This window comes from Mauremys reevesii, linkage group 14 (genome assembly GCF_016161935.1).
Source record: "Mauremys reevesii isolate NIE-2019 linkage group 14, ASM1616193v1, whole genome shotgun sequence".
Classification (NCBI taxonomy): domain Eukaryota; kingdom Metazoa; phylum Chordata; order Testudines; family Geoemydidae; genus Mauremys; species Mauremys reevesii.
Window position 1 is genome coordinate 35,649,691 of NC_052636.1, and position 71,559 is coordinate 35,721,249.

The following is a 71,559-nucleotide window of genomic DNA, read 5'->3' on the forward strand; positions in this document are numbered from 1 at the left end:
GTTGGTAAATGTCAATTTCTGTGTAAACGCACAACCCAATGGCAAAATATTTCCATCGATAATTATCAAAATTGGCAGATGGGCAAAGTAAGAAACATGCTGCTTGAGAACTTACGCTGGTGTAGGAGCAGCAGTGATCTGTGTGCTGCGTATCACCTGTATTCCAAAAAGGTCTGTAACACTCCCCATGCCCGCTTGTCTTCTCTCCCTCTCTGAATGCCCGTGAAGTGGCTTTCCCCCTCCCCTCCCCTCCCTCCTGCAATGCTTGTGGGATGAAGGGTCTGGTTGAACAGCTGGAAGATCAGAAGAGCTCCTAGATAGACAAGGTGTCTGGGACTCTCATTAGGCAGCATTGTGAAAGCACAGCTGAGCACAGGGCCCCTTCCCCTTTTAAGGACCTGAACCTCATGGCCTGCAACTGGAGATGACTTGGCTGCATCTGGTGGGTCACACTCCACCTTGGGCAGTGTCCATGCAGGGTCCCTGCTCTGGGTGTGTGAGTGCTGCCTAATGAGAGTCCCAGACACCTTGTCTACCTGGAAGCTCTTCTGATCTTCAACCAGCCCATTCATCCCCCAAGCATTGCAGGAGGGAGCGGGAGGAGGAGGGGGAAAACCACTTCACAGGCATTCAGAGAGGGAGAGGAGACAAAAGCGAGGGGGAGGGGAAGTATAACAGACCTATTGAGCATAGAAATCACTGCTGCTCCTACAACAGCAGGGACAGGCCACTAGGAGCTGAGAAAAGGAAGCCATCATGTTTATATCTGACTTTGAACCAGGGACCTTTACGTGTTAGGCAAACGTGATAACCACTACACTACAGAAACTCTATAATGGAGCTGTGCCCTTCCCTTCATAAGAACATAAGAATGGCCATACTGGGTAAGACCAAAGGTCCATCCAACCCCATATCCCATCTGCCAACAGTGGCCAATGCCAGGTGCCCAAGAGGGAGTGAACCTAACCGGAAATGATCAAGTGATCTCTCTCCTGCCATCCATCTCCACTCTCTGACAAACAGACGCTAGGGACACCATTCCTTACCCATCCTGGCTAATATCCATTAATGGACTTAACCTCCATTAATTTATCAACAAAGAGAATATGTGGCACCTTAGAGACTAACAAATGTATTTGAGCATAAGCTTTTGTGGGCTAAAACTCACTTCATCGGATGCATGCAGTTAAAAATTCAGTAGGACGATATATATACACACAGGAACGTGAAAAATGGGTGTTGCCATACACACTACAACGAGAGTGATCAGTTAACGTGAGCTGTTATCAGCAGGAGAAAAACCTGATTTTGGGAGGAACAGGAGAAAGGACAAACGAAGCAAGAGACGAAGAGAAAAGAGGGATCAGACAGTGGATGGAGCAAGAGGTGAAACAAAAAGGACAAACCCTTATGTCCCCAGTGATTCTAAGAGACAAAATCACAGGTGCAGAATAAAATTCTGCCTCCTTAAGCTCGTGTTTTCCATGCCTAGAATTCAACTCTCACCAGACGGATCAGACTGAACAGGTTTCACACCTCCAGGAGGCTCTTACCTTCTAAACAGGGACGGCTGTTTTCTAGTAAAATCACTAGAAGGGAAGGAGAAAACTCGAAAGAGGTTCCTCCTGGCGCTCACGTCCGTGAACCCGAATACTCCCTCAGTCCTCAAAGACAGACCTGGAGAAGGAGACTTGCTGAAGCAAAGCCACAGGGGTCTCTGAGGTTTCCCTGGCCCTCGCCCTGTCCTGCCTGGCTGATGTCAGCATCTCTCTGTGAGGTCACCACCTCCCACCACCTTGGACCAATAGTCTGAGGTCCTGCCAAAGGCCTTTGTGATGTCACTGCCGCACCCCTCCCTTGCTGGGCTAATGTCCTGCCCTGGCCAGGCACTTTGGAGGTTTGAGCTACTCCCTGTGGATCACCCCACTCAAGGAGCGTTCGTTCTAGGCACCAAGCCAGCTAGACAGGAAAACATCAGATGCTGCTCCCAATGCTACACTCAGTTTTTTAGAAATTAGTCGACTTCATGGCCAGAAGAGACCATTAGAGCATCTAATCTGACCCCCTGCATATCACAGGCCTCCTGTATGACACAAGAGCTACTTTTGGGGTAAACACATTCCAGAAAGGCATCTAGTCTTCATGAAATGACATCAAGAGATGGAGAATCCATCACTTTCCTTGGTAGCTTGTTCTTGTGGTGAATCATCCTCGCTGTTGAATATTTGTGCCTTTGTTGTAATATGAATTTGTCTCTTTTCATCTTCCAGCCATTGGGTCTTGTTAGGCCTTTCTCTGCTCGATTAAAGAGCCCTTTAATACCCACTCTTTTCTCTCCATTAAGGCACTTGAACACTTCAGTGTAGTCACCTTTCAATCTTCTTTTGATAAGCTAAACATGTTGAGCTCTTTCAATAGCTCCCTGGAAGGCATTTTTCTTCAGCCTTCAGGACATTTGGTGGCTCTTTGCTGCCCCAGCTACAATTTGACAACATCTTTTCACATGAGGACACCAAAACTGGAGGCTATTCCAGTATCAGTCTCACTGATGCCGTGTCACTTCTTGTAATGTTATTGACATAATCTGTAACTGTATAGATCACTGCTGCGACCACGGTTCTATATTTGCAGCCAATATTGTTGAAAGGCTGTCGTGTAAGGGGGTCTATGGAGAGGTTCTGATTGGCTGATTATAATGATGCTATCTCTAGATGTGTATCATTTTGTAGTTGACGTTATGAATATTGGCTCTATGCTGCCCGTATTTCGAACTTGTGCTCTGCTTCCAGGGAACACCCCAGCCAGACAAGTTAGTGTCAGTTCTGCCTAGAACGAACGCTCCTTGAGTGGGGTGATCCACCTGGAGTAGCTCAAACCTCCAAAGTGCCCGGGCAGGGGCAGGACATTAGCCCAGCAAGGGAGGGGTGTGGCAGTGACATCACAAAGGCCTTTGGCAGGACCTCAGCCTATTGGTCCAAGGTGGTGGGGAGGTGGTGACCTCACAGAGAGATGCTGACATCAGCCAGGCAGGACAGGGGCGAGGGGCCAGGGAAACCTCAGAGACCCCTGTGGCTTTGCTTCAGCAAGTCTCCTTCTCCAGGTCTCTCTTTGAGGACTGAGAGAGTATTCGGGTTCACGGACATGAGCGCCACGAGGAACCTCTTTCGAGTTTTCTCTTTCCCTTTCAGTGATTTTACTAGAAAACAGCCGTCCCTGTTTAGAAGGTAAGAGCCTCCTGGAGCTTTGAAACCTGTTCAGTCTGATCCAACTGGTGAGAGTTGAATTCTAGGCATGGAACACACGAGCTTAAGGAGGCAGACTTTTATTCTGAATTGTATTTGATCCCCACCAGTGAGCTGGGCCATCCTTTGGGCTCTCTGGTGAGAACCCTCAGCCTCCCTTCCTCAGTCTCTACCCTGATTGGCTGAGCAGGGGGTTATTGACAGGGAGGAGACTCAGGTCCTTGTTGGTCTCTTTTAAGACCAAGGAAATAAGTCAGAACCAGTTCTATGTTTGATGAATTTTGCTGCTTCTCTATATTAATGGTCTCTGAGCAGTTCATGATTCTCTCTAACATTGCAGTTCTCCTCAAATACTTGCTGAATAATTCGTGTGCACTGTTGTTGGTCTGGAGCTCATCTGAGAGCACTTTATTCAGGTCATTCAATGTCTGAAATTCAAGATCCGATGAAAGCAACAAAGAATCCTGTGGCACCTTATAGTCTAACAGATGTTTTGCAGCATGAGCTTTCGTGGGTGAATACCCACTTCTTCGGATGCAAGATCCGATGGTTAGTTTGAAAATCAGAGCTCTTGGGTCCTATTCCCAACTCTGCCACTGACTGGGTGTGCGACCTCAGACAAGTCAATTCTTCTTTCTCACATGTAGCTTCTCCCTCTTTCAAGGAGGGATAATAATGATCCGCTCCTACCTACCTCACAGTGGGTGGAGGATGGGGATCCATTGGAGAGTGTCACTAGGAGTAGTGCATAATATGAGGTGTCCTATCACATTTACTCAGAGCAGATTATGACATAATAGAATAGCTGAAATACTCTATTTGATTTGGTTTTTTTCAATTTTGAAATTGTTAAGAGCAGCAACGACTTAGCTCAGACTGAAGCATCTTATCTAATGTTTGAGATCGAAGTGTCTCCTCTTTGTGTGTGACGAGACAATTTAACGCACTGTGACAAACAGGAGATGCTTTTGTTTTGCAACAAAATATTTTTGCAAAGAACTTTTATCCCACTTGTTATGATTTAGAGAAACAAACTGGTTTAGTCTGAATGGGATTTTCTGACAAACGGTTTCAATGAAATTTCCCCACTATCTCGATTCCTGGGCTCCATCCCTGCCTCTGGGGGTTTGCTGTTTGTTAGAACAGGAGTAAGGACTGGTGGCTTCTCTTTCTGGCTCTGCCACTGCCTTGCTGGCCCTTGGGTAGGTCACTTCCCTTCTCTGTGCCTCAGGCTCCTCCCCATCTGTCTAATGGGAACAGGGACAATTCTCAAGCTCTGGGCAGTCGTGAGCCTGAGTGAGAAGGGGCGTTAAAGCCCTCTGTGAAGGAGAAAGGGGAGTTTCTTGGTGTTTGCACCAAGGAATTCTAAAGTTTGCTAAAATGTCTAGTCTGTGGAAACAAGAAATGGTCAGGGCCAAACTTTTTAACCACTGCCTTTTCTAAATCCCGTTCAGGGATTTGAGTCTCTGTCTTTTAGGTACCTGGGGTTCTTTGCCAGCAGGAGAGAAGAGGTTCCTGCCTCCATTTTTGTGGCCTTAACAAACCATGTGTTGTGCCCCAGTTCTTGTCTGAGATCCCTGAAAAAGAACATCTTCCCATCCATGAACAAGACAGGACCTATCTTTCAAAGGGGAACAAAGAGACCCCTGGGACTTACAGACTAGCTAGCCTCACTTCCATAGCTAGAGAGATACTGGAATATATTCTTAAACAATCAGTTTGTCAGCAGCACCTACAGGATAATTTGGTTCTTAGGACGAGGGAGCATGGATTTGTCAAGAACAAATCATTCCAAACCCAGCCTCTTTCCTTCTTTGGCAGGGTTCCGGGCCTAGTGGAGGTGGGTAAACAGTAGATAGGATCTATCTCGGAGTTACTAAGGCTTTTGACACAGTCCCGCAGGACATTCTCACAAGCAAATGAGGGAAATGCAGTCTAGATGCAATCAGTGTCATGTGGGTGCAGAGCTGGTTGAAAGCCCAGACTCCAAGGGCCCTTCTCCAGGTTTGGCTGTCCAAGGGAGAGGGGGCACCTAGTGGGTCCTGCAGGGATCAGTCTGGGGTCCGGTACTATTCAATAGTTTCATGAATGATTTGGAAGATGGAGTGGAGAGCATGCTTCTAAAATGTGCAACTGACACCAAGCACTTTGGAGCACAGGACTGGAATCCAAAACGTCCTTAACAAATTGGAGACTTGGTCTTCTTGAGCCAAACCCCATGGCTGGGCCCCTCTCTCTAGACTGGGCTGAAGTGAAACCCCAAAGCCAGACACTCCATCTCCTGGGCAGCGCGCTCCGACCTTGAATGGTCAGATGCTGCTTAGCGCTGTCAGAGCAGCTTTGGCTGGGGGATTCTCCCAGCACTTTCCAATAGCGGGAAGGTACGAAATCCCCATTTGCCTGCTGGGGACAGAGCCCTGGGGGGGGGGGAGCAACTTGCCCAGAGTCCCCCCAGGAAAAGGAAAACAACCAGCAGTGGAACCAATAGGAAACCCAGCAATGGAACTCAGGAGTCCTGGGGGTGTGCTAGGGTGACCAGATGTCCCAATTTTGGGGTCTTTTTCTTATCTAGGATCCTATTACCCCCCACTCCCTGTCCCGATTTTTCACACTCGCTGTCTGGTCACCTTAGGGTGTAACCATGTGTGGGTCCCAGCTGCTCCGTGCCCCCCTCATTGAAGCAGGTGTGCAGGGTTAGTGCCCTGGGAAGTGCAGAGCACCAGTGGCCATGGGGCTGGCTGCAGGCAGGGCAGGAGCTGGCTGGAGGTAGGGTCTGGCTGCAGGCAAGGTGTGCGGGGCTGGCTGGAGACAGGGGTGTGTGGGGCAGGCTGTCTGGCTTCAGGCAGGGACGCAGGGGGGTGCATCAGGGGTTGGCAGGGCTGGAGACAGAGGAGTGCGGGACTGGCTGGCTTCAGCCAGGGGTGAGTGGCAGGGGGTGTGGCAGGAGTTGGCTGGAGACAGGGCAGGGGGTGTGGAAGGGGCTGGATGTGGGCAGGGGGTGTAGAGCTGGCTGCAGGCAGGGCAGGGAGGATGTGGCTGGTGCGGGCAGGGCAGAGGGTGCAGGGCTGCAGGCAGGGCGTGGGGTGCGGGGCTGGCCGGAGGCAGGGGCTGGCTGCGGTCAGGGCAGGTGGTGCGGGGCTGGCTGCAGACAGGCTGGCAGCGGGCAGGGCAGGGGGTGCGGGGCTGGCTGCAGACAGGGGCTGGCTGCGGGCAGGGCAGGGGGTGCGGGGCTGGCTGCAGACAGGCTGGCTGCGGGCAGGGCAGGGGGTGCGGGGCTGGCTGCAGACAGGGGCTGGGTGCAGGGCTGGCTGCAGACAGGGGCTGGGTGCAGGGCTGGCCGCAGACAGGGGCTGGGTGCAGGGCTGGCCGCAGACAGGGGCTGGCTGCGGGCAGGGCAGGGGGTGCGGGGCTGGATGCAGGCAGGGCAGGGGGGTGCAGCAGGGGTTGGCTGGAGCCGGGGCATGCGCGGCTGGCTGGAGACAGGGGCTGGTGTGGGCAGGGCATGGGGTGCGGGGCTGGCTGCAGACGGGCTGGCTGCGGGCAGGGCAGGGGGTGCGGGGCTGGCGGCAGACTGGGGCTGGCTGTAGGCAGGGCAGGGGGTGCGGGGCTGGCCGCAGACAGGGGCTGGCTGCGGGCAGGGCAGGGGGTGTGGGGCTGGCAGCAGATGGGGCTGGCTGCGGGCAGGGCAGGGGGTGTGGGGCTGGCAGCAGATGGGGCTGGCTGCAGGCAGGGCAGGGGGTGCGGGGCTGGCTGCGGGCAGGGCATGCGGTGCGGGGCTGGCTGCGGGCAGGGCAGGGTTGCAGAGCTGGCTGCAGGCAGGGCAGGGGGTGCGGGGCTGGCTGGAGGCAGGGCAGGGGGGTTCAGCAGGGGCTGGCTGGAGCCGGGGCGTGCTGGGCTGGCTGGAGACAGGGGCTGGCTGCAGGGAGGGCAGGGGGTGGAGGGCTGCTGAAAATGTACTGAGAGGTATTTTAAGGTGAAGATAACACCATGGTTACCAGGTGACTGGCACATCCTGGGTTAAAGAAAGGAAGGGACCTGGAGTTAATAGTTTGAAGTATTTGTGTTACCGGCCCTGTCGCTGTCTGACCCCCCTTCAGTGCGGAGCAGGTGTGTACGTTGCTGTGTGGAACGCACAGACTCCTGCAGAGCAGGGGCAGCTGTTTCCATGGCAGAGAGCCTGGCACTTAGGAGACTTTCTTGACTTGCTGTTTTGAAGCAATTCAGTAAAATAACGGTGGAGCTACAATGTCCGGTCCAAAATTTCAGCCCCCCCTGGTGCAAAAACGCTATTTTAGGATCTAAACAGGAGGCTTCCAGCGCTAGGACACCTGACCAGAGAGCTCCGTGGGGGCGTAACAGCTGCTGACTCTGAGGGTCCTGGGCAAAATCCACTTGCAGGTGGAGGCGTTTTGATTTATTTGATCGATAATGAGGAAGGCGAAGATTTAATCCCAGGTATTTTTAGTAAATGTCATGGACAGATCACGGGCAAAACCCAAAAGCTCATTGCCCATGACCCGGCCATGACTTATACCATAAATACCCCTCATTGAATCGTGGGGAGGGAGGCCCAGGGGCAGGGCACCATGTACGGGGGGAGAAGCCCCGGGGACCCACTGCCGCTCCAGATGCTGCCAGGTCAGGGGAGCCCCAGAGGCCAGCCCTGCTCCGGCCACCTCGGGACAGGTGCCAGGAGCCACTGAGCTGTGGCTGCTCCTGCCACCCTTGGAACCACTGCTCAGTCTGTCCCCAGGCCAGCTGCTGGGGCAGCCACGGAGTCAGCCACAGTGGCCACTGCAGAAGTCACAGAATCTATGACTTTTGCAGCCTCCGTGACACAGAGGGATCCCTAATAAAGAGACAAACCCCTCCCTGCTGTGACTGCAGTTCCTGGAAGGAAAGAGAAGAGAGAAGGAGAATGTGACAAAGTGGGACTGTTCTTACTGGGGTGCTGTGTGCAGATCTTAAGTATCTAGCAAAGCAAAAGGCCAGTGCAACCGAATGCCTGACACTCTGTCTCCTAGCAACGGATGGCCTGGGCACCTCCCCTGCAAAGGTGCAACTAAAAGTGTGGGAGACAAAGCGGTCAGGTGACCTCCTGGCCCGGGAAAGAAGTTGAGCAGAGAGGAGGGGCCGGAGGGGGTTGGGCAGACTGGAGCTGGCTGGGGAAAAGGGAAGCAGAGACAGGGCTCTGATCCCCAACAGGGGCTATGGGGCTCCTGGGGCCCCAAGATGGACCTAACAGGGGGGATACTGTTACCTGTGCCTGCAAGACCTGTGTTGGACTGTGTTCCTGTCGTCTAAATAAACCTTCTGCTTTACTGGCTGGCTGAGAGTCCTGGTGAATCACAGGGAGCCCGGGGGTGCAGGGCCCTGACTCCCCCACACTCCGTGACAGAGAGTGAGAGAGTCCCTGTCACTGCTCTCCCCTGCTCCCTCTCCCTTGTATTCTGTAACCCCATCTCACTGGGTTCCCTGTGCTGGTGCCATGGGGGTGACACTAGAGTTCTGGGGATTTGGGGGAGGGGAAGGGGGCTCTTCACTTCTCAGCATTTCACACAAATTTGTCTTTGGGCTGAAATTTCTCCTGTGAGGCCTCTCAGTCAGAGCTGTACCCCACCCTGTTTGGGGGAGAGGGGAGATGTAAATTGCAGAGCAGGCAGAGAAGTCGCCCATAAAGGGTCATATTGATCTGGTGACTGGTTCTGACCGGGGTCACACGTCCTCTGACACAGGCTCATGTGCAGAACATGGGAGCTCTGGCTTGTCCTAAATGCTGTAGAGTGAGAGTTCCTGGAAAGGGCAGGGGAGAGGGAGCAAGAGGAGAAAGGCAGAGCCATTGGAGACGAGGAATTGGGGGGAGAAGGAGAAGAGAACAGAGACACAATAAATCAGGCCTGCACAACTCGTAAAGCGGCGAGGGCCACATTCCTCCAAAGAAAACAGCCGAGGGCTGAAACCTCCCAGCCCGAGGAAATGCCCAGCCCTGCGGAAACAAACCCTCCTTCCCCAGCGCCGCCCCACCAAAACAGCTGTGGGCCAAAAAGGAAGGTTGGGGATGGGGAGGTGATACTTTATTTTAAATCAACCAGGGGCTCCCAGCTAAAGAGGTGGCTGGGAGCCCTCAGGGGAAAATTAAAGGGCCCGGGGCTCTGGCGGCTGGGGGAACCCGGCAGGGCCGGCTCTAGGTTTTTTTGCTGCCCCAAGCAAAAAAAAATTGTGGCTGTCCCCCTTCCCAGCCCTGGGCTCCCCCCGTACTCTCCTGCTGCGCCAGTCCTGGGCTCCCCCCCCCCCCGTCACCCCAGTGCTGGGCTTCCCCCTTTCCTCCCCACCAGTGCCCTCCCTCCACCCTGCTGCTGCCCCAGCCCTGGGCTCCCTCCCACCAGTGCCCCCTCCACACCTCCTGCTGCCCCAGCCCTGGGTCACTGGTAACTCGCTCCCAGGGCGGGTCATTCAGCAGGAATTTTGGATGTGCACAGAACACAGACAGGATTGGTTCCCATATGGTTACAGATCTGCAGTAAAGTGGAACAATTTTCAGCTTGTGTGATTGGAGGATATCTGGATGAATATTATAAGACTGTCCTCCATAAATGAGGAAAAGTTGAGGTGCCTTTATTATTCTTTTGTTCCACTCTTTCTTTCTATGGGGAATTTGCCAATGCAATATCACTGTCTTCCTTTCAAACAAACAAAAAGGCAATGGCTGTTGAAAATAGCAATTCCAGTCCTAATAAGCATTTCTTGCTCAATTTTATCCTACTTTTTCTACAGCAAGTTACAGTGGATCAGTATATTTGATTTGGGAGAAATGAAGTAACAGCTGCCCAAACCGAGCTTGAGCACTCCTGAATTTTGAGGTGTTCAAATCTGGAAAGCAGGTGCTGGGGGCGGGGGGACTCCATGGGGGAGCATGGCAGCAAATGTCTGGAGCTGCACGGAGCCAGACACGCTGGTCTGAGTGGCACAGTAAGCAGTTTGGGGTTTGGAGAAGGGGTAGGTGGTTCCGGGGGGGCAGTCAAGGGACAAGGAGCAGGGGGGGTTGGAGGGGGCAGAGGTTCGGAGGGGCAGTCAGGGGACAGGCAGCAATAGGATAGGCATGGGAGTCCAGGAGGTTTATCAGGGGACTGGTCGGGGGTGGGGTCCTGGGGGGAAGTTGGGTGGGGTCTCAGGAGGGGGCAGTTGGGGACAAGGAGAAGGGAGGTTTAGATGGGGCAGGGGTCTCAGGAGGGGGTAATCAGGGGACAAGGACCAGTGGTGCTTAGATAGGGGGTGTTGGTCCTGGGGGAAATTGGGGCAGGGGTCTGGGGAGGGGGCAATCAGCGGCCAGGGGCTGGAATTCAATCAGCGGCCAGGGGCGTGACTCCCGGCCACGGCTGGGATGTAAAAGGCTCTGGGCTCCCCGCGGATGCCGGCAGCCCAGAGTCCTTTGATTCCCTGCCGTGGCTGGGAATCAAAGGGCTTTGGACTGCCAGCAGAGCGCCGGGGATTTAGAATCTCCCGGCGGGCCGCACAGTGAGGCTCCGCAGGCCGCATGTTGTGCAGGCCTGTGATAGAGGTATATAAAATCATGAGTGATGTTGAGAAAGTAGATAAGGAAAAGTTATTTACTTACTCCCATAATACAAGAACTAGGGGCCACCAAATGAAATTAATAGGCAGCAGGTTTAAAACAAATAAAAGGAAGTTCTTCTTCACACAGCGCACAGTCAACTTGTGGAACTCCTTGCCTGAGGAGGGTGTGAAGGCTAGGACTATAACAGGGTTTAAAAGAAAACTGGATAAATTCACGGAGGCTAAGTCCATTAATGGCTATTAGCCAGGATGGGTAAGGAATGGTGTCCCTAGCCTCTCTTTGTCAGAGGATGGAGATGGATGGCAGGAGAGAGATCACTTGATCATTGTCTGTTAGGTTCACTCCCTGGGCTGCTTCTGCTCTACAACTATAATTGTCTTTTTACACCAAAATCACTAACTTGAGCACCCAATTCCATGTACAGTCCTAGTGGATGTAAGGCACAGGTAACTTTTGCCTCAGGGTAGCTTGTTGGCATCAACCCTCTCTCCCCCACCTGGAGCTAATGAAATTCCTGGCTGGAGGGACACACGCTCCTACAAGTCAAAAGGGAAGGAGCTGATAGAAAAGATCACAGGACTGACCCCAAAGAAGGGTGAGCTGCAAAAGGGAGAAGCAGGCAACTCATCTGGCAGAGCTGAGAGACCACAGTGAAGATGGTGCAAAGATCACTATATTGGAATTAGCAAATGTGATATTTTTAAAAACAAATCTTTGGGAAGCCCTAACAAAGGCATTTCTTACAGTTCTCTCCGATTTGGATTTTCTGATATCTAATAGGGAATGACATCTGATTGAAGCTTTTCCCAAATGCAGAGCATGTGTAGGGGAGCTCTCATGTGTGTATTCTCTGATGTGTAATAAGGTTTGAGCTCTGCCTGAAGCTTTTCCCGCACTCAGAGCACGTGTAGGGCATCTCCCCTGTGTGGATTCTCTGATGTCTGATAAGGTGAGAGCTCCACCCGAAACTTTCCCCGCACTCAGTACACGTGACTGTAGAGAGTCTCTCCCATGTGGATTCTCTGATGTGTGATAAGGGCAGAGCGATCACTGAAGCTTTTCCCACACTAAGCACGTGTAGGGCTTCTCTCCCGTGTGGATTCTCTGATGTGTGATAAGGGCAGAGCGGTGACTGAAGCTTTTCCCACACTCAGAGCATGTGTAGGGCTTCTCTCCCGTGTGGATTCTCTGATGTGTGATAAGGGCAGAGCGCTGACTAAAGCTTTTCCCACACTCAGAGCATGTGTAGGGCTTCTCTCCCGTGTGGATTCTCTGATGTGTGATAAGGATAGAGCAATCACTGAAGCTTTTCCCACTCAGAGCACGTGTAGGGCTTCTCTCCCGTGTGGATTCTCTGATGTGTGATAAGGGCAGAGCGGCGACTGAAGCTTTTCCCGCACTCAGAGCACGTGTAGGGCTTCTCTCCTGTGTGGATTCTCTGATGTGTGATAAGGTTTGAGCGCAGACTGAAGCTTTTCCCGCACTTAGAGCATGTGTAGGGCGTCTCCCCTGTGTGGATTCTACAATGTGTGATAAGGTTTGAGCGCTGACTAAAGCTTTTCCCGCACTTAGAGCATGTGTAGGGCGTCTCCCCTGTGTGGATTCTACAATGTGTGATAAGGTTTGAGCGCTGACTAAAGCTTTTCCCGCACTCACAGCATGTGTAGGGCTTCTCTCCCGTGTGGATTCTCTGATGTGTGATAAGGGCAGAGCAATAACTGAAGCTTTTCCCACACTCAGAGCACGTGTAGGGCGTCTCCCCTGTGTGGATTCTCTGATGTGTGATAAGGTGTGAGCGCTGACTGAAGTTCTCCTCTGGCCTCTGCTGAGTCTCAGAGGCTTTTACTGTTTCTCGGAGTGCACAACTCCTGGAAACATTCCTTTGGGTCTTCCTGATAACATCCCATGTGGTGCTCCTTGCTCAGCATCTTCCTGCTGGGGTTTCTGCTCCTCATTCTCACGCACCATCCTATCACCTGATGGGAGACAGAGAGAATCCAGGCATAGGTCACTCCCTGTGCCTGAGAGAAAGGAAATCTCAGAGACAGGAATTTTAAAAGGGATGAACAAACCAAAATATGTGCAGGAGAGATCAAACCTATCAGGAGCTGATTTTCCCCAGAGGAGAGAGGAAGGGATCAGTTTTGGTCTGCATTTCACCAGAACATGGAGGGGGGAAAGTGGGATCAGGTAGGGATCTGCTGCCAGTTGTTAGTCAGGATAGGTGGGAAGCCATGAGTGACATCTGCCTAATTATTCCACATCTGCAGGGAACAATCCTGAACTTGGAGAGCTCACAAGGTCTTTGTAGGGCATCCCGAATGTTTCCTGTATTCACGGACAGTTTTTGACTTGCTTTAACCAAGTCCTCACCTGTGCAGGCAGCTCTTGGAAGCACTTCTTTCTCAGAGCCCTGGAGGTCCAGGACCCACGGCTCTTCCCCTCGTTCCAGCTGTGAGACCACATCAGGTTTGGAATTTAGAAACCCTATGCCAGGCAAAGAAAACAAGGGAGGTCAGTGGAATTTGTGGGATACTTGTCACAAAGAATATTCCATGGTTTTAAGCTCAGATCATTTTTAAGCAGTAACATCCCAAGACCAGCTTCCTTGGCTCCAAGTGGCACGAGTTATTATTATTATTAATCATACGCATTACCTGAGTGCCTAAGGACCAATTAACAGTGTGTCTCCGTTGTGCTAGGCACAGTACAAATGCAGAATAGTACATGGCCCATGCTCTGAAGAATTTACAGTCTAAATAGACAAGACAGACGCAGCATGGGGGAAGGGGCAGAACCCTCTGTTAGAATGGCGATATTCAGGCCTGCCTGCAAAGCCTATATTTAAAGAACTTAGGTGTATTTTTATCACTTAGCTAGTTACAGGAGTATGAAAACAAAGAATCAAAATCACAGTCTGCCTGTGTCTGGGCCTTCTCTCACTAGGACAGCCTGAGGCCTTGTTCTTAGGCTAAGGCCTTTGGCTAAGCAGCAGGGGCAGCCATAAGCTGGGAAGCGAAGGGTCCCATCCTCACATCCCAAACCAGTCACACTGAAATAAGGTGCTATTGGGCTGTTAGGAAGACAGTCCTGTCCGGATCTTAAGATGGTTAAAGAAACCTTAATTTGATAGCATTCTGTCTGGCAAGAAATCACTTATCAATGGTTGTGGTTGTGAAACCCTCATTTCTGTATTGCTTTATCTTTATGGCCACCACTTTTACATTGTTAATCAGTCTGGTTCTCTAATTGTTTCTCTCTCCTGTATAATTAATGTTGCCAGGTGTAAGTTAATTAGGGTACTGGTTTATAATTGGTTAGAGCAGGAGTAGGCAACCTATGGCGGCACACGAGCTGATTTTCAGAGGCACTTACACTGCCCAGGTCCTGGCCACCGGTCCAGAAGGCTCTGCATTTTAATTTAATTTTAAATGAAGCTTCTTAAACATTTTAAAAACCTTACTGACTTTACATACAATAGTTCAATTATGTATTATAAACTTATAGAAAGAGACTTTCTAAAAACGTTAAAATGTATTATTGGCACATGAAATCTTAAATTAGAGTGAATAAATGAAGACTCAGCACACCACTTCTGAAAGGTGGCCGACGCCTGGGTTAGAGAATTATGTCACAATATGTTAGAATTGGTTAGTTCAATTTCAGCACAATTACTGGTTAAGGTATAGCTGAGAATATTACTCTATAAATGGGGTCAAACAGGAGGGAGGAAGGAAATTGGAATAATAGAATATCAGGGTTGGAAGGGACCTCAGGAGGTCATCTAGTCCCACCCCTGCTCAAAGCAGGATCAATCCCCAACTAAATCATCCCAGCCGAGGCTTTGTCAAGCCTGATCTTAAAAACCTCTAAGGAAGGAGATTCCACCACCTCCCTAGGGAGCCCATCCCAGGGCTTCACCACCCTCCTAGTGAAATAGTGTTTCCTAATATCCAACCTAAACCTCCCCCATTGCAACTTGAAATCATTACTCTTTGTTCTGTCATCTGCTACCACTGAGAAGAGTCTAGGCCTGGTCAACACGGGGGGGGGGGTTCGATCTAAGGTACGCAACTTCAGCTACGCAAATAGCGTAGCTGAAGTCGAATACCTTAGTTCGAATTACTTACCCGTCCTTACGCCGCGGGATCGACGTCCGCAGCTCCCCCGTCGACTCCGCCACCGCCGTTCGCGGTGGTGGAGTTCCGGAGTCGACAGGAGCGCGTTCGGAGTTCAATATGAGACGCGATATATCGAACTCCGAGAAATCGATTGCTACCCGCCGATCCGGCGGGTAGTGAAGACCTACCCCTAGATCCATCCTCTTTGAAGCCCCCTTTCAGGTAGTTGAAAGCAGCTGTCAAATCCCCCCCTCATTCTTCTCTTCTGCAGACTAAACAATCCCAGTCCCCTCAGCCTCTCCTCAGAAGTCATGTGTTCCAGTCCCCTAACCATTTTTGTTGCCCCCCGCTGGATGCTTTCCAATTTTTCCACATCCTTCTTATAGTGTTGGGCTCAAAACTGGACACAGTGCTCCAGATGAGGCCCCATGAATGTTGAATGTTGGTTGGGGGCGAACGGGAACAGGGACACAGGCCAGGCTCTGCGGCATCAGAGCTGGGAAGGGAACACTGGGGAACAGACTGTATCGGCGTATAGAGATAAGCCCGACTGGTGTGAAGGGCTTCGGAATATGTAATCTTATAGGTGTAAAAATTGTACAGACTATACCACCCTGTGACATCATCAACGAAGTGCCCATTTGTGCCTGGCTAGGGGCCCTGCTCTGGGCGGGAGGATGCAGCAAGGACTCAGGATCGGTGGCCAGGGTCGCTGTGCATAGGAGATGGGGAGGTTATGTGAGGAGGCGGGTAATGAGTGGGAGAGGGAGGTCAAGAGTTAAAATAATAATATTTGGGGGGAAAAAAATGTATAATAAAGTGAAACTGAACAGAAATAAAACTGGAGTGGAGGCTCTAAAGCAACAAGGCTTGGGTAGGGATTTGGGGTTAAAGGTCTGGGATCCCCCACAGCTCCAGATCCCCAAACCTCTCCTCCCTCCCACTGACCCACCCACCCCACTTCCTGGGTGCCCTTCCCCCACACTCCCCTCCCCTTCTTCCCATTACTCTCAGCCAGCACCACCTCCCGGCGCCTTGGTAGCTTCTTGTGTTCCCTCCTCGTCTCTCACAACCTCCCTCCTCGTCTCTCACAACCTCCGCTGCTTCTTAGCTCTAACCCTGCACACACCCGCCCCATGTCCTGGCATATCTACTACCCCCCGTCTCCGTCCCTCCCACGGCTCGCTTATCCCTTCACCCATGGGATCCTGAACGGCAACATTACACGCTCTCCTAAAAGAGCTCATCTGACTGTCACACAAGCCATGCATGAGTCACACACCTATTTACTCAATTTAGAATTCTACAGGCAGCATATTTTCCTCTTAAAATGAGGAAAAGGCATGAAAGCTACAGTGATTAATGTAGTTACTAATGTAGCCAATAAGGATACATTCAATGCAATTTTAAAATGTGTGACAGCACCAAAAAGGCACATGTCCAAAAATGGTACTAGTGGGTGGGAGATAAGGCAAAAAAAGGGGGGCAAGGAAACCTGTCAAAACTTGTATGATGAATAAAGGTATAAAGTTATTACTGCTCAGGTTCTTCAGAGACCCCACAGGTTCTAATAACCCAGGGGACAGGACTCCTTACCCAGCGAGGTCACCGTCTCATAGTTCTCCTGCATGACATCCCTGTAGAGGGCTCTCTGAACAGGGTCCAGCAGAGCCCATTCCTCCCTGGTGAAATATACAGCCACCTCCTCGAAGGTCACCGGCCCCTGAAAGAGCAAGAGTCCAACACTCAGTACCTGCTGCCCCACTCACAATCCCACTATTCACGGAACAGCAGCATCAGGGAAATGGAAGCTCTGAGAGGCACATGTTAACAGAGTCCCACCTCACCTAGCTTAGAGCAGCCAGGCAGCATCAGAGGGTAGAAAGAGAGAAACTTTGTGTCTCCCAGATGACAGACGCAGGCAGGGTCGTCACATTTATCACATACCTACTAGCCAGAGTTTGATATAGGAGATGGGGCTGGCTCTGGACCCTACTAATGGCTCCCTGGTAGGAAACACTCTCCAAATAAAATATAAGGAAGAAAAGGGAAGTCAGTAGTAAAGAATATTAGTTAGAACAGGGTGTGACGAGGCGGTTCTGGTGGGACCCAACTGAGAGTGCCAATTCAGGACCAATTGCTCAAATAGGGCAGTCACAGCCCAAGCCTGGGGTTTTTCCACCTCTAAGGCCTTGGCTACACATGAAAATTGCAGCACTGGGAGTTACAGCGCTGGCCATGCACCCGTGTAGGGACAGCGCTGCAGTGTGGCCACACTTGACAGCATTTCCAGCGCTGTATTGAGAGGTGCATTGTGGGCAGCTATCCCACAGAGCACCTCGTCCTATTTTGGCGCTGAGTATTGTGGGAAGGGGAAGGAAGTGTGCGGGTCATTCTGCTTCCTGTTCCAACGCCCCGTGGTGCATCGCTTCACATCCCAGCAGTCACAGTTATTCCGGCCACGTTTGTGAGTCGCTTGCTGTGTTTTAATCACAATTTCTGTGGGAAATGGAGCCCGAGCTGCTGAGGACTGTGCTGATGAGTGTCATTTGGCAGTTGAGCTCTTCCTTCAGCTCCAAAGTGACAGTGAGGAGTCCGACGATATCGAGTAGCCTGCCGCGTGTGACACTACATTGCTTGTGGCATTCACGGAAATGCTCTGCACAGTTGAACGCCGCTTTTGGGCTCAGGAAACAAGCACTGAGTGGTGGGATCACATCGTCATGGAAGTCTGGGATGACGAGCAGTGGCTGCAGAACTTTCGGATGAGAAAAGCCACTTTCATGGGACTGTGTGCTGAGCTCGCCCCCACCCTGCGGCGCAAGGACACAAGATGGAGAGCTGTCCTGACGGTGGAAAAGCGGGTGGCTATTGCAATCTGGAAGCTGGCAACTCCAGACAGCTACCGGTTGGTCGGGAACCAGTTTGGAGTGGGAAAGTCGACCGCTGGAATCGTGTTGATGCAAGTTTCCAGTGCAATTAATCGCATTCTGCTAAGAAGAACCGTGACTCTGGGGAACGTGCAGGACATTGTGGATGGCTTTGCACAAATGGGTTTCCCTAACTGTGGAGGGGCGATAGATAGGACGCATATTCCTATTCTGGCACCCCCCCACCTAGCATCCGAGTATGTTAATCGGAAGGGGTATTTCTCTATGGTTCTCCAGGCGCTTGTGGATCACCGTGGGCGTTTCATTGACATTTACACAGGCTGGCCTGGAAAGGTGCATGATGTACGCATCTTTCGGAACAGTGGCCTGTTCAGGAAGATGCAGGCAGGGACTTTTTTCCCAGACAGGAAGATCACAGTAGGGGACGTCGAAATGCCCATTGTGATCCTTGGAGACCCCGCTTACCCGTTACTGCCTTGGCTCATGAAACCCTATACAGGGAAACTTGACAGGAGCAAGGACCGGTTCAACTACAGGCTGAGCCGGTGCCGAATGACTGTGTAGTGTGCTTTTGGGCGTTTAAAAGCTAGATGGAGGTCCCTGTATGGGAAGCTAGACTTGGGGGAAAGCAGCATCCCTGCGGTTATATCCGTGTGCTGTACCCTCCATAATATTTGTGAAGGGAAGGGTGAAACATTCAGTCAGGCATGGACCACCGAGGTTCAAGTTGTGGAGGCTGAATATGCACAGCCAGAGAGCAGGGCTAATAGAGAGGCCCAGCACAGGGCTACAAGGATTAGGGATGCCTTGAGGGAAGAATTTGAGGCTGAAAGCCAACAGTAATGTTTGTTGCCTTGCATGGGAGTGAAGTGCAGTGGTTACAGTGGTAGGATTCTATTATTCCCTAAAATGATTTGCAGTGCCTGTTTCTTTACTGGGCTAAGGTATCTTTCCACTATCTGCAATAATAAAGACTGTTTTCAAACCAAGAATTCTTTTATTGAAAAGAAACAAACTTCCTTGACAGACAGACACACAACATTTCAGGAACATAAGAGGACAGGGGTGTGGGTTGGTGAACTGTACATTCACAAGTTTGCATATGTCCTGTCTGGAGTGCTGTGCAATGACTGCTGCACTTCAGGGTGCATATACTGCATGGTGATGGGGGTTGAGTACAGAGGGTAATGGTTGTAGTTCTCAGGGCTGGTTGGTGAACGTACAGGTGTTGGAGGCAGCTGGTGGTGGTAAGAACCTGGATGCTGGGGAAGGGGGGTTTGAGCTGACATTGGGGCACAAGGGGAAAAGCTTTGGGACGGGGGGGCGGGGGAGTAGCACGGTAGTGCTCTGCTTGCATGGCTACGAGTGATTCCATAGAGTCCGCTTGGCGCGACAGGATGCTTAGCAGCTGCTCTGTGCTCTTCCTCTTGGCCACTGCGTTTCTCTGGCGGATCCTGCTTTCCCTTTCTCTCCAGTCCTGCAGAGTCCTACTCTCTCTAGCAGAGTGATCAATAACTGCTTTCTGCATGTCTTCCTTGGTTTTGTGGCTTTTTCCTTAGATTTTGCAGTCTCTGAGCAGTGCTGGAGCTAGGCAGTCCAGCAGTAAAGGTCACTTTTGGAAGGCAAAAATGGCAACAGTTAACAGGGTAGCATTGTTCATTATCTCATCCAGACAGTAATTCCCACACACTGAAGGAGTTTACAGTCTTCACTTTAGCATACTTTTCCCATAACAAATAATAGCACACAGCAGAACAGGACCCACGAAATGGTGAGTAAGGGGTACTGAGATTGCTTCAGGGCTGTGCAGGGGTTTCTGTGCGTTGGGGACAGCAAACAGCTACAGGGGGGATCTGCATTAAAGAGTCTCCCAACATTTTCCACAGCAGTTACTCCTGGAAGATGTCTCGCTGCTACGGATCACCAGAGAAGCAAGGGAGTGTCTTCTACAGCAATGCGGATTCCGCCCTGGCCCCTCAGCTTGCCTGTGTGCAGCAATGGTCCCCCCACCCCTGATGGCAGAGTGGCGCGGACGCGTTAGCCTGACTGGGACAAAGACCACAGTGGCTCTCCCTATAAACCTGCACAGACACATTGCCCATGCTCTGGCTGAAACTTTTCAGGAGATTACTGCAGCCGATTACCGCGAAGTGATAGACCACATCAATGGGCTATTCCACATCTAGGCATGCCTGCATGCAGCCCAAACCCCACCTCCTCTCCAGAAACATTTCCACCCTGAAAATAAAAGCAGCTTACCGGTAACCCGCTCCTCTGATTGTCCTTCAGCAACTGCTGGCTGCTGGGATTGGCTACCTTCCTCCTGGCTTGAGAAGAGCTCCTGGCTGCATGCCTCCTGGGACTCTGGGGTGTCGTCCCCCATCCCAGTAGCTTCACTCGCTGTTTCCTCCTCCTCCTCCTCCTGCTGCTGCTCCTGTCCCCCACCCTGATCAGAAGTGTCCATCGTGGTCCTCGGATTGGCAGTGGGGTCACCCCCAAGTATCGCATCCATCTCCCCGTAAAAACGGCAGGTCGTGGGGGCAGCGCCCGAGCGTCGGTTTACCTCATGGGCTTTATAATAGGCACTCCGCAGCTCCTTCACTTTAACCCTGCATTGCAGCGCATCCCGCTCATGGCCCCTACCCAGCATGGATCTTGATACCTGCCCAAAGGTATCATAATTCCTACGGCTGGAGCGCAGCTGGAACTGCACAGCTTCCTGCCCCCAAACACTAATGAGGTCCAGCAACTCGCTAGTGCTCCATGCTGGGGCTCGTTTGCCACGTGGAGGCATGGTCACCTGCAAAGATTAACTGATTGCACTCCACACCTGGCTGCAGCAAACAGGAAGGGGATTTTTAAAATTCCCAGGGCACTTAAAGGGGCGGGTCACCTGAGGCCAGAGCAGTGGAGTGCAAACTGATGAGCAGAGTGGCTGAACAGGAATTCTGGGACATCTCCTTATTCCCTGGAGGCCAATTAAAGCGCTGGTGTGTGTCCACACCTGATGAGCAGCGCTGGATCACCAGCGCTGCATTCGCTACACCCCAAGCAGACCAGGTGTACAGCCAGCGCTGCAGCCAGGTGTGGAGCCAGACAAGAAGGACTTTGGTTTCACCCCACTGGCTAACCACAAGTCACACAAGCAATTTCCTTAGACACTCCAGTCTCCCAGTATCCCCACCAGTGCCACTCGTCCTGGCACTGGTGGGGATACAGCACCCCAGTAAAAGAAAAAGGTTCTCTCGATCCCAAAGAATCAAGCCCCAGACCCAGGTCACATCAGATCTTACTCACAAATCATGCTGTTGCCAATCCTTTAGAATCTAAAATCTAAAGGTTTATTCATAAAGGGAAAAAGGTAGAGATGAGAGCTAGAATTGGTTAGATGGAATCAATTACATACAGTAATGGCAAAGTTCTTAGTTCAGGCTTGTAGCAGTGATGGCATAAACTGGAGGGTCAAATCAAGTCTCTGGAGTACATCCCCAGCTGGGATGGGTCATTAGTCCTTTGTGCAGAACTTCAGCTTGTAGCAAAGTCCCTCCAGAGGTAAGAAGCAGGACTGAAGACCAGATGGAGATGAGGCATCAGCCTTATACAGGCTTTTCCAGGTGTAAGAACCTCTTTGTCCTTACTGTGGAACATTACAGCAAAATGGAGTCTGGAGTCACATGAGCCAGTCCCTGCACTTTGCTGAGTTACAAGGTGTGTCTGCCTTCTCTCCATGGGTCAATTGTGTAGCTGATGGTCCTTAATGGGCCATCAAGCAGGCTAGGCAGAGCTAACACCAACTTGTCTGGGATGTCACCCAGAAGCAGAGCACAAATACAAAATACAGACAGTATAAAGCTAATACTTATAACTTCAACTACAAAATGATACATACATATAGACAGCATAATCATAACCAGCAACCCATAACCTGGTCTTAGACACCTTAGATGACCCCCTTTACCTAAGATTTGGTGCCACTACAGGACCTTGGTTGCAAACCATGTTCTATATGGTCCCAGTTTATATCAATAACGTCACACAGGGGTAGGCAACCTATGGCACGGGTGCTGAAGGCAGCACGCAAGCTGATTTTCAGTGGCACTCACAATGCCCGGGTCCTGGCCACCAGTCCGGGGGACTTTGCATTTTAATTTAATTTTAAATGAAGTTTCTTAAACATTTTAAAAGCCTTATTTACTTTACATACAACAATAGTTTAGTTATATATTATAGACAGAGAAAGATCTTCTACAAATGTTTAAATGTATTACTGGCGCACTCAAAACCTTCAATTCGAGTGAATAAAGGAAGACTTCTGAAAGGTTGCTCACCCCTGAGTTAGAAGGTCAGAATTGTAGAAAATTGGTAAGGGAAATCAATGACCAATCAATGAAAATAAGAAGGAAGGTTTGAAAAGTATATTAATCCTAACAATGGTAGTGATAAATTACTAGATGGAAATGGCAGAATTATCAAAAATAATGCAGAAGAGGTAAAAGTGTTCAATAAGTGTTCTCTCCTGGATTTGGAGAAAAACAGATGCTGTACTCGCATCATAAGATGTTGACGACACTCCTTCCATTCCAACAAGAACTCACAAGGACATTAAACAGCAGCTATTACAGTTAGACATGTTTAAATCAGCAGGTCTGGATAACTTGTATCCAAGAGTTTTTAAAGACCTGGTGGAGGAGCGTGGTGGACTATTAATGTTGATTGTAATTAGGACTTGGAACACTGGGAAATTCCAGAAGACTGGAATTAAGCTAATGCTGTGCCAATACTAAAAAGTGTAAAAGAGATGATCCAGCTAATTACAAGAGTGTCAGTCTGATATCAATACTGAGCAAAATAACGGAGCTGTCGATACTGGATTTTGTTAATAAAGAATTAAAGGAAGGTAATATAATTAGTATCTATTAACAAAGGTTTAGAGAAAATAGATCCTATCAAACTAACTGGATATCCTTATCAGATGAGATCAAAAGTTTGGTTGCAGCTAATATTATTGATGTAATATGTCTAGACTTCTGTAAGGCATATGACTTGATTCAGCACAATATCTTGACAAAAAACTAGAATGATACAAAATAAACACAGCATACATTAAACAGATTAAAAACTGGGATTGTAAATGGGGAACCATGGTCAGTGGATTTATTTCTAGCGGGTTCCCACAAGGATTGCTTTTTCCCCATGTGCTATTTAACATTCTTATCAATGACCTAGAACAGAATATAAAATCATCATGGATAAAGTTTGCAGTTACCACAAAGATTGGGGGTGGTGGTAACTAATGAAGTGCCAGTAGATTCAGGCTCCAGCACTGGGAGTCTGGAAAGTTGTCCCAGCCCTGGCTGGAGGGTTATTTCCTGTTCCACAAAGAGGGGAAGTTCCATTCCCAAATCCCGTGCCTTGAAATTAGGCCTTATCTGACACTACACCCCCATATTCAGCATAGTGGTATGGTTATAATATGATTAGGACATAATTATGATGCATTTTGTGCAAGATGCATCATGTGCTGAATATGATTATCCTATTTGTGTGCACATATCATGTTCGTATCTGAAGTTATGGATATTGACTATATAACTGTATTTCAAAGGTGCTTACTCTGGGTAACACCCACAATGAGCCTTTCAGGTACAACAATGAAGAAGCCAGACAGAGCTGATGGCTTATCAACAAAGACAATGGACCGTGGAAGAGCTTAGCCTTCCTGTGATTGTTTCAGCCAGCTTATGAGTCATGCTACTATGACTCAGCAGGACATGTGACTAGACCACATGACAACGAACTCCATTTTGGTACCTGTATTTTTCCACAAACTGGACTGGGAACTTAGATTGGAACAAATGGTTCCCGCCATATGGAAAAGCTACATAAGGTGGGGTATGACATCATCTCTTGGCCTCATTCCCCACACAAGCGAACTCCTGGAAACACCTGAGGAACAAAGACTGAACTGGGGGAACTGCTGGTCACAGGGTAAAGGGATTTCTAGCTTGTGTATGGAAACTAGGGGAACTGCTTGTATCATCAGTCAGGGTGAGAAATTGCTAATTCAAATTCTATCCATCTAGTATGTTAGGCTTAGTTTGAGCTTTTGGTTATCTGCTAAGTAATCTGCTTTGATCTGTTTGCTATCACTTAGAATTGTTGGGATACGTTAGGGTTCAGTAAAACAGCTGGGAAGCTGCTAATGTGCTGACATGCATTGGGGACAAAGGCATAAGCAGGCAGTAATTCTTTGCTGAACAAATAAGTTGCCATAATTTTCCTCTCTCTGTTGCTTGTAAGAACTGACATTGATGCAGCTGCATGAGAAATGTAGTTGCTGGAATGAATGTCCTTTGTGTGAAAGAAAGTAAAAGAAATGTTACCTCCCCCTCCCTTCCTTTCCCAGCTACATAAACAAGCCCTGGCTTATGGCCCCTTCCTCCCTCCCCGAGAACTGCTCATTGACCCTTCCTCCATACCCGAGAACTGCTGTTTAGGGAAATTTGTGGCAACACGATATTGCAAAGAACGGTATTTTCAAGGTAAAAACACCTCTATGATACTGTGACAGTGGACAGGGGTGGGTATACTAATTGTATGAGTATTTCTACTACTTAATAAGGGGGTTTGGGGTGTTGTAATGGATGTAGGTGTTTACATACAAACTTAGATAAAAGGCATGTGATGTAACTAATCCAGTGCTTACTCGATAGTTGGGTCAAGGGGAACAAGTAGCACAATAAAGAAGCCTGTATTCATATCCGCCTCTGGATCCTTTTTTGTTCTAACAATAATTACTTAAAATCTACCTTTCTGCCATTAATAAACTTGTTTTATGCTTTATCTTAATCAGTGCATTTTGAGTGAAGTGTTTGGGGAAAAGCTGAGCTTGGTTAGCACAGGCTTGTTGTGCACATCTTTCCCATATCAAGGGAAGGGAACTATATTCATGAGCTGACATTACAGAGATCCCTGTGCACTATAAGATGGGATAATTCTGAATTTATACTACAGCAAGTGTGCAAGGTTGGGGAGCTGGGAAATTGGCTGTTGTCTCTATCTGTCCTTGAGTGGCCCAGGTAAAGCACTCAGGTAGCTTAGTTGGGTGTATGGCGCCACCTGCTGTCGTGTTGGGTGATAACAGGCCCTGGAGAGGCTGGCTGAATCTCCAGCAAAGCAGTGAGAGAAGGGCCAGCCCAGCTTGAGGGTTAGAGGGCACAGCGGTTCTCAGAAGCCCCCCACAGTGCACCCCGGGGTGACAACCCATCACACCCTAGAGTACACAAGTCTCAGCAGGTTTGTCACATCCTGTCCCCTCCCTTTCTCCACCCAAGATATTTCCTGCCTCCCACCACCTCCAGCAGCTCCTACCCTCCTATGCACGTACTGCTCCTCTCCCTCCAAGCAGAACCCACCACCAGCTCCCTGAGAATCCCTTACCTGAACCAGCTCCATTGCAGCCATTTCCTTCCCTTTGGGAGGATGAAATGATCTGGAGCGAAACGTGGACATTATTCTGTAGCCTGCCAGGACGAGAAGGGCAATGTGAGAGAATGCAGAGGGGGCTTTTGTCCATTCCATATGCTGATTCCCCCCAGCATTGTTCCCTGTTAATGGACACTCTAGGTTCTGCCACACTGTGAAGCACAGAGTGACCTTATCCCAGTACAGGCCTAGTGCTCTCCCACCAGGGTGTAACCCTCCGAGACAGGGTGACACCCTCCCAGCAGCAGAGTCTCTCTGTTACACTTATCAAGTTTGCAGACAATACCAAGCTGGGAGGGTTGCAAGTGCTTTAGAGGATAGACCAGGGAGGGAGAGCTCAGTAGTTTGAGCATCAGCCTGCTAAACCCAAGGCTGTGAGTTCAATCCTTGAGGGGGCCATTTAGGGATTTGGGGAAAAAATCTGTCTGGGGATTTGTCCTGCTTTGAACAGGGGATTGGACTAGATACCTCCTATGGTCCCTTCCAACCCTGATATTCTGTGATTAAAATTCAAAATGATCTGGAGAAAAGGCCTGAAGTAAATAGGATGAAATTCAATTAGGACAAATGCAAAGTGCTTCATTTAGGAAGGAACAATCAGGTGCACATGTACAAAATGGGAAATTCCTGCCCAGGAAGGAGCACTGTGGAAAGGGAGCTGGGGGCCATAGTGGATCACAAGCTAAGTATAAGTCAACACTGCAAAAGGCAAACATCATTCTGGGATGTATTTGAGGGAGTACTGTAAGCAAGACACAAGCAGTAATTCTTCCACTCCACTCTGTGCGGATTAGGCCACAACTGGAGTACTGTGTCCATTTGTGGGTGCCACATATGAGGAAAGATGTGGACAAATTGGAGAAAGTCCAGAGAAGAGCAACGAAAATGATTCAAGGTCTAGAAAACATGACCTATGAGGGAAGATTGAAAAAATTGGGTTTGTTTAGTCTGGAGTAGAGAGGACATGATAATAGTTTTCAAGTACATAAAAGGTTGTTACAGGGATGTGGAAGAAAATATTGTTCTTAACCTCTGAGGATAGGACAAGAAGTAATGGCCTTAAATTGCAGCAAGGGCAATTTAGGATGGAGATTAGGAAAAAACTTCCTAACTGTCAGAGTGGTTAAACTCCAGAACAAATAGCGTAGGGAGGTTGTGGAATCTCCATCACTGGGGGATTTTTAAGAGCAGGCTGGACAAACACCTCAGGGATGGTCTAGATAATACTTAGTCCTGCCTTGAGTGCAGGGGACTGGCCTAGATGACCTACCAAAGTCCCTTCCAGTTCTATGATTCTATGAAAAAAGGCCAGAGAAGAGCAGAATCAAAGGAGTCACTCTGGGGATTCTCCCTGTCACTGTCCCCAAGGCAGCTCTCTCAGGTTAACTAAGTTGTTGGATGCTCCAGCCTTTATACAGTCTCTCCTGGCAGTGCCCCCTTCATGGGCTGAGCCTAGTTTTAGCCTTTGGGAAGCGTGACCCCGGGGGCTCTGAGACTGGGCCTTCTTGCCTCAGCACATCTTGTTCCTTTCTGTGGCTCCCCAGTGAGTCCCAATGAGTAAATACTCCTCATACAGACTGTGAACATAAGAGCTGCCCACTGCCTCAGACCAATGGTCCATCTAGCTCAGTGACCAATGCCAGGTGCATCAGAGGGAAAGAACAGAACAGGGAATCATCAAGTGATCCATCCCCTGTCAACCATTCCCAGCTTCTGGCAAACAGAGGCTAGAGACACCATCCCTGCCCAGCCTGCCTGTGACACTGGCAGATGAGGTGTTAGCTCTTACACAAGCCTTTGTGTCTTAACTGAACATGGACAAACGCACAGTGGAATCAGTCTGACTCACGTGTGTTAATATTGAGGATTATAAGAACATGTTTAGACTTCATTAAATGCTTGTGAGTTGCTGCCTGGGTTAATATCTAACTAGTTGCATTGTGAGCCTCTGTGGCTCTGTAAATCACCACACAGGAGGGAGACTTTACCTAGGTGAAGTGCTGATTGGCAACCGAATGCATTACACCCTGCCTGGCAGGAAAGGTCCATCCACACCAGAGAGACTATTATGGGATGTTAAAGAAGACACAAGACTGTTGTTGTGCTCTTGACTTTCCATTAGCTGAGTTTCCAGGACAGAGCACATGGCAGGAAGGGGATGAAAAACCCCACACAGAAGGAACTGATGATCTGTAGCTGCTTGGACTCTGGGGGGCAAAGTTTTTACGCATCAGCAAGAGACCCCCCAGCTGCCTAGCCGGGGTTAGTCCTAAAGAATGTGCAGAGCTTGCTTATTATAGAAGCTTCTATTACCATTTGAAATTTCAGACTGTAACTCATCTGCATCTATAGGATTACCTGCTTTAACTTTGTAAACAACTCTCATTTCCTTTTAAATAAATATTAATACAGGTTATGACAGGACTGGCTACAAGTGTTGTCTTTGTTGGAAGATCTAAGAGTCATTTGACCTAAGGAAGTGACTGGCCCTTTGGGACTGGCAGTAACCTGAACATCGCTGTGATTCATAGAATCATCAAATCTCAGTGTTGGAAGGGACCTCAGGAGATCATCTAGTCCAACCCTCTGCTCAAAGCAGGACCAAACCCAACTAAATCATCCCAGCCAGGGCTTAGTCAACCCTGACCTTAAAAACCTCTAAAGAAGGAGATTCCACCACCTCCCTAGGTAACCCATTCCAGTTCTTCACCACCCCTACTAGTGAAAAAGTTTTTCCTAATGTCCAACCTAAACCTCCCCCTCTGCAACTTGAGACCATTACTCCTTGTTCTGTCATCTTCTACCACTGAGAACAGTCTAGATCCATCCCCTTTGGAACCCCCTTTCAGGTAGTTGAAAGCAGCTATCAAATCCCCCCTCATTCTTCTCTTCTGCAGGCTAAACAAGCCCAGTTCCCTCAGCCTCTCCTCATAAGTCATGTGCTCCAGCCCCCTAATCATTTTTGTTGCCCTCCGCTGGACTCTCTCCAATTTATCCACATCCTTCTTGTAGTGTGGGGTCCAAAACTGGACACACTACTCCAAATGAGGCCTCACCAGTGCTGAGTAGAGAGGAATGATCACATCCTCGATCTGCTGGAAATGCCCCTACTTCTACAACCCAAAATGCCATTAGCCTTCTTGGCAACAAGGGCACACTGTTGACTCATATTCAGCTTTTCGACCACCGTAACCCCTAGGTCCTTTTCTGCAGAACTGCTGCCCAGCCATTCGGTCCCTAGTCTGTAGCAGTGCATGGGATTCTGCCATCCTAAGTGCAGGACTCTGCACTTGTCCTTGTTGAACCTCATCATATTTCTTTTGGCCCAATCCTCTAATTCGTCTAGGTCCCTCTGTATCCTATCCCTACCCTCCAGCATATCAACCACTCCTCCCAGTTTAGTGTCATCTGCAAACTTGCTAAGGGTGCAGTCCACACCATCCTCCAGATCGTTAATGAAGATATTGAATAAAACCGGCCCCAGCACCGACCCTTGGGGCACTCCACTTGATACTGGCTGCCAACTAGACATGGAACCATTGATCACTACCCGTTGAGCCCGACCATCTAGCCAGTTTTCTATCCACCTTACTGTCCATTCATCCAGCCCATACTTCTTTAACTTGCTGGCAAGAATACTGTGGGAGACTGTATCAAAAGCTTTGCTAAAGTCCAGAAATAGCACATCCACTGCTTTCCCCTCATCCACAGAGCCGCTTATCTCATCATAGAAGGCAATTAGGTTAGTCAGGCATGACTTGCCCTTGGTGAATCCATGCTGACTGTTCCTGATCACTTTCCCCTCCTTTAAGTGGTTCAGAATTGATTCCTTGAGGACCTGTTCCATGATTTTTCCAGGGACTGAGGTGAGACTGACTGGCCTGTAGTTCCCTGGATCTTCCTTCTCCCCTTTTTTAAAGATGGGCACTACATTAGCCTTTTTCCAGTCATCCAGGGCCTCCCCCAATCGCCATGAGTTTTCAAAGATAATGGCCAATGGCTCTGCAATCTCATCGGCCAACTCCTTTAGCACCCTCGGATGTAGCTCATCCGGCCCCATGGACTTGTGCTCGTCCAGCTTTTCTAAATAGTCCCGAACTACTTCTTTCTCCACAGAGAAAAAAGGCAGTCAGCTGCGAACCAGCTGAGCAGCAAACAGCAGAGAGGCAAACAGAAGGTGTTTGCCTGGGAGCTGACTGAGCAGAGAGATACGCTAATTGCTGCATTAGGGGGACTGCGCTGGTGAGTATCTGAGTGTCTGTTGAGGGGACAGTTTGGCAGTTTGACCATGTGCTTGCTTGATTGTTTGATTGCTTGTTTGAACAGTGTGATTTGGGAGTGCTTTGTTCCAGCTGGGCCTGACTGTTATAAAAAGGCACTCAGCTGCGAACCAGGGGGTAAGGCAGTGGGGTAAGGCAGGGGTTCTCAACCAGGGGACTGGGGCCCCCTGGGGGGCCGTGAGCAGCTTTCAGGGGGCTGCCTAGCAAGGCCGGCATTAGACTCGCTGAGGCCCAGGGCAGAAAGCTGAACTCCCAGCGCATGGGACTGAAGTCAGGGCCCTGAGCCCCACCACCCAGGGCTGAAGCCAAAGCCTAGGCCAGGGGTCTCAAACTCAAACGAGCACGAGGGCCACATGGGGACTAGTGCATTGAACCGAGGGCCGCATCACTGACACCCCCGCTTTGCTGCCTCTGGCCCCGCCCCCCTCCACCCCTTCCCTGCCCCAATCCAACCCGTACCCCGAAGTCCCCACCCCAACGCTGCCCCGAGGGGGTGCAGAAATGGAGCAGGGTGCGGTGGGGGCTCAGGGCAGGGAGTTGAGGTGCAGGTGCTGTGCATGGTGAGGCAGGGAGTTCAGGGCAGGGCATTGGTGGGAGGGATGCAAGAGGATGAGGGGTGTGGCAGGGGGCTCAGGGCAGGGAGTGCAGGAGGGGTGTGGGATGAGGCAGGGGGCTCAGGGCAGGAAGTTGGGGTGCAGGAGGGGTGTGGGATGCGGCAGGAGGCTCAGGGAAGGGAGCTGGGGTGCAGGAGGGGTGTGGGATGCGGCAGGGGGCTGGGGTGCAGGAGGGGTGTGGGATGTGGCAGGAGGCTCAGGGCAGGGGGTTGGGGTGCAGGCTCCAGCCCGGCGCCGGTTACCTAGAGCGGCTCCGGGGTGGCAGCAGTGGGCACCGGGGCCAAGGGAGGCTCCCTGCCTGCCTGCCCTGGCCCCGCGCTGCTCCATGTCCCTGCAGCCTCGGGGGGGGGAGGGGGGAGGGGTCAGGGCTCCGGGCATGTGCTCTCTTGCCGCTCCTCTAGGTACCTCCCGCGATGCTCCCATTGGCCGCGGTTCCCTGTTCCCAGCCAATGGGAGCTGTGGGGGGCGGTGCCTGGAAGGAGGCAAGGCAGGAGCCCTCTGCCTCTTTCCCCCTCCTGCGGCCGGGAGGGGCGAGCTGCCAGCTGCTCCAGACAGCGGCACGGGGCTCGCAGCGCCACGGGGGCCATCCCGCGGGGAGGCAGAGGGGAGCTTGGCGGCCACACCCAAGAGCCCCGCAGGCCGCATGCAGCCCGGGTGTTTGAGACCCCTGGCCTGAGCGATGGAGCTTTGTGGGGGCCCCTGTGGCATCCCCCCTAACGCCAGCTCTGGTTACTGTGGCCCACGTGGTCTGTGGAGTTTTTATAGCGTGTTGGGGGAAGGGGGGACCTCAGAAAGAAAAAGGTTGAGAACGCCCAGTGCCAGGGACCATCTGTCACAAAGGTGAGCTCACCTGCGTGGTGAGATATATGGGATCACCCAAGGGGACTGTCTGTGGTTCCATGTTGATGCTGTTACAGAGCCTGAAGCGTTTACACTGGATACTTGGTTGGTGAAATCTCCATACAGACCTCACACCCAATTTGGGTTTGTTCCCTGCTTCTCACCAGTCTGCCTGAGGCCGGTGCTCGTGCTCTCCAGTCACTGGTGTGGCAAAATACCTGCCCCTCTGCTTGTTAGCTCAGTCCGTCCTAGCTTCAGAGGCACAGGCTAGGCACAAGGGAAAAAAAACCCTTCTCAATCTCCCAAGGCCGGGCTGATTCCTTCTCAGCCAGCCTCCTAGTTCTAGTTTCTTTTCCTCCCCTGGGGAGAATGCCCTCCGTCCTGCAGCGAGTCTCAGAGTTCAGCTGTCCCTCCTTGCTGGCAGCTGCCCTGCTTCTCTCGTCCTCCTTCCCCCCTGGCTTCCTTGTCAGGGAGGGTTTAAAAAGGTCTCTAGCAACTGGGGCCAGCTGAACCTGATTAGTTTCTTTCCAACCCCTGCCCCAGCTGAACCTTATTTTGCTGGCTAAGCCTTCCTGGCTAATTGTTACCCCTCTCCAGGTAGTTAATTGGCCTGAATTTGCCACATATCCCCCCCCCCTGCTCAACACTACGGGGTTGGGCCACTTGGGTCGGAAAACAATGTACCCTTGACAGGCCATCCGCATTGCCATGTTGAGACCCGGACCGGTGCCGAACCGTGAAGTGGAAGGGCTGAAGCGACAGGAACCATCTCGTCACTCGCGCGTTCTTGTCCTTGTTCTGGTGCATCCATTGCAACGGGGCATGGTCCGTGACTAGGGCAAATCTCCGTCCCAGTAAATAATAGCGGAGGCTTTCTACGGCCCACTTTACCGCCAGACATTCCTTCTCCACGATGGCGTACTTCCGTTCTCTAGGCAGGAGCTTTCTACTGAGGTAGAGGACGGGGTGTTCGTCATCTCCGACCATTTGGGAAAGCACTGCCCCCAGGCCTACTTCCGAGGCGTCCGTCTGTAGGACGAACTCCTGCCCCCAGTCTGGGGCTACTAGGACAGGGTCCGTGCAGAGGGCCGTTCGTAGATCCACAAAAGCGGCTTCGGCCGCAGCAGACCATTTCACTATGTCCGGGCCCCGAGCCCTGGTCAGGTCCGTTAAGGGGCATGCCCTGGTGGCAAAGTGGGGAATGAACCGCCTATAGTACCCCACGAGTCCCAGGAACGCTCGGACCTGCTTCTTCCGCAGTGGCCGGGGCCACTTCAATATGGCGTCTAGCTTGTTGAGCTGGGGCCTCACCACGCCCCGCCCCACTACATACCCCAGGTATTTGGCTTCAGCTAACCCGATCGAACACTTGGAGGGGTTCGCGGTCAGCCCGGCCCTTCTCAGGGTATCTAATACTGCCTCTACCTTTCCGAGATGCGTCTCCCAGTCGGGGCTATATATGATGACATCATCAAGATAGGCAGCAGCGTACTCCCTATGGGTCCGTAACAGTTTATCCATCAGCCGCTGGAAGGTAGCGGGGCCCCATGTCATCCCAAGGCAAGAACGGTGTATTGAAATCGGACTTCCGGGTTTGCAAAGGCCGTCTTCTCCTTGTCGGTCTTCGCCAGGGGGATCTGCCAATAGCCCTTGGTAAGGTCCAGGGTAGACATGAACCGGGCCTTTCCTAATCTGTCGATCAGTTCGTCGATCCTGGGTAAGGGGTAGGCGTCAAACCGGGATACCTCGTTCAGCTTGCGGAAGTCGTTGCAGAATCTCATACTGCCGTCTGGCTTTGGCACCAGAACCACGGGACTGGACCACTGGCTATGAGACTCTTCAATAACCCCTAGGGCCAGCATCTTCCTGACCTCTTTCCGAATTTCCTCTCTTTTGGCCTCCGGGATCCGGTATGGCTTGACGTGCACCTTCACCCCGGGCTCTGTGAAGATGTGATGGTGAACTTCCGTAGTTCGACCGGGCTTCTCCGAGAACACGTCTTGGTTGCGTTCGACCAGGCTGACCGCCTCGGATCGTTGTTCTGGGGTCAGCTCCCGGGATATTCCCACCTGGTTGGGCCGATCGTCTTTAGGGGGTGGCGCCCCCAACCCCGTTACCAGGGTTTCTCTATCCTGCCAGGGTTTCAGCAGATTTATGTGATAGATCTGCTCCATCTTCAGGCGACCTGGCTGTCGGACCTTGTAGTTAACTTCCCCTACCGCCTCAATTACCTCATAGGGTCCCTGCCATCTGGCCAGGAGCTTGCTCTCTGCCGTGGGTAGGAGCACCATCACCCGGTCCCCCACCTGGAACTTCCGGGCCTTTGCTTGACGGTTGTAGTAGGTCCGTTGTGCCCCTTGGGCCTTCTCCATGTGTTCGCGTACTAGGGGGGTGACCCTGGCGATCCGGTCTCTCATTTGTAGCACATGTTCCACAATGTTTCTCCCCGGGTTTGGCTGCTCTTCCCAGTCTTCTTTAGCCAGGTCCAGTATGCCCCTGGGGTGCCGACCATATAACAGCTCGAAGGGGAGAATCCCGTGGAGGCCTGAGGTACTTCCCGGACGGCAAACAGCACGTATGGTAGCAGGGTGTCCCAGTCTTTTCCATCGCAGCTGATCACCTTCCGCAACATGTTTTTCAACGTCTTGTTAAAGCGCTCAACGAGGCCATCGGTCTGGGGGTGGTAGACCGACGTTCGGAGGGTCCGTATGTGGAGCAGGTCGCACAAGTCCTTCATCAGCTTGGAAACAAAGGGGGTCCCTTGGTCTGTCAGGATCTCCCTAGGTATCCCTACTCTGGAGAATATCTGGACTAATTCTTTGGCTATGGACTTGGACAAGGTATTCCGCAGGGGGATGGCCTCGGGGTATCGGGTGGCATAATCCAATACTACTAGGATGTACCGATGGCCCCGGGCTGACTTTTCTAGTGGCCCCACTATGTCCATAGCTATACGCTCGAACGGGATCTCAATGATTGGTAGAGGGACCAGGGGGGCCCGCAAGCATGGTCGGGGCCCATGTAGTTGGCACTCCGGACAGGAGGAACAATACTGCCGAACGGCTGCATAAATGCCAGGCCAAAAACCTCTGTAGAACCCGGTCGAGGTCTTATCCATCCCTAGATGGGCCCGAACAGATGACTGTGGGCGAGGTCCATTACCCTTTGATGCTTCCGGGGACCAAGAGTTGTTCGATGACTCGCTCTTGGACCCGGACTACTCTATACAGCAAATCCTTTTTAATCATGTAATACGGTCCTGGTCCCTTAGCTCTTCCCTCCACCGGGACCCCGTTCACCTCGACTACTTCTTTAAAAATGTTATGGTATAGGGGATCATTGGCCTGATCCTGACCAAAAGTCCCACGTGCGGCCCCTATGGGCCCCCTTTCGGGAGGGTCCTCCTCCCCCTCTCCCTCAGAGATAGCCTTCGGGGAACCTGGCCCAACAAATGGGCTGGAGTCGGCGGGCCTGGCCCCGCTGTCAGCTGCGCCCCTTCTTTCCCCCACCAATGTAGGCGTCAGGTACCGGGTCAGGATCCTCGTCCCCCTCCTTTTGTCGGCCCTCCGTTCCCTCCGAGGTTTCCTGGGCTTCCCCGGTGGGGAGAACACGTCCTGGCCAAACTCGTGGAAAGCGGGGAGAGGGTCCCCCATCTGGGCCGCCCCTGGGCCCCCAGGGTTCTCCCACCCTTCCTCCTCTTTCCCGGGGAGTAGGCCATCAAATCCCGGGAAGTCCCGTCCGATAAGGACAGGGTAAGGGAGTTTCGGAACGACTCCTACCGTCACCTCGGTGGGGTTTCCGAGCACCTCAATGCGTACAGGGACGGTCGGGTAGTAGCCGACATCCCCATGTACACAGGATATTCCCGAGCGCGGGGCCTGGGATAGTTGGCCCGGCTTGACCAGCTTCCCAGAGACCAGCGTAATCGCACTGCCTGAGTCTATTAATGCGGTGGTCCCTATCCCGTTCAGCTTAACGGGCCGAATGTATCTATGAGGGACCATCGTGTCCCCGACCAGACTGATTAGCCCACACGGTCCCCCTATTTCCCCTAGTTCGCACTGCATAGGCTCCCCAAGGTTAGGGCATTGGGCAGCAATGTGCCCTAGTTCACCACAGGCATAACATCGGTATCCCCCCGTGGGCAGCCCCCTATTTTTCGGGCTGCCGGGACGCATTCCCGGAGCCCTTCTTCCCCAGTCCTCCAGTCTTTCCGGGCCTGCCGGTGGTTCCTTCACCTCCTGCCTCCCCTCCATTTTCCGGCCCGGGGCTAGGGCGAACGGGGGCCTCGGCGTAGAGGCTGGCCTCTGATATTGGCGCCTCCCTCCCCCGGGGGTCTGAGATAGTTCTTGGGCTGCCAAGTGTCTCTCCACGAGAGCAACCAGATCATCATAAGAGGAGGGGTCGTTTTGGCAGACCCACCCCCGTATGTCCGGCGGCAACCCTCTCATGTATCTGTCCAATACCAGTAGTTCTAATACCTTCTCCGGACCATGGGCCTCGGGGCGGAGCCACTTCCGAGCAAGGTGTATCAGATCGAATAACTGGGACCTCGGGGGTTTGTCCTCCCGGTACTTCCACTCGTGGAAGCGCTGGGCCCTTATGGCAGGCGTCAGGCCTGCCCTCGCCAGGATCTCCGCCTTCAGCCGAGAGTAATCCATGGCTGCTTCCGCGGGCATGTCAAAGTAGGCTTTCTGGGCCTCCCCGCATAGAAATGGAGCCAGCAGACCGGCCCACTGGTCCTGTGGCCAGGCCTCCCGCCCGGCCGTCCTCTCGAACGCGAGGAGATATGCCTCTACATCGTCCTCTGGTATCATCTTCTGCAAGTAGTTGCTTGCCCGTAGCGGTCGGGTCCCCTGGGCCCCCTGCGTCATCGTGGTCAGGGCCTTCAACTGATTCACTACCTCGGTCAGGTTTGCTCGATCTTGGGCTGCCTGGCTCATCAACAGCTGGTTGGTCTCCTGTTGCACCCGTACGGACTCCCGCTGGGCAGCCACCTGCACTCGGGTGGCCTCTTGTTGGGCCGCAGTGGCCTGCATCAGTGCCTTCAGCACATCCTCCATTTTAGAAGAAGAAAAAAAGTTTTTTTTTTTTTTGTTTGTTTTTGTTTTTGCGGTCTTCACCCTGCCCAGTTACGGCTTGCCATGGAGCCTCACTCACTGGGCGATCCCACTCCTGACACCACGTGTGGCAAAATACCTGCCCCTCTGCTTGTTAGCTCAGTCCGTCCTAGCTTCAGAGGCACAGGCTAGGCACAAGGGAAAAAAAACCCTTCTCAATCTCCCAAGGCCGGGCTGATTCCTTCTCAGCCAGCCTCCTAGTTCTAGTTTCTTTTCCTCCCCTGGGGAGAATGCCCTCCGTCCTGCAGCGAGTCTCAGAGTTCAGCTGTCCCTCCTTGCTGGCAGCTGCCCTGCTTCTCTCGTCCTCCTTCCCCCCTGGCTTCCTTGTCAGGGAGGGTTTAAAAAGGTCTCTAGCAACTGGGGCCAGCTGAACCTGATTAGTTTCTTTCCAACCCCTGCCCCAGCTGAACCTTATTTTGCTGGCTAAGCCTTCCTGGCTAATTGTTACCCCTCTCCAGGTAGTTAATTGGCCTGAATTTGCCACACTGGGGACAGCGTTACAGAGACTTACGGGCACAACGCCACCAGCAGCAATTGGCAGCAATGCAGAGCAGGCTTCACAGGGACACAGTGTGGGCCAAAGGGTCTGTGGTCTCCACCAAACCCCCGTTCTCCTCCACTGCACGTCAGCATCCCGGCAACCTTCTAGGAGGGTCCAGGCTGCCACCCATCTCCAGCACAGCAGCGCCCGCGCCCCACGATCCGCCTTGTCTCCTCAGAGGTGAGTGACGGAGGGTGCACAAGGGGTCCGGTTCGGGGAGGGATAACAAAACACACCCTCTGGGGTCACCCCTCAGGAAGTGACGGTGACAGGCCTTGTGGTGGCAGTAAAGGGGGAGGGGAGGGCGTGGGAGCAGCACCCTCAAAGGCAATGCTGGAGACCCAGTAAACTCTGAAGGGCACTGAGAGTCTCCCAGGGCCCTATATCCTGTTGGGATCTGTCCAAAGTCCCCCCCACTTCTTTTCTTTCATTCCTTTATTTACCCTTGTTTGCTGACAGTCGACTCTTGTGCTGTTTCACCTGGTGCCCCGAGAGAGGAAGAAAGGGCCCCGCGGCCTCAGGCAGGGTTGACAGCTTAGAACAGGGGTCCCCAACGTGGTGCCTGCGGATGCCACAGCGCCCACCAGGGCGTCTAAGTGCGCCCGCGTACTGGCCGGTGAACCGAAATTCAGCGGCATTTTGCTGGCAACGCCTCCGGGTGTGTCCCCTGGGTCAGGAGAAGTCAGTGTCCAGCCCTGTGGGGCTGTGCTCCTGGCTCATACCTCCAGCACTCACTGCTGCCCCTCCCTTCCCAGCTGCACTGTTCAGCCAGCCCCAGGCCTCTGTGAGGTCACTGCCCCCCATCCCCCACCTCCAACCTTCAAACTGGGACATGGTGCACCAGTGCCAATCAGAGTGCACTAGTGTAAATTCTGTCTACACTAAGGGTTTGCACCAGTGCCTAAAACACCAGGGTGGCAGAGACCTTCAGAGACAGCAGTACGGTGGCACTAGTACCTATTTGTAGCTCAGTCACGGACAGCCTGGGTGACCTTGGACACGTCAATGTTTCTCCTCCCAACTTTAGTCTCTTTACCCAGCTGCCACTCACTGGGGTCTCCTCTCTCTCCAGAGCTGCTCACCACTAAACTCTGTGTGGGTGTCCCCAGAGCTAAGGCAGGTCAGCTCTGGAATAGTCTTACAAGGGGGCTGGGGAGTCTCTGTCCCTGGAAGTTTTTAAGAACAAGTAGGACAAAGCTCTGTCAGAGACAATCTACAGATACTTGGTCCTGCCTCAGCAGAGAGCTGGACTTGATGACATCTTGAGGTCCTATCTAGCCCTACATGTCTAGGATGCCATGAAATATATACGTATAAAACACAACATCCAGAGTAAAACCCACCACAACATAATGTCAGGAAACTCAGGAAAAAAAAGGAAAAAAGAAACAACAAAAGCCACAGCATAAAATGACAATACAGAGGAAAAGAAAACACGATGCAAACTAACACACCCTAGGACAATATTACACAATGAAAAAAAAAAAAAAAGAGCTCATCTCAAACCAGCACAACACAGGCACCAAACATGCTGAGGCAAAACAATGAACCATAAAACTGCTACACAACATGGTGCGATCACAGTTCCAAATGGCCCCATGCAAAACAGCTCAGCGTAGAACAGGACACAGCACAAAAGAGAATTATTTCATTGTAGGCCTGGAAGGGATCTTGAGACGTTGTCTCCTCAAGCCTCCTGTGACGAGTCAGGACCAAGTATCCCTAGACATTCCCAGACTGGTGTCTCTCTAACCTGGTCTTAAAGACCTCCAATGAAGGAAATTCCACAGCCTTCCTTGGAAGCCAATGCAAGGCAAACACTGACCAAAACAACACTGTACACACACATGCTGGGCTTGAGATTAAGGGGAGAGGCAAGAATTCAAACAATCTGGGGTCAGTTCCCAGTTTTGCCCCAAATTCTCCATGCAAACTTGTGTAAATTACTTCAGCTCTTTGAGCTTCAGTTTCCCCATCTGTAAAATGGAGAGTCGCCTCCCACCATTGGCCTATTTAGCCTTTGAGCTTTTTGTGGCAAGGCCTCTCTGTCCCTGTGGGCATGTCGACACTGCAGTCAGACACCGGCGGCTGGCCCGTGCCCGCTGACTTGGGCTCACACGGCTCAGGCTGTGGGGCTGTTTAATTGTGGTGTCGATGTTCCGGCTGGGGCTGCAGCCCAAGGTCTGGCACCCTCCCACCTCGCAGGGTCCTACAGCCTGGCCCCAGCCCGAGCCCAGACACCTACACTGCAATTAAACAGCCCCTTCGCCTGAGCCCGTGAGCCTGAGTCACCTGGCATGGGCCAGCTGGGGGGTTTTAGTGGCAGGGTAGAGATACCCTTGGTGTCTGTTCAGCACCTGTCACAATGGGGACCCTGATCTTGGTCAGTGTCTGGGCAGAGCCCTGCGCAACAGGGGGCCTGACCTCAGTCGGGGACTCTGCAACTCCCAGCATTACAGGATCCCGGATTTTGTTCAGGTTCCCTGCAGCATCTGGCAAATTGTGGGGACAGGATCCCTGTCAGGGTCTGTGCAGTGCCCAGTACAGTGGTGGGGACTGATCAGGGTCAGTGCAGTGCCAGACCCAACAGGGACACAGATCTCAGTCGAGGTCTCTGTAGTGCCCAGCACAATGGAGGCAGCGGTTTAGGTCACAGTCATGCGCTGCCTGGCACAAGGGGGGCCATGATCTCGGTCCAGGTCTCAGTTTTACCTGGCACAACAGTGAGATCTGATCTCACCTGGGGTCTCTTCAGTGCCTGGCAGAACAGGGCCCAGATCTCAGTTGGGGTCTCTGCAGCAGCTGTCAGAACAGGGCCACGCTCAGTACAATAAGAGCCCTGATCTCAGTCACACACCTGGGGAGAAAAGCGGGAAGATTTTTGAGCATTAGATCTCAGTATTTCAGAACTGAGAAGAAAATGGGGCACAAACTAAATATTTGCCAATGTAAGAGAGAAGCACCAACATCTGGGAGATTTTGTGTCACCATTTAACAGTTGAAGAGAGAAGATGGGAAATTTGAGGGGATTATACAAGGATATTGAATCAACAACAGAATGGGAGGGATTCTTCTTGCCCCACACTCACATGGCCGGCAAGAAGACCTGGGTGATGTCTTTTCACAGGGGAAAGGAGGGGGCTGGAGTCACAAAGTCACTATCAGTGGGGAGGGGCTGGCAGTGGGGTCTGGGAATGTGACTCGCACATGGTGGGGGGGGGGGCGGCGGGATTGGGCCGGGGGGGGGAGGGGAAGTAGCTGGGACTGGGAAACCTGGGGCTGGGCGGGGGGGCACTTGAACCTCCTCCCTTTCCTGGCCCTTCCCAGGCCCCTTCCCAGCAGAGTGGCCCCCAGCCCAGCCCAGAGGTGTCCCTGTCTCAGGGCCCCAGCCTCTGCCCAGCTCAGGAATCCCTCGGGGGAACCATTTCCCACCCGCACAAGGACAAATCCCTGCAGGTGGAAATGGGGGAAACCCCCAAACCTGAGACCTGAACTGGCCATTGGCGAAGGGGAGAGAAAATGGGGCACAATCGGGGGACAGGGAACTTCTCAGGGGTTGGGGAGGGGGTCACCCTGGGCGCTGCTCGTGGCTCTCTAGGGAGAAAGGGGCAGGACGGGGAGGAGGGGGTCCCCCCGGGAGGGGGCAGCGGTAAATCCGTGGGGATCTCAGCCCCCCCCTTTCTCTCCCCGCTCCACGGGGGGGGGTCACCTGCCCCCCCCCGGCCATGTCCGGGCTGCACCGACATTTCCCTCCCGCCCTCCCAGCCCGGTCTCACCCCAGCCCCACGCAGGGACCCCAGTGGGGCCGGGCCCTCCCCGGCACCCCGCGGGGCCCCAGGGCAGAGCCTGGCCGGGCCCGGGGCGCTGGGCTCCTGCGGGGCAGCAGCTCCGAGCCCCCCGCGGGCGCTGCCCCCCCCCAGGGAGCAGATCCCGGCGCTGCGAGATGCCGGGTCCCCCCCGGGCCCTGGGGCAGAGTCACCGCCCGGCCCCGCCCCGGGGCTCGCTCCGGGGCCTGGAGGCTGCAGCTCCGCAGCGGGGCGGGCGGAGCCCGGGGCGGCCCCAGGGCGGCTCCAGCGGGGCAGGGCCCGGGCCGGGCACGGGGGGGGTTAATGAAGGGCTTTCCCGCCGCGATCTGCGCATGCCCAGAGCTCCAACGGCACCAACCCTTCTCCGGCCGGGAGAGGCTCCAACGGCCCCGCGCGAGCCAGGCAGAGCCGTAGCGGCCCGCGCGCGTTTGCAGCTCCGCTTGGTCTCGCCCCCAACATCACTTCCGGTCCAGCATCAGGAACTACATCTCCCAGCCTGCCCCGGGGCCGCGTCCGCCCTCTTCGCAGCCCAGGGAAGGGAGGGTTCCAGCAGCTGTTACTGCGCATGCTCCGTGCGAACCCCGCTGGGGGCGGGAGAACAAAGCTGCTGCTGCCGCCTCCGTGTGAGCCGGGCCCGGGCTCAGCCGCTGCTGCTCCCCGGCCGGGGCGGGGTTTCTCCAGCTGGGCCCCGCCCCCCGGGCAGCCCCGGGCTCTGCCCGCCCCAGCCCCGCCCGGAGCCCCCGGGGAGTGAGAGACCCCGGGGGGGGGCGCTGGGGGGGCGGGCACGTGACTCTGCCCCGGGGAACCCGGGAGAAGCCTCGGAGCCGCCTCGGCCCCAGCGGAGCCGCAGCAGGATCCGCCCCCGCTGGGAATGATGGGGGGGCGGTGCATTAAATTGCTCTCAATAGCGCTGTGCTACTCCCGGGCACTGCGCATGCTCAGTAGCAGCTGCTGAAGCCGCTGCCCTTCCCCCTGCCCGTATCAGCCGGAACGTTCCGCTGGGCGCTGGCGGCGGGGCTGGGACGGGGCGAGGGAGCAACAGGGGGCGGGGGCTGAGCAGGGAATTGATGAGGGGGGGGAGTCAGGCAGGTGGGGGCGAGGCTGGGGGGTCGTAAAGGGAAGATCCGGGCTGGGGGGGGCACTGGAGTTGAGCTGGGGGGCGCAGGGGGGGAAGGTCATTGGGGCGGGAAATATGAATTGGTTTGTGCAGCCAGGAAATTCCCGTGTGGGGGGGAGGTGAGTTCACTGAATCCGGCCCTGTTTGTGCCCCGTCCTCCCACATACAAAGTCTCTCCAGCTTTTCCCCCTGGTCTCTCTGTATTTCTCAAGTGTCAATTCAAAATCTCTCCAATGGGGCAGTTTTTCCCACCCATTTTATCTGCAGTGATTTGTCCTCATTTAGGTGGGAAATTGTTGCCCTGAGTCATTCCCCAGCACATGGCTGCCCTGGAGTGGGGGTGGGAGGAGGTGCCCGTTCTCTGCCAAGGTGGGGATGGAAGAGCACGTGTCCCCCATGGAGACTGTCCAGACCCCATTTCCCAATCCCACCACTGCCCCCAAACTACCAACACAGTTTCCCCCAGCCCTCAGTTGCCAGTCACCTGCCCGTCCCCCACTTCCGCCCGCTTCCGTTTTCCCGGGAGCCTTCCAGCTCCCCGCCCCTTAAATCAGCCCTCACAGAGCTCCTAGAAGGAGAAAAACTCGAAAGAGGTTCCTCCTGGCGCTCACGTCCGTGAACCGAACACTCTCTCAGTCCTCAAAGAGAGACCTGGAGAAGGAGACTTGCTGGAGCAAAGCCACAGGGTCTCTGAGGTTTCCTGGCCCCTCGCCCTGTCCTGCCTGGCTGATGTCAGCATCTCTCTGTGAGGTCACCACCTCCCAACCACCTTGGACCAATAGTCTGAGGTCCTGCCAAAGGCCTTTGTGATGTCACTGCCACACCCCTCCCTTGCTGTGCCAATGTCCTGCCCCTGGCCAGGCACTTTGGAGGTTTGAGCTGCTCCCTGTGGATCACCCCACTCAAGGAGCTTTTCTGCAGAGCATCCTCAGATGTCTGAGCACACGAGTGCCATGGCAACGAACTGACACACGTGACACCAAAATGAGATCATTAATATACTAACCTAGAGAAGGACACTGCAGCATTAGTAGGGGAGAACCCCCTACTGAACATGCATTACACCTAGCAGCGTCAGCAGAACATATCGGCTACACAACTAAAGAAAGGGATCTGCACGTGGCTGTAGACCAGTGGCTCCCAACAGGGTGCCCACGAGCGCCATGGCGCCCGCCGGGGCATTTATGTGCGCCCACCTACTGCCCAGCAGGGGAGAGAAGCTGTGGCCCTGCGCCTGATGGGAACAGAGAACTCAGGCTGCAGGCGCCGGTGCTCTCTGTCCCTGGCAGGCGCGGGGCTGCAGCTTTTCTCCAGCTTCTCCGGGGCTGCAGGCTGCGGGCGCCGGTGCTCTCTGTCCCTGGCAGGCACGGGGCTGCAGCTTTTCTCCAGCTTCTCCGGGGCTGCAGCCTGCGGGCGCCGGTGCTCTCTGTCCCTGGCAGGCGCGGGGCTGCAGCTTTTCTCCAGCTTCTCCGGGGCTGCAGGCGCCGGTGCTCTCTGTCCCTGGCAGGCGCAGGGCTGCAGCTTTTCTCCGGCTTCTCCGGAGCTGCAGGCGCCGGCGTTCTCTGTCCTGGCAGGCACGGGGCTGCGGCTTTGAAGCTGGAGAGAAGCTGCAGCCCAGCCCCGGCCGGGAACAGAGAACTCTGGGGCTGCCCAGAGGCTTCAGTCTATGTTAAAGGAAGGATAATAAATATATTTGGACCAGCAGTTCAGCAATATTTTACTTTTTTAAAAATAAAGAAGATGAAAATTGTTTATATTTATTTTGTAAAATATTTTGTAGATAAAAAAGAGCAAATTGACATGGGAAGGTGAAAGAGTAATTGCCGAATAATTTAGTTAATACCTTTTACATGTAAAATTACCGTTTTTATCTTATGGATTCATATATTATGTAATATTAAATGACTTTTTTTGTATATTTAATGTACAAACAGAAAATAAGCCTTGAAAAATGGTTGGCGCCCACCACACTCTTCTGAAAACATGAATGTGCTACTGGCCACAAAAAGGTTGGGAAGCACTGCTGTAGCCAGATCAATGCAAAGCTCCACTCACTGCACAGCGGCCAGCAGAAAAGCGAACGTGTTCAGATTCACAAGGAATGGGATGGAGAATAACACGGAATGTTTGTATATAAATCACGGGGGCAGCCTCGAATATCCAGGGACCACCATGGCTACTACAGCACCGCACCCGGGATATTTTAAATCTATCCTTGAGAACTGGGGAAGAAATAGGTCTAAAAAGAAATATTTGATAATGAGAGAAAAGCACCCGGTTCTGAAGAGATTTTATACCAAGTATGACAGTAGTTGGACAGTGTGACAGGATTGTATATGGAAGTTCCATAAACAGACAGTAATAATTCCCCCCCCCACCCCCACCCTTCACATGGGTAGCAGGGAGCCCTGTGGGGAGGTGCTTTAAGAGGGTACGTGAGGGGAGTATGGAGCAGGAAAACTCCCTGGCAGTGGGGAGGAGGCAGCAGCAGGGCGGGGGGTGACTGGCAGCTGGGGGGGTGCTGGGCTGTGGGGGCACCAGCAGGGAGGGGTGACTGGCAGCTGGGGGACGCTGGGCAGGGGCACCAGCCGCCGGGCGGGGGGGGGACTGGCAGCTGGGGGCGCTGGGCAGTGGGGCACCAGCAGCAGGGAGGGGTGACTGGCAGCTGGGGGCGCTGGGCAGGGGACCAGCAGCAGGGCGGGGGTGACTGGCAGCTGGGGGCGCTGGGCAGTGGGGCAGCAGCAGGGTGGGGGTGACTGGCAGCTGGGGCGCTGGGCGGGGACCAGCAGCAGGGCGGGGGTGACTGGCAGCTGGGGGACGCTGGGCAGGGGCACCAGCAGCAGGGCGGGCGGGTGACTGGCAGCTGGGGGCGCTGGGCAGTGGGGACTAGCAGCAGGGCAGGGGGTGACTGGCAGCTGGGGGCGCTGGGCAGGGGCAGCAGCAGCAGGGAGGGGTGACTGGCAGCTGGGGCGCTGGGCAGGGGACCAGCAGCAGGGCGGGGGTGACTGGCAGCTGGGGGCGCTGGGCAGTGGGGCAGCAGCAGGGTGGGGGTGACTGGCAGCTGGGGGCGCTGGGCGGGGACCAGCAGCAGGGCGGGGGTGACTGGCAGCTGGGGGCGCTGGGCAGGGGCAGCAGCAGCAGGAGGGGTGACTGGCAGCTGGGGGCGCTGGGCGGTGGGGCAGGAGGAGCAGGGCGGGCGGGTGACTGGCAGCTGGGGTGCTGGGCGGGGGCAGCAGCAGCAGCAGGGAGGGGGTGACTGGCAGCTGGGGGCGCTGGGCGGTGGGGCAGGAGGAGCAGGGCGGGCGGGTGACTGGCAGCTGGGGTGCTGGGCGGGGGCAGCAGCAGCAGCAGCAGGGAGGGGGGGTGACTGGCAGCTGGGGGGGCGCTGGCGCAGCAGGACCAGGCCGGTGGAACCTGGGGCCGGACAGTCTCCGGGGGGCACTTTCCTCCGCTCCCTTCCCGGCCTCGCTGCGGGCAGAGCCCGGCCCCGCCTCCCCACAGGCCGCTGCGTCTCGGGCCCCGCGAGCTGCTCCCGGGGTCTCGGGCAGGGCCCGGCACACGGGGAGGGGGGTGTGAGGGGGCCGGGGGGGCTCCGGGCGGGGCCGCTGCTCCCCAGCCGGGGCGGGTCTCAGAGGCGCCGGCTGGGGGCGGGGTCTCTGCGAGGGGCGGGCATGAGATGGGGCCTCCCTTCCCTGGGCGGCGGAGAGCGGAAGCGCCCCCGGGGCAGGCTGGGAGATGTAGTTCCTGACCCTCCCTGGAACGGAAGTGACGTCGGCGGGGGAACCGGAGCTTGGCTCGCGCGGGGCCGTTGGAGCCTCTCCCGAGCCGGAGAAGGGTTGGTGCCGGTGGGGCTCTGGGCATGCGCAGATCGCGGCGGAGAGCCCTTCATTAACCCCGTGCCCGGCCCGGGCCCTGCCTCGCTGCGGAGCTGCAGCCTCCAGGTCCCGGAGCGAGCCCCGGGGGCGGGGCCGGGCGGTGACTCTGCCCCAGTGCCCGGGGGGGGGGACCCGGCATCTCGCAGCGCCGGGATCTGCTCCCGGGGGGGGGGGCCGCGCCCGCGGGGGGCGCGGAGCTGCTGCCCCGCAGGAGCCCAGCGCCCCCGGGCCCGGCCAGGCTCTGCCCTGGGGCCCCGCGGTGCCCGGCCCCACTAGGGTCCCTGCGTGGGGCCGGGGGGTGAGACCGGGCTGGGGGGGGAGGGGCGGGCGGGAAATGTCGGTGCAGCCCGGACATGGCCGGGGGCAGGTGACCCCGAGGAGCGGGGAGAGAAAGGGGGCTGAGATCCTCGGATTTACCGCTGCCCTCCCGTGGGGACCCCCTCCTCCCCGTCCTGCCCCCTTTCTCCTAGAGAGCCACGAGCAGCGCCCAGGGTGACCCCCAACCCCAACCCCTGAGAAGTTCCTGCCCCGATTGTGCCCCATGTTCGCTCCCCTTCGCCAGTGGCCAGTTCAGGTCTCAGGTTTGGGGGGTTCCCCCATTTCCACCTGCAGGGATTTGTCCTTGTGCGGGTGGGAAATGGTTCCCCCGAGGGATTCCTGAGCTGGGCAGAGGGTGAATGGGCAGAGGCTGGGGGGGCCTGAGACAGGGACACCTCTGGGCTGGGGGGGCCACTCTCTGCTGGCAACGGGGCCTGGGAAGGGCCAGGAAGGGGAGGGAGGAGCAAGTGTCCCCCATGGAGACGGCCCAGCCCCAGGTTTCCCAGTCCAGCTACTTCCCCCTCCTCCACCCTGCCCAACCCAGCAGCCCCCCCTCACCCCAGGAGCTGTTGGCCAGGGGTAGCCAACCTATGGCACACGAGCTGATTTTCAGTGGCACTCACACTGCCTGGGTCCTGGCCACCGGTCCAAGGGAGGCTCTGCATTTTAATTTAATTTTAAATAAAGTTTCTTAAACATTTAAAAAACCTTATATACTTTACATGCAACAGTAATTTAGTTCTATATTATAGATTTACAGAAAGAGACAGTCTAAAAGCATTAAAATGTATTTCTGGTACGCAAAACCTTAAATTAGAGTGAATAAATTAAGACTTGGCACAGCACTTCTGAAAGGTTGCTGACCCCTGTACTAGTCACATTCCCAGACCCCACTGCCAGCCCCTCCCCATAGCCAGTGACCTCACTCCAGCCCCACTCCTCTTCCTTGTGAAAGCCACATCACCCAGGGATCCCTGCCGGCCATGTGAATGTGAGGCAAGAAGAATCCATCCCCTTCTGTTGTTGATTTAATATTGCTGTATAATCCCCTCAAATTTCCCCTTTTTCCTCTTGAGTGGTTGAATGGTGACATAAAATCTCCCCACGTGATGCTTGTCCCTTATATTGGCAAATATTTAGTTTGTGCCCCATTTTCTCCTCAGTTCTGAAATACTGATATCTAATGCTCAAAAATCTTCCCACTTTTCTCTCCAGGTGTGTGACTGAGATCAGGGCTCTTATCGTACTGAGCGTGGCCCTGTGCTGCAGAGACCCCAACTGAGACCTGGGCCCTGTTCTGCCATGCGCTGAAGAGACCCCAGGTGAGATCAGACCCCACTGTTGTGCCAGGTAAAACTGAGACCTGGACCGAGATCATGGCCCCCCTTGTGCCAGGCAGCGCATGACTGTGACCCAAACTGCTGCGTCCATTGTGCCGGGCATTTCAGAGACCTCGACTGAGATCTGTGTCCCTGTTGGGTCTGGCACTGCACTGACCCCGACCCAGATCACGCCCCACCACTGTACTGGGCACTGCACAGACCCTGACAGAGATCCTGCCCCCACAATTTGCCAGATGCTGCAGGGAACCCGACCAAAATCTGTGATCCTGCAATGCTGGGAGTTGCAGAGTCCCGACTGAGGTCAGGCCCTGTTCTGCAGGGCTTTGCATAGACACTGACCAAGATCAGGGTCCCCATTGTGACAGGTGCTGCACAGCCACCACGGGTATCTCTACCCTGCCATTAAAACCCCCCAGCTGGCCCATGCCAGGTGACTCAGGCTCACGGGGCTCAGGCGAAGGGGCTGTTTAATTGCAGTGTAGATGTCTGGGCTCGGGCTGGAGCCAGGCTGTAGGACCCTGCGAGGTGGGAGGGTGCCAGACCTTGGGCTGCAGCCCCAGCCAGAACATCGACATCACAATTAAACAGCCCCACAGCCTGAGCCGGGTGAGCCTAAGTCAGCGGGCATGGGCCAGCCGCCGGTGTGTAACTGCAGTGTAGACATGCCCACAGGGACAGAGGCCTTGCCACAAAAAGCTGAATAGGCCAATGGTGGGAGGCGACTCTCCATTTTACATATGGGGAAACTGAAGCTCAGAGAGCTGAAGTAATTTGCTCAAGTTTGCATGGAGAATTTGGGGCAAAACTGGGAACTGAATCCAGATGGTTTGAATTCTTGCCTCTCCCCTTAACCCCAAGCCCAGCGTGTGTGTCTGCAGCGTTGTTTTGGTCAGTGTTTGCCGTGCATTGGCTTCCAAGGGAGACTGTGGAATTTCCTTCACTGGAGGTTTTTAAGACCAGGTTAGAGATACACCAGTCTGGGAATGTCTAGGGATACTTGGTGTTAGGGGGCTTATTCCTTCACCCTCTCACTTTCCTGGTCCTTCTTGCATGAATAGAGAGCAACAATACCCATAGTCCAAAGGCGCAAACAATTTGATGTTTATTGGGGTGAACTTCCAGGAATCATGATTCCAGTTTCCTTCCTCAGTGTCCCCCTTCCCAGCTCTGACACCACAGAGCCTTGCCTGTGTCCCTCTTCCCATTTCCCCCTTTAGCAAAACATGGTCCCAGTTCCCCCAGTCCCTTTTCCCATTTCCCCACCCCCTTTACTTCCTGATTGACTGCAGACTATATAGTAAAACCTGAGTTTTGCTTAGCTATATCTTAACCAGTCATTTTACTGAAATTTAACTATCCAATCCTAACATGGTTATTTAACCAATTATATTCCACCACCTTCATTGGTTTACACCCAACAAAATTAATTATAACAGCAGACAGAAACAATCACAGAACCAGACAGAGACCATGCAAATAAACATACAAAACAATACAGAAGTGAGGATTTCACCACTACATTTATACAGACATAAGGGTTTTACAGCTGTGTCTATTGATAAGTGAGTTCTTGCCAGACAGGACGCTATCAAACCAGGTTTCCTTTTACATCTTCTAGGCTCTTTTCTTTCTCTGGAGGTGATAGGAATACGATCCTGCCCTGATATTTCTAATAGCCCAATAGCACCTTATTTCAATGTGACTAGTTTGGAATGTGAGGATGTGACCAGACACTTCCCAGCTTATGGTTGCCTAACTGTGTCTTGGCTGAAGGCCTTCGCCTGTCGCAGTAAGAGAAGCCATTCCACAGACAGTGATCTTTGATCCCTTCTTGTATACCTCTGTAACTAGCTAAGAGATAAGAATACACCTAAATTCTTAAAGTATAGGCCTTTGCAGACAGGCCTGAATAGCTCTATCCTAACACTCCACCCCTTTTTATTTTTCCTTTTTCTTTTGGGATCCTCCTGCCCAGGTATCCCTGGAAAAGCACAGGACATATGGCGACACATTTTCTGATAGGGCCAGGCATCAAGGTGGAAGGTGTCGCTATTCCATTTGTCCCACTGCCCCTTGTGTAGTACCGTGCCCTGCACCTCCTCTCATACGGGCATACCACACCTAGTCCAATTAGTGTCCCAGACTTCCCATTATATTGGGTCTGGGTTGTCTTGCACACTGCAGGGTGGGAAGGATTTACTACATTACTTATAGGTTATCTGCATATGCAGCGTAACACAAGTATTGTTAACAATATAGAATGCACAGCAACACCGAGTCCTGACCACTGCAGTATGGTCCCACGTCCGAGCCACGACCGAAACACTGCCTCTCCTCCTTCGACAGGGTCAGGATCTTAATGTGTCCAGTTGCTGGCAGCTGCAGCAAGCTGCCCCTGCAGGTTTTACGTGCTTTTGTCCATATTATAAGTCCATTGAATGTCCACAGAGAAATGGGTTATTGTCCAAGCCAACGTAACCACTTGGTATGGAATCAGGCGGTATGCCCTGGTTCAATTATTCACAGCAATAAGATTTACAGATCCATTTGTGCACCAAAGTCCAGATAGCAGCGTGTGGATGTGTGTAGTTTGGTTGGGGCTGGTGTAATTGTGCCCCCAGAAATATGTACATTTCCAGCAAAACCCCTCCTACACAGTACGCCCAATTGTCCACCCCTTGCCATAGGCCATTGATCCTACTCCTGCATAGTCATAGGAGAGGGGCACAGCCAAACATTTTCTTTGATGTGCACCATTTTTACACCCTCCATTGATTCCCAGTGAGCTCCTCCTTCTCCTTATTCCCATAGGGCTTGTAGGGCCCACCTTAGTTGCCGTTCTATTTCCAGGCACCATAGTAGCCATTACACAGGTGCTGGCCTCCCAGTTGAGCATTTTGCATTCCCACACACCTCTTCCTCTCCCCCCAGGTCAGCCTTTTGAAGCCATCCCCCACCCACATCATGCTAGCAGCAAGACCAACACCACAGACAAACACCACACAACATAAATCTATTGTATTCTGGGTTATTCTTCCACTGGCGCCAGCATGGTTGTAGAGTGTCTGAAAACAAAAGAAACAATTTCCACCCCTGGTGGGGTCAGATTATTTCTTAATAATAATACCAATTCCTTTTACAAATGTCCTTGCTAATTGCAGGAAAAACAGAAGAATTACCTTCAGGCTGTCCTTATTCTGTTCTATAGTCAGGCTAGTGAATTACCCCACTCACTGATCATTCATGAAATTTATGAGGTGGCGTGCCTCAGTTTCCCACAGCTTCAGATTTCTGCTCTGTGTATACACACACACACACACTCTCTCTCTCTCTCCTTAGGGTTAACCTGTCCCCCTTATTTTCAGGCTTGACTTGTTTTTTCACCTCCCTTTTCTGGAGGGCCATAATCTAAGTCTTCTAGTCGCTTGTTTGCTGACCAGATGCATTCATTATTCTCAGGTTCTTTGTGCTGCAAATGGCAGTTTCCTCCTTCCCCCCATCAGCTGGGTAATTTGCATCCACACAGAGGCTTTCTTGGCTTGCCTCTGGATTCAAAGCTATCAGCAGCTCAGAGACTGTTTCAAAAGGGACACATTTCACTTCCACCAGGGTTCTTATTACTGTTCACTTTCATCTTCTGCTCCAAAACACTGTTTAAAAGATCTGAAAAAGCAAGCACAATCTACTATGCTCCTTTTGGAGCCCTAACAGGATTTTAATTAAGTACCATGTTTTGTTTGCATTTCTTTTACCCCTTTTTCCAATATATACTGCACCCCCCACCACTTGTTAGTCACATTCCCAGACCCCACTGCCAGGCCCTCCCCACTGATAGTGACTTTCTCACTCCAGCCCCACTCCTTTCCCCTGTGAAAAGACCTCACCCAGGGCTCCCTGCCGGCCCTGTGAGTGTGGGGCAAGAATAATCCATCCCATTCTGTTGTTGATTCAATATCCTTGTATAATCCCCTCCAATTTCCCATCTTTTCTCTTCAACTGTTAAATGGTGACACAAAATCTCCCAGAGGTTGGTGCTTCTCTCTTATATTGGCAAATATTTAGTTTGTGTCCCATTTTCTCCTCAGTTCTGAAATACTGATATCTAATGCTCGAAAATCTTCCCGCTTTTCTCTCCAGGTGTGTGACTGAGATCAGGGCTCTGATCGTACTGAGCGTGGCCCTGTTCTGACAGCTGCTGCAGAGACCCCAACCGAGATCTGGGCCCTGTTCTGCCAGGCACTGAAGAGACCTGAGGTGAGATCAGACCCCACTGTTGTGCCAGGTAAAACTGAGACCTGGACCGAGATCATGGCCCCCCCCTTGTGCCAGGCAGCGAACGACTGCGACCCAAACCGCTGTCTCCATTGTGCTGGGCACTTCAGAGACCTCGACTGAAATCTGTGTCCCCGTTGGGTCTGGCACTGCACTGACCCCGACCCAGATCACGTCGAACCCCTGTACTGGCTGAAGGCCTTAGCCTGTCACAGTAAGAGAAGGCCATTCCACAGACAGTGATCTTTGATTCCTTCTTTTATACCTCTATAACTAGCTAAGTGATAAGAATACACCTACATTCTTAAAGTACAGGCCTTTGCAGACAGGCCTGAATATCTATATCCTAACACTTGGTTCTGCCTCAGCACAGGGGGCTGGAGTAGACGACCTCTCAAGATCCCTTCCAGGCCTACATTGAAATAATTCTCTTTTGTGCTGTGTCCTGTTCTACGCTGAGCTGTTTTGCATGGTGCCATTTGGAACTGGGATTGCCCCATGTTGTGTTGCATAGTTTTATGGTGCATTGTTTTGCCTCAGCTTGTTTGGTGTCTTTGTTGTGTTGGATTGAGTTGAGCTCTTTTGCATTGTGTACTTTTATCCTAAGGTGTGTCAGTTTGCTTTGCGTTGCTTTCTTCTCCTTAGTATTGTGTCATTTTATGCTGTGCAGTGTAGTTTTTTGTTGTTGTTTTTTGAATGGCCTGACACCACGTTTTTATTTGGTTTCATCTTGTTGTTTTTTATGTATCTATATTGCATAACATCATAGAAACGTAGAGCTGGACAGGACCTCAAGATGTTGTCATGTCCAGCTCTCTCTGCCAAGGCAGGACCAAGTATATGTAGATATACATATACTTGTATATCTGACAGAGCTTTGTCCTACTTGTTCTTAAAAACGTCCAGGGAAAGAGACTCCCCAGCCCCCCTTGTAAGATTATTCCAGAGCTGAACTGCCTTAGCTCTGGGGCCACCCATACAGAGTTTAGTGGTGAGCAGCTCTGGAGAGAGAGGAGACCCCAGTGAGTGGCAGCTGGGTAAAGAGACTAAAGTTGGGAGGAGAAACATTGATGTGTCCAAGGTCACCCAGGCTGTCCGTGACCGAGCTAGAAATAGATCCCAGTTCTAGTGCCACCATACTGCTGTTTTGGGCACTGAAGGTCTCTGCCACCCTGGTGTTTTAGGCACTGGTGCAAACCCTTAATACAGACAGAATTTACACTAGTGCGCTCTGGCACTGGTGCACCATGTCCCTGTTTGAAGGCTTGCAGGAGATGGGGGATGGGGGGCAGTGACCTCCCTGAGGCCTGGGGCTGGCTGAACAGTGCAGCTGGTAAGGGAGGGGCAGCAGTGAGTGCTGGAGGTATGAGCCAGGAGCACAGCCCCACAGGACTGGATACTGACTTCTCCTGACCCAGGGGACACCCCCCAGCTGTGTGCAGGGACCGCAGCTGAGCTGCCTGCCGAGACAGCCTGTGCATCCATGGACAAACCACCTCTTCCTGCAGCCTAATACAGTGGGGTCTGGGGACCTTTCCAAGCTGCGCGTGACGGGGCTCTGGCATTACCGGGGTCTGTTCCTGGCTCTGTCCCTGACCTGCTTGTTGACCTGGGGGAAGTCCCAGCCACTCTCTGTTTTCCTCCTCCCTGTTGTCTACTTGGATCGTGATCTCTTTGGGGCAAGGACTGTCCCTCTCTGTCTGTGCAGAGCCCAGCAGAATGGGGGTGCTGATCTCAATCAGGGTCTTTGCCATGTGCAGCAGGATGGGGCCCTGAGCTCCATCAGTGTCTGTGCAACGCAAGGCACAGCTTATAGACTCACAGACTTTAAGGCCAGAAGGTAGAGGTGTATTTCAGATGAGGTCTCATCAGTGCCTTGTATAACAGTACTAACCCTTTCATGTGTCTGCTGGAAATACCTCACCTGATGTATCCTAGGACTGCATTAACCTATTTCACGGCTGCATCACATTGGCAGCTCATAATTATCCTGTGATCAACCAATACACCCAGGTCTTTCTCCTCCTCTGTCACTTCCAATTGACAAATCACCGGCCAGGGCCTGCAGTCTGTCAGGATAGGTGTGCTGGGTTGTTTTTAGGAATATGAAAATAAAAGGTGAAGACGGCTGGTTCACAATATCCAATGAAATCTTGCAAACAATTATACAAATGGACCCTACTGCTGTTAAAACAACATGGTATTAATACTGATTCAAAACTGACATTAAAATTAGGAGAGAAACGCATGAGAAATGAACTGACACCTACTTACCATTTCTTAATGCCTAAAATTTTGACACTCCCTCACAGCATCTTTTTTTCAAAGCGATGCACAGCACACAGTCAAGTTAATGAATGAAAGCACCCCCATTATTGACTGCTTTGTGCTGCATGAGCATCTGATTAAGCACCTAGTTACAACTGTACCACTGTAAGTGGAAAGGCATCAACCCAGCTTAGCTCCAAGGTGTTTAGATGTGAATGAAAAGTTTCTAAATTAAATACATACACTGAAATGCCTCTACCCAGTCCTGTTGACTTCTTCTCCAAAACCCCCCATGAGTTCTGGCCTCTTGGTCAACTCAGCTCCCAGTCCCCCATCAGCTGTGCCCTCTCCCAGCCTAACCCATTTCTACTGCAATTCTTCACCCTCCTCGTCCAGGCAGGAGGTTGGCGCTGCAGCCCCTAAGGTACCTGCGTTAATCACTGTCTCTCATACTGGGGCTATTTAGATTTCAGGGAACAATTCAGAATTACTGACTCTGGGAGGTGGGAGAGAGGAGAGGCTGAGAGAGCGTTTGCTCTTATGGCCACGTTCAACTCTGGTAGCCTCCATGTTACCTCGTCCTCCACCCTCCCACTGGCTTCAGCAGAGCTCCCAGACAGGAGCTACATCACGAGTGGGTTACAGTACTGAGAGTGAAATACATCACAGGGAGGGTGTAATTATCCTGAAGTGAAACATTCCAGTCTAGGAAGTGAAAGACTTCAAGTACTTTATTACTTAAAATTATGCTTGAAAGGATTGGATTTTTATGAATAAATTGCAGCAAATGTTAATTTCACTGTACACACACACACAGATGAAAAAATATTTATATAGGTAATATACAGAAATGCTTCTGGAGAAAGTGGGGTTTGATTTAAAGATATTTACACTGTATATTTTGGGTGTGACATTGACAATTTCTCTTTGAACAGTTCTATGATTTGGCTTTTGGACTCTCAACAGTTACTGTTATTAAATAATTGTCTGACGACCCCCATAACTTCCCACAGCTCTGAACATTGAAATTGTAAACATTGAAAAAAGGGCTTAAAAATAAATATCGCGCTCTATTGAAATTAAAAGAAAGAAATAGACACAATGAATTTTGTCAAACCCACTTAACAGCAATTGCAATATGCTAGGGGATGGGAATTCACAACTAAGGCACCAACCTTAATTCTGCCCTGTAGTGATACCAGGCAATTGCCGTAGGGCTACGAATTAGGCATTTTAGTGTATAAAGTTCCAGATTACAAATCAGTATGATCTAAAGACACATGAGATCTTTTCCTCAGGATGTCACCGTCACTGGGTTGTTTCTCTTAGTGGTAATTCCCAGAAGTGAACAGATTAATAACATTTTATCAGTTATGAAGTGGCCATTTCAGATTCCTGGGGAGTGTCGTATTTTGCACTAGGGGCCAGGTCCTTGGAGAGACGGAACCTTGGTTTCATTTTAACTTCTCCATGCTCAGCAGCTTCTGGAATTTGGTTCAAAGTATTTACATGTTTCCCTGCCCTGTTCTTAAAAGTGCTGCTTTAGAAAGTGGGGAAGGGCAGGAACTGACTGCAGGATCAGTAGCTGAGTCCCTTAGATATTTATAGCTCATCAGAAGGAGGACGGGGTTTGGTGGGTGTCTGGGGATTTAATAATAAACACACAAATATCATTGTTCTTAGTGAATTTTCATCTTCTAATTCCCATAACTCACTAATTATCCCTGGCTGCCCCCAGCAGTCTGGGAAGGGAGAACTAGTCAACTCCTGTGGCCAGTGTGGAACCGAAGGCACAAGGATCTTTGAGTGGCTGACTCAGGGTCACCCAGAGTGAATTTCACTTCACTGGATAAAGCCCTAGTTGCTGAGCTCTGCAGAGGGGTTGGGAGGTGAATTCCATCCCCCATTCTTGAGCATGGACCCCCTCTCCAATTCTCACCCTGATCTCAGACACTACCCCAACCTTCCCCTGCAGTGATGGACCCACTTGATGCTGCCAGAGCCATCTGCCATGGGACCTGGAGAGGACAGAGGCTCAGCTCCAGAACTGCTCCCCCTGCCCACAGCCCCCAAGCTGTGCTAGAGTTGCCCTGACTTTCCAATCTGCAGATCAGTCCGGCTGTCCCCAGCCCGTGCACCCACCACACAGAATCTTTGTCACAACAAACATCCCAGGATTGGGAAAGACCATCTGGGGCTGGCTGCAGTCTCCCGTTGCTGCTGTGAGGGGAATGGGGTGGTCCCTCATAGAGGATACAAACATACCCAGGGGCAGAAGGGAAATGTAGTTTCTTCCAGGGGTTTGAAATGTTTGGTTTAGAGTCCTGAGCTCTGTCTTCCTGTTTGTCTCCTCTTGCCACTTTCAGATCTCTTGGAGAGACAAGGTGGGGGAGGTAATTTTTTTAGAACCAATTAAAAATACCTCTTTGCTATCCTGGGACCAACATGGGTACAACAACTTTCCCTCTGTACCCCCTCCCCATCTCACCTCCCCCTTAGCTGAGACTGTCCCATGTGATAGGAAAATAAGGGTTCAGTCCTGTCACTGGATTGGGTCTTGCCAGCACTAATGGGAGTGAAAACCTGTGTGCATTAATGACAGCAGCAGCTCTGGGACTCGACACATAGGGAGAAGAGATGGGAGTGAGCAGGTTGTGTTTGTGCCAGGTGTGAGTTACTCATGTGGGAATTCTGCACCGCTGCGTACGCACAGAATTCACGTCCAGCGCAGAATTTCTTTTTTTTGGCTTGAAGAAGATACTGCCTTTCACCCACCAGAGGCCCCTGTGGCACCAGAACAGGCAGCAGCCAGCTGGATTCATCTTGGTGGTAATTTTTTCCTCGAGCTATACCCCAAATGGGAGGAGAGTTAGTGGGTGCAACTGGGGAGAGCCCTGAGACATGGCTGCCACTGGGCGTGGGGACAGGGGACAGGGTGGTCATTCTCTCCTCGCAAGAGGGTGTGGAAAGGGCACAGGAGGAGCAAGTGTCCCCTATGGAGACTGCCTAGCCCCAGGTTATCCAGTCCCAGACGCTTCTTCCCCCAACATGCCCCAAACCTCTTCACCCCTCCAACCATCAGTTGCCAGGCTTCCCTCGCTGCGAGCCCTTCCTGCCTGCAGAGACCCTCTGAGCCAGTCGTGTGTCAGGGCTCAGCCCTCTGGCTGTGTCCTCAGGGCACTTTCTTCCTCTCTCGGGGCACCGTGCCACAGGCGCCCCACAAAGCTACATTACTCAGGCTTTGGCTTCAGCCCCGGGTGGTGGGGCTCAGGGCCCTGGACTTCAGCCCCATGCACTGGGACTGCAGCTTTCCGCCCTGGGCCTCAGTGAGTCTAATGCTGCCCTTGCTTGGCCCCTGCCCTGAAACCTGCTAGCGGCCCCCAGCGGGCCCAGGATCCCTAGTTGAGAACCACTGTCTTACCCTACGAATCACAGCAATGTTCAGGTTACTGCCAGTCATAGAATCCTAGAATATCAGGGTTGGAAGGAACCTCAGGAGGTATCTAGTCCAACCCCCTGCTCAAAGCAGGACTGTTGCCGGCCCAGACGGCCCAAGGGAGGCAACAGCGGGTTCAAGGTCTGCAAAAGTGCCGCACTAATTAACACACCAGGATGGAGAAGCAAACCAAGTTTATTTGAGCCCAAATAAGGTGCAAGGGAGAAATAGCAATCTCAAATCCTACACACCCACACGCAGGCGGGGTCCCAGCATTTATACCCCCTTGTTTTTCTTTATCTGTACTTTTCCACTGTGTGGGGGCTACTTTCTCCTGCATATAACTTTAATTACAGCATCTGCTTTCCGACTATCTTATCTAGTATTGGCTGCATTTAGTACCAACTGGCCTTGCAGCTGCTAGCAGTCAGCACATAGCACAAGAGGTTACAAAAGTTTAGTAAGGCTAACAGCAGCACTTCACATAGAGGTACTTTGGTTCACATAGGCCCAGAGCCATTCTCCTGAGTTATCTATGCCTAGTGACACCAACAGGACCAATCCTCAACTAAATCATCCCAGCCAGGGCTTTGTCAAGCCTGACCTCATGCAAAGGACCAGTCACTTACTGAGGTCAATTGAATCTTAGATCTCACAACAAAGACAACACTTGTAGCCAGTCCTGTCATAACCTGTATTAAGACTTATTTAAAAGGAAAGGAGAGTTGTTTACAAAGTTAAAGCAGGTAATCCTATAGATGCAGACGAGTTGCAGTCTTAGATTTCAAAGGTTATAGAAGCTTCTATAATAAGCAAGCTCTGCATATTCTTTAGGACTAACCCGGCTAAGCAGCTGGGGATCTCGTGCTTATGCCTAGAAACTTTGCCCCCCCAGAGTCTAAGCAACATAGAGATCATCAGTTCCTTCTGTGTGGGGGTTTTCATCCCCTTCCTGCCATGTGCTCTGAGCTGGAAACTCAGCTACTGGGAAGTCAAGAGCACAACAACAGTCTTTTGTCGTCTTTAACGTCCCATAATAGTCTATCTGGTGTGGATGGACCTTTCCTGCCAGGCAGGGTGTAATGCATCTGGTTGCCAATCAGCACTTCACTTAGGTAAAGTCTCTCTCCTGTCTGGTGATTTACAGAGCCACAGAGGCTCCCAATGCAACTAGTCAGATGTTAACCCAGGCAGCAACTCACAAGCATTCAATAAAGTGTAAACGCATTCTTATAATCCTAATACCTAATACTAACACAGGTGAGTCAGACTGATTCCAGCGATGCGTTTGTCCCTGTTCAGTGAAGACATGGGGCTTTTGCAAGAGCTAACACCTCATCTGGCAGTGTCACAGGCAGGCTGGGCAGGGATGGTGTCTCTAGCCTCTGTTTGCCAGAAGCTGGGAATGGGTGACGGGGTGGATCACTTGATGATTCCCTGTTCTGGTCATTCCCTCTGAAGCACCTGGCCTTGGCCACTGAGCTAGATGGACCATTGGTCTGACGCAGTGGGCAGCTCTTATGTTCACAGTCTGTATGAGGAGTATCTACTCATTGGGACTCGCTGGGGAGCCACAGAAAGGAGCAAGATGTGCTGAGGCAAGAAGGCCCAGTCTCAGCGCCCGGGTCACGCTTGCCAAAGGCTAAAACTAGGCCCAGCCCATGAAGGGGGCACTGCCAGGAGAGACTGTATAAAGGCTGGAGCATCAAACAACTTAGTTACCCTGAGAGAGCTGCCTTGGGGACAGTGACAGGGAGAATCCCCCAAAGTGACTCCTTTGATTCTGCTCTTCTCTGGCCTTTGGTTCTTAGAATTATAGAACTGGAAGGGACCTCGAGAGGTCATCTAGGCCAGTCCCCTGCACTCAAGGCAGGACTCAGTATTATCTAGACAATCCCTGACAGGTGTTTGTCCAGCCTGCTTTTAAATATCCCCAGTGATGGAGATTCCACAACCTCCCGAGACAATTTATTCCAGTGCTTAACCACTCTGACAGTTTGGAAGTTTTTTTCCTAATCTCCATCCTAAACCGCCCTTGCTGTAATTTAAGTCCATTGCTTCTTGTCCTATCCTCAGAGGTTAAGAAGAACAATTTTTCTCTGGCATGTTTGTAACAATCTTTTATGTACTTGAAAACTGTGATCGTTCCCTCTGAGTCTTCCCCAGTTTTTTTCAATCTTCCCTCATAGGTCTTGTTTTCTAGATCTTTAATCATTTTTGTTGCTCTTCTCTGGACTGTCTCCAATTTGTCCACATCTTTCCTGAAATGTGACACCCAGAACTTGACACACTACTCCAGTTGAGGCCTAATCAGTGCGGAGTAGAGCAGAAGAATTACTTCTCGTGTCTTGTTTACAATACTCCTGCTAATACATCCCAAAATGATACTTGCTTTTTTTGCAACACTGTTGACTCATATTTAACTTGTGATCCACTATGACCCCCAGATCCCTTTCCACAGCGCTCCTTCCTAGGCAGTTATTTCCCATTTTGTATGTGTGCAACTGACTGTTCCTACCTAAATGAAGCACTTTGGATTTGTCCTTATTGAATTTCATCCTATTTACTTCAGACCATTTCTCCAGTTTGTCCAGATGATTTTGAATTTCAGTTCTATCCTCCAAAGTACTTGCAACCCCTCCCAGTTTGGTATCACCCGTAAACTTGATAAGTGTAAGACAGCGATTCTACTGCTGGGAGGGTTTCACCATGTCTCAGAGGGTTACACCCTGGTGGAAGGGCGCTAGGCCTGTACTGGGATACGGTCACTCTGTGTTTCACAGTGTGGCAGAACCTAGAATGTCCATTAGCAGGGGAAAATGCTGGGGGGAATCAGCTTGTGGAATGGACAAAAGCCCCGTCTGAATTCTTACACCTTGCCCTTTTCACCCCAGCAGGCTACAAAATAACGTCCATGTTTTGCTCCAGATCATCCCATCCTCTCTGGGGGAAGGGAATGGCTGCAATGGAGCTGGCTCAGGTAAGGGATTCTCAGGGAGCTGGTGGTGGGTTCTGCTTGGAGGGAGAAAGGGAGGGGACAGAATGTGACAAACCTGCTGAGTCTTGTGTACTCTAGGGTGTGATGGGTTGTCACCCCGGGGTGCAGTCTGGGGGGCTTCTGGGAACTGCTGTGCCCTCTAACCCTCAAGCTGGGCTGGCCCTTCTCACACGGCTTTGCTGGAGATTCAGCCTTGTTATCACCCAGTAGGACAGCAGGTGGCACAATGCATCCAACTAAGCAACTTGAGTGCTTTACCTGAGCCACTCAAGGACAGATAGAAGAGAACAGCCAATTTCCCAGCGATATGTGTTAGCAAACAGATCAAAGCAGATTACTTAGCAAGTAACCAAAAACTCAAACCAAGCTTAACATATTGGATGGATAGAATTTGAATTAGCAGTTTCTCACCCTGACTGATGATACAAGCAGTCCCCCAAGTTTCCATACACAAGCTAGAAATCCCTTTGCCCTGGGACCAGCACATCCCCCAGTTCAGTCTTTGTTCCTCAGGTGCTTCCAGGAGTTCTCTTGTGTGGAGAATGAGGCCAAGAGATGATGACCCCACACACACACCCACCGTATGTAGCTTTTCCATATGGCAGGAACCATTTGTTCCAAACTCAGTTCCCAGTCCAGTTTGTGGAAAAATACAGGTACCAAAATGAAGTTAATTGTCATGTGGTCTGGTCACATGCCCTAGAGTGCCCTGCTGAGTCATAGTAGCCATGACTCATAGGCTGGCTGAAACATTCACAGGAAGGCTAAGCGATTCCACAGTCCATTGTCTTTGTTGATGAGCCATCAGCACTGTCTGGCTTCTTCATTGTTCTACCTGAAAGGCTTGTTGTGGGTGTTACCCAGAGTAAGCACATTTGAAAGACAGATACAGAGTCAATATCCATAACTTCAGATACAAACATGATCCATGCACAAAAGTAGGATAATCATATTCAGCAAATCATAAACTTTTCCAGTGACACCGCACGACTCATCTTGTACAAAATGCCTCATAATTATGTCCTAATCATATTATAATTCTGCCACTATGTTGAATATGGGGTGTAGTGTGAGATAGGGCCTAATTTTAAGGCACAGGAGTTGGGAATGGAACTTCCCGTCTTTGTGGAACAGGAAATAACCCTCCAGTCAGGGCTGGGAAACTTTCCCAGACTCCCGGTGCTGAAACCTGAACCTACTGACACTGCATTAGTTCCCCCACCCCCAGTCTTTGTGGCAACTACAAACTTTATCAGTGATGATTTTATATTTTCTTCTAGGTCATTGATAAGAATGTTAAATAGCACAGGGCTAAGATCCAATCCTTCCGGGAACCTGCTAGAAAGAAATCCATTCCACCATGGTTCCCTATTTACAATCCCAGCTTTTAATCTATTTAATGTATGCCGTGTGTATTTTGTACCTTTCTAGTCAAAATATTGTGCTGAACCAACTGATATGCCTACGTATATTACATCAGTACTATTAGCTGCAACCAAACGTTTGATCTCATCCAATAAGGATATCCAGTTAGTTTGATAGGATCTATTGTGTCTACACCTTTTTAATTGGTACTAATCATATTACCCTCCTTTAATTCTTTATTAATGAAATCCAGTATTGGCTGCTCCATTCTCTTGCCCAGTATCGATTTCAGACTAACACTCTTGTAATTAGCTGCATCATCTCTTTTATAGTTTTTAAATATTGGCACAGCATTAGCTTTATTCCAGTCTTCTGGAATTTCCCAAGTGTTCCAAGTCCTAATTAAAATCAACATTAACAGTCCACCACGCTCCTCCAGCAGGTCTTTCAGAACTCTAGTTATCTGGACTCACTGATTTAAACACATCTAACCTTTAATAGCTGCTGTTTAATGTCCTCGTGAGTTATTGTTAGAAAGGAAAGACTGTCAGCGTCAACATCTTATGATATGAGTTACATCATCTGTTTTTCTCCAAATCCAGGAGAGAAATATTTATTGAATAGTTTTACCTCTTCTGCATGATTGTTGATAATTCTGCCATTTCCATCTAGTAATGTACCACTACCACTGTTAGGATTAATTTTGTACTTCTTAAAACTTCCTTCTTATTTTCATTGGTTGATCATTGATTTCTGATAACTTCCCTTAACAATTTTCTACAATTCTGACCGTCTAACTTATAGTCTTTACTATTGACTTCCCCTTTCTTCCATATATTTTATTTAAAGAGTGTTGGGATTCCTACCAGGGAGCTACCAGCAGGGTCCAGAGACAGCTCCATCTCCTATATTAAGCTCTGGCTAGTAGCTATATGATAAATGTGAAGACTCTGCCTCCGTCTGTCAACTGGGAGACACAAAGGTTCTCTCTTTCTACCCTCTGATGCCACCTGGCTGCTCTAAGCAAGGTGGGGTGGGACTCTGTTAACATGTGCCTCCTGGAGCTTCCATTTACCTGGTGCTGCTGTTCCGTGAATAGTGGGGTTGTGAGTGGGGCAGCAGGTACTGAGTGTTGGACTCTTTCTCTTTCAGGGGCCGGTGACCTTCGAGGAGGTGGCTGTGCATTTCACCAGGGAGGAATGGGCTCTGCTGGACCCTGTTCAGAGAGCCCTCTACTGGGATATCATGCAGGAGAACTATGAGACGGTGACCTCGCTGGGTAAGAAGTCCTGTCCCCTGGGTTATTAGAAGCTGTGGGGTCTCTGAAGAACCTGAGTAGTAATAACTTTATACCTTTATTCTTCATACAAGTTTTGACAAGTTTCCTTGCCCCCCCCTTTTTTTGCCTTATCTCCCACCCACTAGTATCATTTTTGGACATGTGCCTTTTTGGTGCCGTCAGTCATTTTAAAATTGCATTGAATGTATCCTTTTGGCTACATTAGCAACTACATTAGTAACTGCAGCTTTCATGCCTTTTCCTCATTTTAATAGGAAAATATGCCTCCTGTAGAATTCTAAATTAAATAAATAGGTGTGTGATTCATTCATGGCTTGTGTGGCAGTCAGATGAGCTCCTCTTTTGATAGGAGAGCACATAATGTTGCCATTCAGGTGAAGGGAGAACAGAGCTGTGGTAGAGGAGCAGAAGGGGGGGAGTACATAATTCTGGGGTGCCAGGACCTGGGGTGTGTGTGCAGGGTTAGAGCTAAGAATCAGCAGAGAGGGAGGAGGTTGTGAGAGACGAGGAGGGAACACAAGAAGCTCCCAAGGTGCTGGGAGGTGGTGACGGCTGAGAGTAATGGGAAGAAGGGGAGGGGAGTGTGGGGGAAGGGCACCCAGGAAGTGGGCTGGGTGGGTCAGTGGGCGGGAGGAGAGGTTTGGGGATCTAGAGCTGTGGGGGATCCCAGACCTTTAACCCTGAATCCCTACCCAAACCTCAGGTAAATCCCAGGCTTCAGCATAACCACTCTCACAAAGCCTCAGCTTAATATAAGGCCCTGAACTGTAGCAAGCTTAGGCTATGTTTACACTACCGCGGTCTGTCGACCTGCGCTGCGCAACTCCAGCTGCATGAATGACATAGCTGGAGTGGACGTAGCTTAGGTCGAGTTACAGCAGTGTGTGCACTGAGGGGGGTACACGGGAGACCTTCACGGGTAGAGTCTGGAGCAGAGAACTGGAGAGCGACTTGCAGTCGATCTGCAGTTGATTTGGCAGGTCTTTACTAGACCCGATAAATCAACCACGGCTAGATCGATCTCAGAGTGTCAATCCCGGCTGTTGTGTCGACCTGCCCTTAATAACCCATTTATCTGTGTTCACCTTCTTGCCCCTCCACGCATGGTCCAAGCTAATAAGCAATTCTCTGATCATGACATGTTACCTCTAGCGAGTATGAAATTGCCCACAAGACGTGAGACTGGGTCATAGATCGTAAAATCAGGTCGGGGTCAAGAAGAGTGAGAGTTTGGAGAGAGTCTTGTCCCCCCTCTCCCCATCTGCAGCAGCCACGAGCTGTCTCCCTCCAGGCTCCTTGGATCTCTGAGCCTGTCCCTCCTGAGGCTGCGTGGCCCAGTTCTTGTTTCTGACTTTCTCCTTTTCGGGAAGAATTAGAGGCTGTTGCTCCTGAATGTTAGTGTGTAATTCCCCAGCCTTCTCCTCCCACTGGGGGAGTTTAATTCTCCCTCCCATTACCCCTGAGTCACTAGATTTCCTGATTCCCCAAAATGTGCTTTTGCGATGTCACAGTTCTGGGGTAGCGAAGCCTTTGACCTGCCTCCATGGTCTGCTCACAGAATGGCCCCTCAGGTATCAGGCCTCCAGCCAGCCCCTCTCTATGGGCAGGGACCCACCTGCCTCTCCTTTTTGACTAGAGTGTGAGGATTGCAGCTTGTCCTCCACTGTGTTCGCTGGACTAACGTCCAGTTCCTGTGTGTTGCTTTCTCTCCAGGGGCTGTGAGCAGTGTGTGTGTGTCTGAGACAGAGGTGGGACTTTTGATGATACTTGTATGATGCCAATACACACCTCAGTTTCCTGCTGTGATTGGTATTGCTATGATTCTAAAGAGTAGGAGACGTGAGGTGTTTTGTCACGTAGCTGTCATGGGGTGATATGAATGGGTCATTAAGGACTGGTTGGGAGTAACCTACATCAATGGAATACCCGACAGAGACAAGGGAATGATTGTCACCCAGGGGCCTGGGGTCTTCGGCGTATCCCCTTACCCACTCTGACACCGCAGAGCCTTGCCTGTGTCCCCGTTCCCTGTTCCTGTTCCCCCTCCTGTTTGACTCAGTTTATATAGTAATATGCTCAGCTGTACCTTTGCTTAACCAATCATTGTACTGAAATTTAACTAACCAATCCTAACACATTGAAACATAATTCTCTAACCAATTGTATCCCACCACCCTCATTAACTTACACCTAGCAAAATTAATTATACAGCAGATAGAAACAATTAGAGAACCAGACTGATTAACATTGTAAAAGTGGTGGCCATAAAGATAAAACAATACAGAAATGAGGGTTTCACAACCATTGAGAAGTGATTTCTTGCCAGACAGGCTGCTGTCAAACTAAGTTTTCATTAACCATCTTAAGATCTGTTTCTTTATCTGGTGGTGATGGGCACTATCAGGACAGGATCATCTTCCTAACAGCCCAATAGCACCTTATTTCAGTGTGACTGGTTTGGGATGTGAGGATGTGACACTTCGCTTCCCAGCTGATGGCTGTCCCTGCTGCTTAGCCAAAGGCCTTAGCCTAAGAACAAGGCCTCAGATGATCCTAGTGCGAGAAGGCCCAGACACAGGCAGACTGAGATTTTGATTCTTTGTTTTTATACCCCTGTGTAGCAGGGTGGTCCCTTTCTCCTGCCCTGAAGGATTAAAAACAGCCCTGGGAGGGGGCTGTGGCTGGAGAAATCAGCCTTTAGGCTGAGCTGATTGGGGGAAGTGGCTGCAGCTGGGGCCATGCCCCAGACAGACTCAGCTGGCCCTAGAAAGACACACAAGCCGGGGCAGACAAGAGTCTCCCTCTGCCTGTAGAGGAAGAAGGGCCTGGCTGCAGGGAGCTGGACACAGGGTACCTGAGTGGAGCAGGGCTGGGGAAAGGCAGAGAAGCTGGGGAGCTCCTGCCTGGAAAGCCCCAGGCTGCGGCCTAGCACAAAGCCAACAGGTACTGGGGGTTGCAGAGGCAGCCTAGGGGTAGGCAAAGGCAGCAGGTCCAAACCCCTTTGCCTGTGGTGAGTGGCTGACACTGCAGTCTGCCCCAGTGAACGGGGGCTAGATGGAGACTAGGCAGTAACTGAGGCAAAGTGGGGATAGTGGCTTGGGGGTTCCCCTGGGAGGGGAGACCCAGATTGGTCGGGTTCTGCCAGTGGATAGCACCCCAAATAAAGGGACACCGGGTCCAGTGAGGGGCAGGGGGGCCAGAGGACAGGTGGATCACCGGCCTGCAGAAGGCGCTCCAGAGCTGGAATGAGCTAATTCCCAGGAGTCACCAGCAGAAGGCACCGCAGGGGTGAGTCTGCTCATCTACACCCTGTAACTAGCTAAGTGATAAAAATACACCTAACAGTGGGTTCTACCCCGTCCCCCAGTCTGTGTCTGTCTTGCGTATTTAGATTGTAAATTCTTCAGGGCATGGCCCAGCTACTATTCTGGGTTTGTACTTGTCCTAGCACAATGGGGACCCACTGTTAGTTGGTCCTTAGGCACTAAGGTAATGAATATGATTTATTATAATAACTCTCCTGCCTCTTGGAGCCAAGGAAGCTGGCCTTGGGATGTTACTGCTTAAAAATGAGCTGGGGGTTAAAACCATATTCTTTGTGACAAGTATCCCACAAATTCCACTGACCTCCCTTGTTTTCTTTGCCTGCAGTAAGGTTTCCAAATTCCAAACCTGATGTGATCTTGCAGCTGGAACGAGGGGAAGAGCCGTGGGTCCCAGACCTCCAGGGCTCTGAGAAAGAAGTGCTTCCAAGAACTGCCTGCACAGGTGAAGAATTGGTTAAACCAACTCAACAACTGTGTGGGAATGCAGGAAACATTTGGGATGCCCTACAAAGACCCTATGAGCTCTCCAAGTTCAGGATTGTTCCCTGCAGATGTGGAATCATTATGGCAGATGTCACTCATGGCTTCCCTCCTATTCTGACTGACAACTGGCAGCAGGTCCCTCCCTGATCTCTCTTTCCCCTGAGTTGTTTACGAAGTTAAAGCAGGTAATCCTATAGATGCAGACGAGTTGCAGTCTTAGATTTCAAAGGCAATAGAAGCTTCTGTAATAAGCAAGCTCTATATCTTCCTTAGGACTAACCCCGGCTAATCAGCTGGGGATCTCTTCCTGATGCGTAAAAACTTTGCCCCCCAGAGTCCAAGCAGCATACAGATAATCAGTTCCTTCTGTGTGGGGTTTTTCATCCCCTTCCTGCCATGTGCTCTGAGCTGCCAGCTCAGCTAATGGGAAATCAAGAGCACAACAACAGCCTTGTGTCTTCTTTAACGTCCCATAATAGTCTCTCTGGTGTGGATGGACCTTTCCTGCCAGGCAGGGTGTAATGCATTCTGTTGCCAATCAGCACTTCACCTAGGTAAAGTCTCTCTCCTGTCTGGTGATTTACAGAGCCACAGAGACTCACAATGGAGCTAGTCAGATGTTAACTCAGGCAGCAACTCACAAGCATTTAACGAAGTCTAAACATGTTCTTATAATCCTAATACCTGTTTTAACAATACTAACACAGGTGAGTCAGACTCATTCCACTGTGCGTTTGTCCATGTTCAGTTAAGACATAGAGGCTTGTGTAAGAGCTAACATCTCATCTGCCAGTGTCACAGGCAGGCTGGGCAGGAATGGTGTCTCTAGCCTCTGTTTGCCAGAAGCTGGGAATGGTTGACGGATGGATCACTTGATGGTTACCTGTTCTGTTCTTTCCCTCTGAAGCACCTGGCATTAGCCACTGAGCCAGATGGACCATTGCTCTGACGCAGTGGGCCCTTCTTATGTTCACAGTCTCTATCAGGAGTATCTACTCATTTGGACTCACTGGGGAGCCACAGAAAGAAACAAGATGTGCTGAGGCAAGAAGGCCCCGTCTCAGAGCCCCTGGGGTCACGCTTCCCAAAGGCTAAAACTAGGCCCAGCCCATGAAAGGGGCACTCCCAGGAGAGACTCTACAAAGGCTAAAGCTTCAAACAACTTAGTTAACCTGAAAGAGCTGCCTTGGGGACAGTGACAGGGAGAATCTCCCAGAGTGACTCCTTTGATTCTGCTCTTCACTGGCCTTTGGTTCATAGAATCATAGAACTGGAAGGGACTTTGGAAGGTCACCTAGGCCAGTCCCCTGCACTCAAGGCAGGACTCAGTATTATCTAGACCATCCCTGAGGTGTTTGTCCAGCCTCCTCTTAAAATCCCCAATGATGGAGATTCCACAACTTCCCTACGCTATTTGTTCTGGAGTTTAACCACTCTGACAGGAAGTTTCTTCCTAATCTCCATCCTAAATTGCCCTTGCTGCAATTTAAGGCCATTACTACTTCTCCTATCCTCAGAGGTTAAGAACAATTTTTCTTCCACATCCCTGTAACAACCTTTTATGTACTTGAAAACTATTATCATGTCCTCTCTACTCCAGACTAAACAAACCCAATTTTTTCAATCTTCCCTCATAGGTAATGTTTTCTAGACCTTTAATCATTTTTGTTGTTCTTCTCTGGACTTTCTCCAATTTGTCCACATCTTTCCTCATATGTGGCACCCACAAATGGACACAGTTCTCCAGTTGTGGCCTAATCCGCACAAAGTGGAGTGGAAGAATTACTGCTTGTGTCTTGCTTACAGTACTCCCTCAAATACATTCCAGAATGATGTTTGCCCGTTTGCACTGTTGACTTATACTTAGCTTGTGATCCACTATGGCCCCCAGCTCCCTTTCCGCAGTGCTCCTTCCTGGGCAGGAATTTCCCATTTTGTACGTGTGCACCTGATTGTTCCTTCCTAAATGAAGCACTTTGCATTTGTCCTAATTGAATTTCATCCTATTTACTTCAGGCCTTTTCTCCAGATCATTTTGAATTTTAATCATAGAAGATCAGGGTTGGAAGGGACCATAGGAGGTATCTAGTCCAATCCCCTGCTCAAAGCAGGACAAATCCCCAGATGGATTTTTTCCCCAAATCCCTAAATGGCCCCCTCAAGGATTGAACTCTCAGCCTTGGGTTTAGCAGGCCGATGCTCAAACCACTGAGCTCTCCCTCCCTGGTCTATCCTCTAAAGCACTAGCAACCCTCCCAGCTTGGTATTGTCTGCAAACTTGGTAAGTATAACAGAGGATGTTACTGGGAGGGTTTCACCGTGTCTCAGAGGGTTACACCATGGTGGGAGGGGCTAGGCCTGTACTGGAATAAGGTCACTCTGTGCTTCACAGTGTGGCAGAACCTAGAGTGTCCATTAACAGGGAAAAATCCGGGGGGAATCAGCATGTGGAATGGACAAAAGCCCCCTCTGCATTCTCTCACATTGCCCTTCTCGTCCTGGCAGGCTACAGATTAACGTCCACGTTTTGCTCCAGATCATTTCATCCTCCCAAAGGGAAGGAAATGGCTGCAATGGAGCTGGCTCAGGTAAGGGATTCTCAGGGAGCTGGTGGTGGGTTCTGCTTGGAGGGAGAGGAGCAGTAAATGCATAGGAGGATAGGAGCTGCTGGAGGTGGTGGGAGGCAGGAAATATCTCGGGTGGAGAAAGGGAGGGGACAGGATGTGACAAATCTGCTGAAATTTATGTAATTTAGGGTGTGATGGGTTGTCACCCCGGGGTGCAGTCTGGGATGGTTCTGGGAACCGCTGCGCCCTCTAACCCTCAAGCCGGGCTGGCCCTTCTCACACTGCTTTGCTGGAGATTCAGCCAGCCTCTCCAGGGCCTGTTATCACCCAACGCGACAGCAGGTGGCGCCATGCATCCAACTAAGCTACCTGAGTGCTTTACCTAAGCCGCTCAAGGACAGATAGACAACAACAGCCAATTTCCCAGCTCCCCAACCTTGCACACCTGCTGTAGTATAAATTTAGAATTATACCATCTTATAGTGCACAGGGATCTGTATAATGTAAGCTCATTAATATAGTTCGCCTTCCCCTCGATATGGGAAAGATGTGCACAACAAGCCTCTGCTAACCAAGCTCAGCTTTTCCCCAAACACTCACTCAAAATGCACTGATTAAGATAAAGCATAAAACAAGTTTATTAATGGCAGAAAGGTAGATCTAAAGTAATTATTGTTAGAACAAAAAAGGAGCCGGTTGATCCAGAGGCAGATATGAATGCAGGCTTCTCTATTGCGTTACTTGTTCCCCTGGACAGCTATCGAGTAAGCACTGGATTAGTTACATCACTCGCCTTTTATCCAAGTTTGTATGTAAACACCCACATCCGTTACAACACCCCAAAACCCCTTATTAAGTAGTAGAAACGCTCATACAATTAGTATACCCACCCCTATCCACTATCACAGTATTACACATATCATAGAGGCGTTTTTACCTTGAAAATACCGTTCTTTGCAATAACGTGTTGCCACAAATTTCCCTAAACAGCAGTTCTCAGGGTATGGAGGAAGGGTCAATGAGCAGTTCTCGGGGAGGGAGGAAGGGGCCATAAGCCAGGGCTTGTTTATGTAGCTGGGAAAGGAAGGGAGGGGGAGGTAACATTTCTTTTACTTTCTTTCACACAAAGGACATTCATTCCAACAACTACACTTCTCATGCAGCTGCATCAATGTCAATTCTTACAAGCAACAGAGAGAGGAAAAATATGGCAACTTATTTGTTAAGCAAAGAATTCCTGCCTGCTTATGCCTTTGTCCCCAATGCATGTCAGCACATTAGCAGCTTCCCAGCTCTTTTACTGAACCCTAACGTATCCCAACACTTCTAAGTGATAGCAAACAGATCAAAGCAGATTACTTAGCAGATAACCAAAAGCTCAAACTAAGCCTAACATACTATCTGGATAGAATTTGAATTAGCAATTTCTCACCCTGACTGATGATAGAAGCAGTCCCCCAAGTTTCCATACACAAGCTAGAAATCCCTTTACCCTGGGAGCAGCAGTTCCCCCAGTTCAGTCTTTGTTCCTCAGGTGTTTCCAGGAGTTCTCTTGTGTGGGGAATGAGGCCAAGAGATGATGTCACACCCCACCTTATGTAGCTTTTCCATATGGCGGGAACCATTTGTTCCAAACTAAGTTCCCAGTCCAGTTTGTGGAAAAATACAGGTACCAAAATGGAGTTCGTTGTCATGTGGTCTAGTCACAGGTCCTAGCATGTCCTGCTGAGTCATAGTAGCCATGACTCATAGGCTGGCTGAAACAATCACAGGAAGGCTAAGCTCTTCCACAGTCCATTGTCTTTGTTGATGAGCCATCAGCACTGTCTGGCTTCTTCATTGTTGTACCTGAAAGGCTCGTTGTGGGTGTTACCCAGAGTAAGCACATTTGAAATACAGATACAGAGTCAGTATCCAGAACTTCCAATACAAACATGATGCATGCACACAAATAGGATAATCATATTCAGCACATGACGCATCTTGCACAAAATGCATCATAATTATGTCCTAATCATATTATAACCATACCACTATGCTGAATATGGGGTGTAGTGTCAGATCGGGCCTAATTTCAAGGCACGGGATTTGGGAATGGAACTTCCGCTCTTTGTGGAACAGGAAATAACCCTCCAGCCAGGGCTGGGACAACTTCCCAGACTCCCAGTGCTGGAGCCTGAATCTACTGACACTTCATTAGTTACCCCCACCCCCGATCTTTGTGGTAACTGCAAACTTTATCCGTGATGATTTTATATTCTGTTCTAGGTCATTGATAAGAATGTTAAATAGCACACGGGCAAAAAGCAATCCTTGTGGGAACCCGCTAGAAATAAATCCACTCGACCATGGTTCCCCATTTACCATTCCAGTTT

The 71,559-nt window shown here is 51.4% G+C and overlaps 1 protein-coding gene across 1 annotated transcript; it reads right to left on the reverse strand.

Annotated features, from left to right (window-relative positions):
• Positions 1-11,702: 11,702 nt before the first annotated feature.
• Positions 11,703-12,577, reverse strand: LOC120381717 (gastrula zinc finger protein XlCGF49.1-like; the record flags this gene model as incomplete). The annotated part of the gene is made up of 2 exons (XM_039499838.1): positions 11,703-12,095; positions 12,262-12,577. Coding segments are annotated over 2 exons (546 nt in total), but the record flags the coding sequence as incomplete, so codon positions are not given.
• Positions 12,578-71,559: the final 58,982 nt, after the last annotated feature.